The sequence below is a fragment of the Lathyrus oleraceus genome, chromosome 1, assembly GCF_024323335.1.
Source record: "Lathyrus oleraceus cultivar Zhongwan6 chromosome 1, CAAS_Psat_ZW6_1.0, whole genome shotgun sequence".
NCBI lineage: Eukaryota > Viridiplantae > Streptophyta > Magnoliopsida > Fabales > Fabaceae > Lathyrus > Lathyrus oleraceus.
The window spans coordinates 358,440,350-358,512,438 of NC_066579.1; the positions used below are offsets into that span (position 1 = coordinate 358,440,350).

Sequence of the window (72,089 nt, forward strand, 5' to 3'; positions counted from 1 at the left end):
CAGCATCGGAAAAGCCTAGCCCATTGTCAACAGTCAGATTAGCAACATAGTTTTCAAACTGATCGACGGAGGTCTCCTGAGGTACATGGGCAGTCTTCAAGAATTTTATCAAGGCATTGGCATGAGATTCAGAAGATAACAACAAGGACAACATCGAGATTTTAGAAGGAGTATGCCCTAACTATTCTACCACATCGAAATCGCTCTTGCGGATGATTTTCAGGACTTCTTCCATCTCTCGTTTGGCAACGTCCTCAGTAGTAGCTTCGATCGGTATCTCTGACTGAGAAGGGTTGACTGGTTCCTTTCCTCGGTTTTCAGGAACTGGAGGTGAGATTTCTGGAGAGAAGATCCTTCCGCTTTGAGTGACTTTACTAGTCCCAACAATGTCATTAGGATTAACAGAATCACCAACTTGCTTTACGCCATGGATGTAGACATCGCCTCCATAATTCCACGGAATGGCTTTACTTGAAGAATACGGTACTGGGCCAGGTGCGGTAATGATTAGGGGGGCTACCTTGGGCTCAGCAATAATCTTCACAGGTACCCTGGGAGCAGTAATCTTCACTGGAACCTTGGGCCTTGCAATCACATATATTTCTTCAATAGGGTTTTCCGCCTTAGGAACCCTTTCAAAGAGAATTGTACGATCGTCCATCAGCCGTTGAACACCATTCCCCAATTTCAGGCAACCATCGGGTCGGAATAGACAGAGATCGCAATTTTCCGCACAACCTGGAAATAAACCAGCTTGCAACAACTTCTTCTTGATGATCAGGAGAGAAGATGTTAAGTCCGCTACAGTAGTGATGAGAGAATCGTCATCGAGAGCATTAACAGCCTTGTCATGATTAGGCATAGGGGCAGTGATGACATTAGGAGTCTCCGGAGGCTCGAATTCAATTTCCCCAGCGTCGATCATATCCTGAATTTTGTTCTTCAACAACCAACAGTCGTTTGTATCATGCCCGGGGCTATCGGAGTGATATGCACACCTGGCATTGGGATCATAACGAGGCGAAGCAGTGTTGACATTCGCAGGAGGACCTCTGAGAGTGATTAAGTTTGCCTTTAGCATACTTTGCAGTGCTTGTGCTAAAGTCATATTGAGCTTGGTAAACTGCCTTCTTGGTCTGTCTTGTCTTTGCTGGAAGTTTTGAGCTGGCGGGGCTGCGATTGTCACTGCTCCAACGGCGTGGTCACCATTTTTCTTATTATGATTCTTTTGACCATACACAGCATTCGATTCATTCTTCCCATGGTAAGACTTTTTGCTGCTTGTAGAGGTAGCTGCCTGTATCTTTCCACTTCGAATGCCGCTCTCCACCCGTTCACCTGTCAGTATAAGTTCAGTGAAACCTGATGAAGAACTCCCCAGTAGGTGGCTGTAGAATGGGCCAGTCAGGGTACCCATGAACAGGTCTACTAATTCTCGGTCAGTCATAGGGGGTTTGACCCTGCCGGCCAAATCTCTCCATTTCTGAGCATACTCTTTGAAGCTTTCTTTAGATCCCATAGCCATATTCTGCAACTGTAGCCGAGTAGGCGCTAGCTCAGAATTATACTGGTACTGTTTATAAAAAGTCGTTGCTAAATCAGTCCAGGTGCGGATGTCAGAGCTCTCGAGCTGATAATACCATTCCAACTGTGTGCCAGACAGGCTCTCTTGGAAGAAATGGATCCACAGCTTCCTATCAGTGGTATGCGGCTGAATCTTTCTCACATAAGCCCTTAGATGCATCTGAGGACAGGACGCACCATCGTACTTAGTGAAAGTGGGGATTTTGAATTTGCGAGGAATGGTCACATCGGAGACCAAACCCAAACTTTCGAAATCCAGACCAGGCGCCTTCTGACCCTCCATAGCTAGCATACGTTCTTCCAGCAACTTGTACTTATCATCTCTTGGAGAGTATTGTTCATTTTCATACTCTTCATCGTCATCCTCAGGGTTGGAGAAATCAGCATTCTCTTCCTCTGAATCATTCTCCGCCCCCTCTTCTGGGCCATTCGGGATTCCAAATTTGATTCCCGTAGCCTGTCCTTTACGCCTTCTTCCCGGGTTAATGAAACTCACAGCTTTCTTGTCTTTCTTCTTTTCGACCAAAAGAGCCTTCAGTTCCTCCTGCCCCTTGGATAAGCTTAGCATCATCTCCTTGAATTGAGCATTCTGGGTCTGGAGATCTTTGACAGTTTGTTCGAGATCCATTTTTCTGCGTAAGAGGCAGACCGTGAGAATATGGTCCTTCAGAATACCTGTTATGCAATGTTATGTTATGCAATGCAATGTATGAAATGTTTTCAAGGACCTATGGAATTTAACTTTGCATAAACTACCAAAAAGAGAGGAACTCCTATTACTAATTTCTTAATCAATGTTCATTACAACAAGGAAAAATAAAAACAATAAAAGCTCAGGTTTCCCAGGGACGGCTTCTTTTTGGGCGAAGATATGCGTTGAGTCTTCGTTCCTCATTAAGCTGGTTGGTGAGCTCTAGTACTTTCTTCCTTTCTACATTGAACTGGGCTTCAAAAGTATCCCTCTCCTCTCTCAATTGGATTCAGGATCTCTTTAGTTCCTCAACATCGGTAGGCATATCTGGATAAGAAATGATCTGGGAAGTACCTCATTCGACCCCTGATTCAACAATCAATGGTCCGACTGCAAGATATGGCATGGCAAGTTCACGAGCTCTGGCGCGTACCCATCTGAGATAAGGCTCCATACGAATAGAATTTTTCTGTCCTAAAGTGCTTTTTTTCACCATGCCCCAAGCTCGTACAAACCTTTGGCGGAGACCTTGAGAGTCGTCGTCATAATCAAACACAGTGCCTTGAATAATTACCTCATGTGGACCATCTCTCCGCGCATACCCAAACTGACGTAGAGATAAAGCTGGGTTATAAGTAATACCTCCTCTTATCCCCAGGAGCGGTACGTTAGAGAATTCTCCACAACGGTCGATGAGGATAACATTTTCTCTGAGATTAGAACACCAACGGATGTCTGAATGGGAGAGTGCCATTATCCTTTGAGACCATTTCAGATTTTGATCATTCTTCAAGACTGACTGAGGAAGGTGCGAAATAAACCACCTTGACAATAAAGGTACGCAGCACATGAGAGTCCCTTGTCTCTTCATAGTACGGGTGTGAAGGGAATGCAAAATGTCTCCGAGCAAGGTAGGCACAGGGTTATGAGTGAGAAATATCTTAATAGCATTCATGTCTATGAATTGGTCCGGATTAGGGAATAACACCAAGCCATAGATTAGCAATGCCAGGATGTCTTCGAAAGCACGGACATTCATAACTTTTAAAAATTCTCGGGCTTTATTTATCAGAAACTTGGCAAGTAAACCCTTAACTCCACTTCTCGTTACCCAATTGGTTTCAATGTCAGCCTTTGTCATGTGTAAAGCTGCGGCAACCTCTTCAGACTTCGGAATCTTTTCCAGACCACTGAAAGGTATTTGATCAAGGATAGGTAACCCAAGCAACTTGGAGAATTCTTCTAATGTGGGTACCAACTGATAATCTGGGAAAGTGAAGCAATGATGTTTAGGATCGAAGAACTGGAAAAGCACTCTCATCATATCTTCTTTGAAACCAGTGGTAACCAAATTGAGGATAGAACCATGTTTCTTGTTGAACTGAGCGTGATCGGGGAGTTCTGACACTAAATCCTTGAGTTGAGGAGAGATTGCCACAAGATTAATCCGGATAGTCTTCCTGGAAGTCATAACCTGTTTAACAGAGCAAAGCTAAATTCCTAAGTCCTTGAAATGGTTAGTATAATGATGTTATGCTGTTATGATGTTATGATGTTATGCAAATAATAAGCATAAACAAGTCACACAATCATTCCTAGGTTTTAAGGCTTGCATGAGTTCTTTAGGTAAATACCCTCCCCACTGAAGTTTGGTTGGTTCAACATGTCCTAGAATAGTAACCGGGTTCTAGAAGGATCTCAAATCATCGACCTTTCTTTAAGTCCACTTTAATGCAACACCAAGTGGTTGACCAAAGCTTCCCTAAAGTCCAATCTCAAAGAGTGTAGTATCGAGTATCAACCAACTTCAGTCGGAACCGAAGCCAGTTATCCCACTACTTTCTAATGGCTAGGATGAGTCAATTAGGGTTCTAAAGGTCTGGTTAATGCTTTGATAACACCACGCGGAAGCCAAATTTTTCCTCAAGTAACATGAGGAGCATTAGGACATCCAAAGTGTCACATTAACCGTAGCCATCATTTTAACCATTCCAGTATACGCCGGATAGTCACGATGATCTATTGCTACTTACCTAAGATACACTAGATCCGGGTGTAGGATCTTTCACTCAGAATACCCTTAAAAGAAGGAACAATCCAAAAACATAAATGATTTTTTTTTTTTAAGATGGACCTCTCTTTAATGTTCCCCAGCAGAGTCGCCAGTTCTGTCATACGGTGAACTGACTTTATTGTGTTTTTAATCGCAATGTCGCGGTTAGCAAGAGTCGCCACCGACTTTTCTTTTATCCAATAAGGAAAGGTGGAAAAGAACAGGAAAGACCTTAATTTAGATTCTTAGGTTCGGGAGGTACATTATACAAAGGGAAGGTGTTAGCACCCTTTGTATCCATGGTTATCCATGGGCTCTTAATTGCTCAATCATTTATGTTTTTCTAGTTTGAAAAAGTGTTTGAGAGATGTGTAGGAAGTGTTTTGAAAAGGAGAATTTAACTTTGTAATGATTCCTGTATGAACGTATACAAAGTGGTTATCTCGTTTTAGTTTTGAAAATAGTTTAGCAAAATATAACTTGGCAATGATTCTAGTGCGAATGTATGCCAAGTGGTGATTTTCTAATGGAGGTTTTGAAAGGTGTAAGGTGTGAAAAGTAGTTCTAAATTGTGAATAAGCAATTAAGAGTTATACCTATCCGAGGTCTTTCCGGGCATTTTCTATCCTTATGAGGGTAAAACTGTCCTTACTATTGAGAAGTAAGTATTTTTATCCTTTGGATGTGAAAGGGTCATCGTAGGGTCATCGATTGGTCATTGAAGGCAGCAGTTGTGAGGATACCTTAGCATTCGAAGGGACTATCATCATTCAGCCATAGGCTACACCAGAGGGTCATCGAGGGACAAAATCGTATTTTCGAGGGCAACATCCGAGGGGCCATGATTTGTTTTATGATGATTTAACCGAAGGGTCTTTGCTAAGGGTATCCCCATATTCGCGGGACATGACCATATTACGTAATCGTGGGGTAATAAAGAGAGGTCCGATGTCATTTATTTAAAGTCCATATTTTAAAGTTAATTAGGTAATTAGGATGAATCTCCACATTAAAATCAATACATTAACAATAATACATTAAAAGCACTACATTAAAGTTAATTGAGTAATCCAGAGTGAATTTCCATAAGGGTATCCCACACATAGGGTGGAACACTTGGCCAGCCGTTTCTTCGAGAATCTGTAGCCTTTACACAATTCAACACACGGGTTAGAGTACCGAAGTAAAGTACAATTGGAAATTGCACCACAACATAACAGTCCCTAAATCAGACCAAATAATGCAGAATTATCATGAATATTGATCGAACAAACATAAGGCACCGCAGCAAAGAAGCAAAACAGCCACTGCTTCGTTCGCTCCTGCCTCGCCTAGCGAAGGCTCAGCGAATGCTCGCTGCAGGCTCGCTTAGCGATGTGCTAGCGAGTGGCCACGGGTTTTGGATTTGATGGCAGCATGATCTCCGGAAACCTGAACTTTCATGGCATTGGATTACAGGCATATCATAGACAATTATACAGGATATTCAGACATATTTAGATTCACATATGAAATCAAATTACATATCAAAACTCTAATCGTAATGCATCATGTATGTAAAGAATGTCGATTGGAAACGTAAAACAGTGGTGATACGCAAACCTGTGTGCAATTGCGATGTTGAAAGGGGCTGATCACTCTGGATGCCGGATTGAGTTGGGCGGCGGTAGCTTCGGTGCGGATGAGCTGCCTTCAGGGTTCCTTACTCTGAATTCTCTAGGTCAGCAGGGTTTTTGCGCCAGGGTTTCCGTCCTTCTCTGTCCGTCTTGGTCTCTCTGTTTGTGTCCCCATTTTCGTGGCTGAAGAGCTGGTATTTATAGTGGTAGTGGTGACCTAATGGGCTCAGACTGAAGCCCGAAAACTATAACATTCGCAAGCTTCGCTAGGCGAGCCTGTAGCGAAGGTTCGCTAGGCGAAGGATTTGCTCGCCTAGCGAGCATGCAGTTTATGACCTAATGGGCTCAGAATGAAGCCCAACCATTCTGGTACTTGCGAGCTTCGCTAGGCGAAGGAGTTGCTCGCCTAGCGAGCAAGCTAGTTTGGGCCTCTTCTGGATTGGGTCTGTTGTGAGCTGGGCTTTTGTTCCTTTGAGATCAGCGCCTTGCAGAATAAGTCGGGATGCCTCGAAAGATGCCTTGTAATATCAACGGGCAAATTTTGGGGTATGACACTAAGCAACGGGTTATACAAGATATATCAAAGGTCAACACTTGGTAAATACGATTTAAATTGTACGAAACGAGCCTTAAGTAATAAGGAATGATGAGATGGAGTTTCTCCTATCCTTGTCTAAAGTGACTCTGCGTACGGGGCGTAGGTCCTAGCTATTCAGAGCATTCTCCCTTATTCATAGACTTTAGTGCGACACGAATCAAATAAACTACCCAGTCTTCTTCACACAAAACAACATCAACACAAGGAGTAACAAAGAAGATTCTTGTCCAACAACTTGTCTATTATGAGAAGTATCATGCGATACGAGCCTTGGGTAATAATGAATGATGAGACGAAGTTTCTCATATTCTTGTCTAGAATGACTTTGCGTACGAGGTGTAGGCCCTAGTTATTCAAAGCATTCGCCCTTATTCATAGACTTTAGTGTGATTCTCGTCAATCAACTGTCAAGTCTCTCTCTTCACAATTACAACAAACAATGACAAAGATTATCCTCCAACAACTTGAAAGTTAAGATGAGAACTACATGCCATGAGCCTTAAGTAGTAAAGAAGGAATGAGACTGGAGCTTTCCTACACTCATTCTGGATATCTTTGGGTGCAGGACATTTGGCATGTTGCTTATCGTATCCACCTTTACTCATAGACTTTAGTGTGGTTCTTACCAAATAACTATCAAGTCTATTCCATTATTTCAATCAATCAGTCATATTATTTTGCCTCCTTAATCATTTTTATTTTCAGCCTTAGTGGGCTGAACTACGAAAGCTCTGGTTTCCTTATTGCACTATAAGGATACGTAGGCATGAGAATCCAGTTTCTTCACGAGCTACCCTATTTATTAATCGATCATTCTCCACTCATTCAATCAAGACCATCTTTTTGAGATCAACTATACTTCTCCTTGGACTCCTTGTACATCCTTTTAGGACGATATAGCGGTAGTCCACCTCATCAATCAAGAGTTGTTTGGGTCATACCTCCAAATATTTAATTCAGTCTTTTTGGGTTTAAACACCACCTTTCTATTCGATTCAGAGTATATCTCTTCCATGGATCTAAGATATTATTCTTCTTTGATCTCGAACTGTATGTTTCCTAGCCAGTGATATATTGTTCCTTGTATTCAACAATACTTTCTCTTGGGCCCCGCCTATACCCTTTTAGGACGATATAGTGGCAATCTGTCTTGTGAATTAAGAGTCTTTGGCTTGCACCTAGACACTTAATTCAGTCTTTGTTTTTGGCTTTACCATATAGCGGCAGCCCTACTCCACGTACTAGTAAATGCTAGTTTACTCTTTGATTCCAAGTTCCATCCATTTGTGGTTTCCCTTGATACCATTCCGTTGGTACAAGTTATACTTTTCATCGCGTATCCCTCTCTTTATTCTCGTGGTTCCATAAACTACGATTGCTCTGACTTTCTCATTGCACTATGAGGATACGTAGGCACGAGGATGTGAATCCTTGGCGAGCATACTCCTAATTATTCTTTCTTCCACCTTAGGGCACCACTCATATCATTCATGATCCATTATCTATCTTCGATCATAAATCGTTCATCCTTTTAGGAATTCCATATACACCCTTTTAGGACGATATAATGGTAATTCGCATTTGTCCATAGAGTTGTTTGGCTTATACCCAGACATTTAATTCCTTCTTTTTTGGATAAATATCAGATAGTGGCATCCATGCTAGTACATGTATCGTTTAACGTTGTTTCCCTCTACGGTACAAATCCCATTTCTCCTATGGATTCCAGTATACCTTTACCTTTGGTTTCAAATTACCTATTGAGTCACTTGTTATCAACTATTCAATTTTGTGACTTAGTTCATTTAATTCTATTCATTTCCATGATACATTCATATACTACCTTCATTCACTCCATGTGATATACTAGTTACATTTGAGCCAAATACACTGCCTCTTTGTGCTCTATCTTGCGTCACCTTGTGAACCAAGAGCTGTTTGGATCAATCCTAAACACTTATTTCTTCGCATTTTTGGCATTACCCTATAGCGGTATCCATGCTAGCCCACGTACTGGTAAAAGCCAGTTTTACTCTAGGTTCATGTTTTCACCCTTGTTGGAGTTCAAACCACTAGTCCTTTGGTTCTGACCATACTTTGATCACAATTACTTTCATCTCCCACCACTAGTTCTTTGAACTACGGAGCTCTAAATTCCTCATTGCACTATGAGGATACGTAGGCATGAGGGCCCCAATCCTCACCGAACACTTTATCTATTTCTCTTCCTTTCCCATTCTTTTGCAAGTAATCTTTAGCTAACACCTACTCGAGCGAGAATAATCGAAACGGTTCTGTTAATACCTTAGGATTGGCATTAATTTTGTAAAACAAATAATGTAATCATCTCTGTTGTTTTAATATGTTGGGTTGAAGAAGTTCAACATCTGGACCAACATGTCATGTACGATGTCACGACATCATGCCTGTGACATCGTACATGTGTAGAAAACTGAATTAATTAATTCAGTATATATTCTGGGATTAGTGAGGATATTTGGTGAATATCCTAACTTCCATGTGGAGGTCTTAAAGACTTAATCAGAATATATATAGGCTCCAAATATGGAGATATATATGGAGAGATTTTAAGATTGAAGACCTTGTTGTAGCAGAATTTTTCTACTGGCTTTGTAACAGCAAAGAAGAAGTCTGCTGCGATTTCTGAAGGCCCAAATCCAGTTGGGTGATTAGGTTATAAATAGCAAACTGTAACCTAGTTTTTGTAAGCCTCTTAGAATGAAAAATTAGGGGTGTGTGTGAGGTAAACCTCCCAACTTGTGGGAAGGTTACCATGTGTTTCTCAGTGTTCAAAGTTGAGAGTATTTGTAACTCAAAGCCTGTAGGTAAGAGTTATTTGTTCTTGAATGAAGCTGTGAAGCAAGTTCAAGTTGTTTAACATTACATTGTATTTGTAGTGATAGGAATGGAAACTGGAGGTTTCTATCTAGGAGTTCCTAGGTATAGATTGCATTGGGTAGGGATTAAGTGAAGAGTTTTAAACAGGGGAGTTTAGCTCTGAATTAATACTGCTGATAGTGAATCTTCTTCCTGGCTTGGTATGCCCCCATAGTAGGTGATGTTGCACCGAACTGGGTTAACAATTTCCTGTGTTTGTTTACCTTCTGCATGTTATAATCCTGTCTGCCATAGCTCAGGTTGTAATTCAGTCTGCTTATCAAGTTAAAGCCTTCTGTTTGAATGTCAATCAGAATGTTTTGACATTCATCATTAACAACACATACTGAATAATAGGCATGTTGATCTCAGTTCAGTATTTAGTTAAGTCTGGTCTTCAAGAGGATAACAGACCTGGCCAAAGGATCATAGTGAAACTGTCAAACTGGATGTCTTGACAGTTGTTCATGTAGGCTGATACTGAAGTAGAGACTGGTTAGTCTTTCACAGTATAGCAAAGTTAGCACAGTCTGTTTTTCAGGAACATAACAGAATCAGCATGAGGTATATGTTTTGGATGTCAAACTGAATGTTGTAACATTCATTCCTGATAGCATGTGCTGAATTGTAGGATGATTAGTTTTTTTGTTTCAGTAATTGTCTCAGGCTAAAATCCAGGAAACTAACAACTGAACTACATGTAATGAACCTAACAAATAGCCTATTTGTTAGCACCCTAATAAGTGGAAATTAAATTAACTTGTTCAACCTTTATTTTAGGAAATACAAGTACAAGGCCAGCAAACTGGATTAATGTAACATATGATGTCCAAATCACTATTGAGACATCTTGCTGATAACTGTGTAGGGATACAACAAAAGTTAGAGCTATGGTTGCTCTCTACTGAGTCTTTCTACCAGATGCACATAACTAAGTGTTCCTCCATTCTAGGGTGACATAGAAGCAGATGTCGTGACATCTGTGTACATGTGTATATTAGTACAGGGTTTAAATTGTATAACTGTCTTGCTGTATTAGTGACAATGTTGGATCAGATGTCATGACTTGGAGTAGAACATCTGAATTCTGACTATGCCAGAATTTCAAATGGTATCAGAGCAGGCATCCTGTTTTATTTCTGGATGAGATCCATGGGTGATACTTTCTGGTATCTTGCAAGGAGTTATGTTAGTACTGATGTTGGAACCTGTAGAAGGTTCTGTGATTTCCCTGAATGGTCCCTTGAAGTAGGTGGATGGACTATTCATGACAGGAAATGTGTGCACCTGCCTCTGGAGATTGGCAATTGGCCCTTGTGTGGGACAGCTGTGCTAGTATTGAATCATATTCAAACTTGGTATGTTCTTGGAGGTTGACCTGGTGAAGTGTGTGTTCATTGGTTGAGTTGTATTATGATTTCCGCTGCATAATACCTGGCAAAACTCAAACTCTGATGTAGTTTCCCCTCATGTGGATGAAAGGCTGCTGTAGTCAAGATTTCATCATAATCTACTGAAGATGTCAAAGATACTTGAGTCTCATCAAGTCCACTCTTCATGAACATGTCGTTCAACAAGTATGCAGCTACTGGTTGAAGAGCAAATGTTTTTAGGTGTCAAACAAAGGGATACTTTGGTTTGGAACCTACTCCTGACCTGGAAGAGGAGACATATGTGTGTGCTAAGTTGACAAGTGTAGGGTCAACTGTTTGTGTGCTCAAGAAGGTCACTTCTAGACGTCTGATCTCTAGAAGTGGAGTTGGTTGAGATGTGACATTGTGCAATTTCCTGCTGGTTGATCAGGGTTGGATAGTTGTTCCCTGAAGTACTATGTCATGTTGAGACATTTGTGTACAATGCATGTATATTGGTGTGGAGTTCCCATGATTGTTAAATTGAGGGGGAGTTTTGGTTAACCTCCCCACGTTTGGTCAGCCTAGGGTCTGGTTGACTGCTGACCTGTGTCACATGGGTTATGGTTGTTGTGTGACACATTTGCAAGGAAGGATTCATCTCTCTCATTCATAAGGATGAATCTAATCTGGAAAGAGTCTCAAAACTGTGGAGGTGCTTGCAAGCAGAAGATGTTGACACAAGAAGAGTATTTTCAAAATATTCTTATGGTGGAAGTATCTGAAAGGATAATTGGGAAAGGATTTAAGATCAATGTCTACTTGTGCCAAGTACAAGTATTTAATTGATTATCCTTGGAGCCCAAGATAACTGATGTTCTTAAAGATGTTGGAACATCTCTTCTTCAAGACCCTGTGCAGAATCACAGGAAGGATAATACATTGGTTTATGATCTATCTCTTTGGTGGCAGCAAAAGCATATGATCTCTGAAAAGGTTTCCTGACAAGAAACTTGTTCAGCCTTGGTGTGTACAAGAAGAAGAAGACATCATAGTCTTGATGTTGGTTACTTGGATCAGTTTATTTCCGATCTAGGTAAGGAAGTGCATTAGCTAATGCACACTGTGGAGTTAAGAACAAGTGGCAGCATTCTTAACATCATGGAAACAGCCTTGCTTTAGGAAGTGGAATCCTTGGTATAGCTGAAGGGTTAGTCTCTAATTGGTCCTTCTGAAGACTCATGCATCAGAGTGTCTGATGTCTTTGGAGAAGAAGCAGGAATTCATCAAGGTGTGAGCTTGGATGACCTAACTGCAAACCTACAGGATGGAGGTTGTTTACTCAAACTTGGTTCCACAATCAAGTCTATGAGAGCATTGAACTCTTGTTCTGTGTAAGGAGGAAGTTCTTTCAAGTGGCAGAAGAAGGAGCTGAATTCAACAGCTAAATGTTAAAACACAATGTTGTGACATTTGGTTCAACATCAGAATCTTAGTTGGTGAAGTGGCACATCAACTTAAGATAGAAGGGTCTACAGAGTTGTAGATTGGGTACCTCAAAAAGATCGTTCTCATTGCAGTTAGTTGGAGTTGCTGGATGGAGAAGATGTTACATGTTCATGTCTTAGAGAATCTAAGTTTTGGTTAACATGTAGCTTGAAGTTCAAATCTCACTTGGAAGGTCAGGATATCTTTGGGAGAAGTCTGATAAACTTGGAGAGGTCAAAAAGTGGCATTTGACTGTTTCATATGAGGATTCATGAAGGAGGTAATCAACCAGTGGCATTTGCTCTATCTCAGAAGTGAGTTTGAAGAATCAAGATAATCAACAGCTGATTATTCTTGAGGAAAGTCCGAGACAAATTACTTTTGAGCAGAAAAATAGTAAGTTGAAGACAAAAAAAAGGTGTTTTCTATTCATCTCTTGAAGCTTGTGGTAGGAGTTCTGAGCTATCTATGGAAGATTATCTCTGGTAATGGGATGAGAATGTATATGTCCCAAGTTCTGTCCGGGCTCTTGTGGATCAAGCCAATAACTCAGTGATATCTGAAGAGTATCAGATGGAGTTATGTAGTGAAGGATGTCCTAACTCATGTTAGAACATTTTGTGAAGTGGTTCTCTGCTCTGGTCAGAAGAGAGATTGACACAGAGTGTGGATGTGTTCAGCTAAGAGGGTTGAACAGAGGGTGTGCTCTTGAAGACATGAAGATGCGTCTTATGTTTTCCATTCATCAAGTGGTTTGGGTTCTCTTTGAATCAGGAAGTATGTGCAGGTCCAACTGTGGGGTGTTGGATATGTTCATGTGTGATCTCCAAGTTCAAGAGGAGAGTTGGATGTTCATGACAGGGGGAGCTCTGTCTTTGTGCTGCAAGTAATCATCAAGCTTGTGGTCGATGTGTACTCAGATGACAAGGTATGACACCTTGTTAGTTATTGGGTTGATGTGATGTGTGTCAAGGCTGAGGGAGCAGAAGAATGTCTGACCGGATGTCATGACATTGCCTTGGGTAATATTGTTATTTCCTTCTGAACCTTAAAGTCATGAGGAAATATGGATGTGGTGTGTCTAATTATGATAAATTAGAATAAGCCTGATTGTTACAGTTGTGTGATACAGGGGGAGTGACCATCTACTGGTGTTTGTGTTTTTGACTTTAGTGGTGCCAGATGTCAAGTTTCTACTGGAGGTACGAAAGTAGTCTTAGGAAATGTTGATAGGAAGAATACTTGAAGAATGCAGGCAAAAGCCACGTTGAATGTTAAGACATCGCGTGCAACGTGTCTGACTGCATATAGGGAATAGTCTCCATGCACTGGATCTGCTGTTTTGGAAAAGAAACAGTCAAGAGCTATAAAAGGTATTCAAAGATAGTCTGAGATTTTGTTGGTGATTCTCTGACTGTTTCTTAGCAAATATTAATGAATCTTGACCAAGTATTTATTCCTTCCGTTGATTCCTAAGCACGGGCTGGACTATTTAAAGGATGTAATAGCCCTCTTCTTCTCACAAGAGAAACACTCCATTCCCTCTAAACCATGGGGTATGTTAAGGTTTGGGCAAACTGCGCCTGGATATGGTTTTGTGAGGGGTTCATTTACAAATGTTTAGCTAAAAAGGGGGAGAGAAATACAGTCCTGAGAATGTACCAGAAGCAAGTAAAATATGGTAGCAAGCAGAAGTTGGCTTCAGGCACAGAAGTCACTAACTGGGCATATCACTTGTGTCTTGTGATCTGAGTTAAGAGGACAGTTGTGTCTTGTGATCTGAGTTACATTATCTATGTACTCAACATTACATATTCTTCTGGAAGCTCTACCGGTAAGGGGTAGGGTTCTGACGCAACTGATTCTTGTTCCTCTACTTCCTCATGTACACCAACTTTGGTGTTTGTGGTGGTGGAGACAATGACAGAGATGAAGAGCATACCCATATTGGGATGTATTGTCCAGTGTAATGTTTATTTGTTTTAGCTAAAATTTGCCAAAGGGGGAGTTTGTTAATACCTTAGGATTGACATTAATTTTGTAAAACAAATAATGTAATCATCTCTGTTGTTTTAATATGTTGGGTTGAAGAAGTTCAACATCTGGACCAACATGTCATGTACGATGTCACGACATCATGCCTGTGACATCGTACATGTGTAGAAAACTGAATTAATTAATTCAGTATATATTCTGGGATTAGTGAGGATATTTGGTGAATATCCTAACTTCCATGTGGAGGTCTTAAAGACTCAATCAGAATATATATAGGCTCCAAATATGGAGATATATATTGAGAGATTTTAGGATTGAAGACCTTGTTGTAGCAGAATTTTTCTACTGGCTTTGTAACAGCAAAGAAGAAGTCTGCTGCGATTTCTGAAGGCCTAAATCCAGTTGGGTGATTAGGTTATAAATAGCAAACTGTAACCTAGTTTTTGTAAGCCTCTTAGAATGAAAAATTAGGGGTGTGTGTGAGGTAAACCTCCCAACTTGTGGGAAGGTTACCATGTGTTTCTCAGTGTTCAAAGTTGAGAGTATTTGTAACTCAAAGCCTGTAGGTAAGAGTTGTTTGTTCTTGAATGAAGCTGTGAAGCAAGTTCAAGTTGTTTAACATTACATTGTATTTGTAGTGATAGGAATGGAAACTGGAGGTTTCTATCTAGGAGTTCCTAGGTATATACTGCATTGGGTAGGGATTAAGTGAAGAGTTGTAAACGGGGGAGTTTAGCTCTGAATTAATACTGCTGATAGTGAATCTTCTTCCTGGCTTGGTATGCCCCCAGAGTAGGTGATGTTGCACCGAATTGGGTTAACAATTTCCTGTGTTTGTTTACCTTCTGCATGTTATAATCCTGTCTGCCATAACTTAGGTTGTAATACAGTCTGCTTATCAAGTTAATAACAGACCTGATACATAGCCTTCTGTTTGAATGTCAATCAGAATGTTTTGACATTCATCATTAACAACACATACTGAATAATAGGCATGTTGATCTCAGTTCAGTATTTAGTTAAGTCTGGTCTTCAAGAGGATAACTGACCTGGCCAAAGGATCATAGTGAAACTGTCAAACTGGATGTCTTGACAGTTGTTCATGTAGGCTGATACTGAAGTAGAGACTGGTTAGTCTTTCACAGTATAGCAAAGTTAGCACAGTCTGTTTTTCAGGAACATAACAGAATCAGCATGAGGTATATGTTCTGGATGTCAAACTGAATGTTGTAACATTCATTCCTGACAACATGTGTTGAATTGTAGGCTGATTAGTTTTTCTGTTTCAGTAATTGTCTCAGGCTAAAATCCAGGAAACTAACAACTGAACTACATGTAATGAACCTAACAAATAGCCTATTTGTTAGCACCCTAATAAGTGGAAATTAGATTAACTTGTTCAACCTTTATTTTAGGAAATACAAGTACAAGGCCAGCAAACTGGATTAATGTAACAGATGATGTCCAAATCACTATTGAGACATCTTGCTGATAACTGTGTAGGGATACAACAAAAGTTAGAGCTATGGTTTCTCTCTACTGAGTCTTTCTACCAGATGCACAGAACTAGGTGTTCCTCCATTCTAGGGTGACATAGAAGCAGATGTCGTGACATATGTGTACATGTGTATATTAGTACAGGGTTTAAATTGTATAACTGTCTTGCTGTATTAGTGACAATGTTGGATCAGATGTCATGACTTGGAGTAGAACATCTGAATTCTGACTATGCCAGAATTTCAGGTTCCCATGGAGTACCATGGATGTTATGGGTGCTAATACATCCCCCTTGCATAACCGACTTACTTACCCAATATATCTCTTCCCCCTGGGTTTTATCGATGTTTTCCATTTCCTTCGAGAATAAATAAAGTTCGATGGCGACTTTGTTGTATGTTCGAGCGTGTGATACGTTCGAGTATATTTCCGCTAACTTCAGTATCCTACACTTTTTTAGTCGTGTTACGATTCAAAACATGAAATAACTTTTTAGTGCTCAATGCACTGGTCATTAAGTACTTAGCTTGAAACCTAAGTTGCAGTTTTTCTATTTTCTTTTGTGGTCCACAAGTAATTTAGTTTGTCTATTGCTTCATTATTTATAAAATGATTAGGGTAAAAATGACCATCTAAAACAAAATTCCATAAACCACAATAAATTGAAAATATATTTGTATTCTCTCTGTCATATATCAAAACTTTCACCATCAAAAGATGGAAGTGTATTCGTGAAAAATCTTTTGTTAAAAGAATAAAGGTTTAAAGTCATCATACTATCTTTTGAGACAAATAGTCTTATAACAAGAGTTAGACTATGACGCCACTTGTCAGCCAAGTGACTCCAAACACTAGAGATAGGGGGATAATGAATTGTGTTGATTAAAAACTAAAATCAATTTATAAAAACTTTGTTTATTTAAAATGATTATTTTAATCTTGATATACACACAAATGTAAGGCAATAAAATTAAAGAAATAATATGGAGATGAATAGAGATGAACAACGAAAATAACATAAATGGAAATAAAAGTTAGAGGAAATAAAAAGAGTGAACCATATATTATACAAGTTCAACTTAATCATTTGACCTACTTCTGTCCTCAAGAGTTTCTTTTTTAGAGTTCCATTAAACATAGTTGAGTTTTTTAAGGATTTTCCCACAAATCTTCAACAACAACAAATTGAGCTTTTACATTGGCTAAATCCATGAACTAACAAACTGAACTTTTACACAGTTTTTCTCAAGAACCTTCAAACATAACTTTTACAGATGACAAACTCAAGAACTTATGACTAGAGCTTTTATACAGTTCAAGCTCAAAAACTTACAAACAAACTTTTATACAGGATTAACTCGTAACCTTTATAAAATAGTTCTCACAAGAGAACCACACTCTTGGATATAACAAATCAAAGCACAACACCTATACAACAAATATCTTATAAGGGCTTTTCAATCTTTTTGCATTACAACAATCTTTGTGAAATACAAAAAATGAATATACAGAGTTGAAGAGAAATATAAGGTTTTCTAATAAAAAGCCTCATGTATAAAGGAAAATGTCCAGCTCAAAAGGAAAAGATCCATGCGTCAAATTTATATGATTTAATCGATCAACCCTAGTTGTTAATTGATTAACAACTTTTAAAATATGACAACCCTAATCCAAAAGAGAAAATCCTAAAATGACTATATTCATTTATTAATTAAAAGCTTTTTTAATTGATTAAAAGGTCATTTACCTTGCTCAAATCTATTGGACCAAGTCCTTAATCATTTAGGCAGTGTAAAAACTTCTTCAATTGATTAAAATTATTGTTTAATCAATTATACATAAGCACATATAAGTTTTCAAGAGATTTTATAAAAAATATAAGGTTTTAAAAACTTTTATGCATGCGTATGATTGTCACAGTACGCCAGACTTACTATTGACCTTTATATTTTAACTGATCACTCTAAGACGCGAAATGTAGGATCATGCGAACTTTCACATTTTCACATCTAAGATCTTCAAGTTTTCTTATTGGATACAACCATGACTTAACAATTCAAATATAACTTGAATTTTCTAACTAATGAGACTTGAGATATCTTCTTGATCAGGTGTCATTATCATATTCTTTATTTTAACGGTTGAAATTAACTCTCTTTGTCATATAGAGCTCTAAACATTCACAAGTCGTTTGAATTGTGAAATTGTTATTTTTAAAGTTATTAGTTGTCATCATCAAAATTTAATTAATGATATACTTGCAAACACATAGATCAATTGTTCTTGGACCATAATTTACCAATCAACAATATTTTAAGTCTTAATATTTAAATATATTAGTAATTTCAGACTTAACAAAATCAAAGTGATCCATTAGTTGTGTTGATCAAACCTCAATGTGTCGAGCAAACTACAATTCGAGGCGAGCTACAGCCGACTCAATTTTATTTAAGCTCTTTTTCCTATTAAAAAACACTTTTCTTTATAGAGATACTATCAAATCATTCATGCATGGTAAATGTTATACTAATAGAAAAGACTATATATAAATAAATATTTACATATTCAATTTCTCTTTTTTTGTTTTGTTTTTACTATTAAGAAAAACCATTCTTGTACGCCACCCAACCGGTTCCCTTGAGAAGACGCTTTTTCCACAAACCCCATCAACATTAGATACTCACGCTATTCTCCAAAGTAACCCAAATCCCTCATAAATCCATTCTTTACTGAATGAGTTCATCGTAAATTTCACTTCTCAATATTCATCTTCTTTGTTGCTGCACCTATCACAATTCCACCACACTTTTCATCGTTAATATCAAGGTTCTTCCCCTTCTCTCTCTTCTCTTTTTCAATTTCAATTTCAATTTATTTATTTATTACTCTTTTGATATTTCATCAGCATTGTGATCTTTGTAACCTAATCAACAATGGAAGAAAACAATTCTCAATCCGAGTCTCCGAAATCAAAACCAGATCTAATCGATGCAGACTCAGAAATTCCCAATTCCAACAACAATGATACCTCGTTGGAAACAATTGTTCGGAGTTTCCAAGATTCAATGTCTGTAACCAAACAGCACAAATTCTGGGAAACTCAACCGGTTGGTCAATACAAAGATGCCGGAGACTCAACCTTACCTGAAGGACCGATTGAACCGCCAACACCTTTATCAGAAGTGAAACAAGAGCCTTATAATCTTCCAGCTGCTTATGAATGGACAACGTGTGACATGGATTCTGAAGAAACATGTGACGAGGTTTATCTTCTTCTGAAGAATAACTATGTTGAGGATGATGAGAATATGTTTAGGTTTAACTATTCCAAAGAGTTTCTTACATGGGCTCTGTGTGTTCCCGGTTATTACAAGAGTTGGCATATCGGGGTTCGCGCGAAAGGGTCGAAGAAATTGGTTGCTTTTATAACTGGTATTCCTGCTAGGATTAGGGTTAATGATAATGTTGTGAAAATGGCTGAGATTAATTTTTTATGTGTTCATAAGAAACTTAGGTCGAAGAGGCTTGCACCGGTTATGATTAAAGAAGTTACTAGGAGGGTTCATTTGGAGAATATTTGGCAAGCGGCTTATACGGCTGGGGTTGTTCTTCCGACCCCGGTTGCTACTTGTCAGTATTGGCATAGGTCGTTGAACCCTAAGAAGCTTATTGATGTTGGGTTTTCGAGGCTTGGTGCTAGGATGACAATGAGTCGAACTATTAAGCTTTATAAGTTGCCTGAGTCGACGGTGACTAGTGGATTTAGGAGAATGGAGCTGAGGGATGTACCGGCGGTTACGCGGTTGCTTAGGAATTATTTGGGACAGTTTGTTGTTGCGCCTGATTTTGATGAAAATGATGTTGAGCATTGGCTTCTTCCGCACGAAGATGTTGTGGATAGTTACTTGGTTGAGAGTCCTGAAAACCATGAAATCACTGATTTTTGTAGCTTTTACACATTACCTTCTTCTATCCTTGGGAATCAGAGTTACTCAACTTTGAAAGCTGCTTATTCTTACTATAATGTGGCTACTAAAACTCCACTGACTCAGTTGATGAACGATGCGCTGATTGTGGCAAAGCAGAAGGATTTCGATGTTTTCAATGCCTTGGATGTAATGCATAACGAAGGTTTCCTTAAAGATCTCAAATTTGGACCTGGAGATGGACAGCTTCACTACTACTTGTACAATTATAGGATTCGTAATGCCATGAAACCGTCCGAACTCGGGCTTGTGCTCTTGTAGCCAGATATGTTTTTTTTTCTTTCAGTTTTGTTATGCAATTTGGATAAACCATTCACTTGTTTTGTTTCATTAGCTTGTTGTTTCAGCTAAACACCATTTATTGTTCTATTGAAATATTGGCAATTTAACATAGTCTTGCAGGGTATGTGAAAGTTTATCTTTTGGTGAGTTTCTTATCTAATATGCTTACATTGCAAAATTATGAAGTTGTTATAATCTGCTGCCTGTTTTCTTTTTGCTCGATTTTGATCTCGTATTTCTTTATGCATTATTGCCTTTATATGTTGGAAAAAGCTTCCTACAATTCTTACAAAATTGTTTCTCTTATTTTTTTGTTTGGATGGATATGTTTTGTTCGTTGTTCATGAATGTCGGTGATCAGTTCGAGGTTTATGAGGTGTTGGCGTCTATCTAAATATAATTTTATCGGTATCTACTTTTGATTGTTAGTAGACTTGGAACTTTATGCAAGGGATAGCTTTTTACGAAGGTTAGAAACAAAATTAAAAACTTCCCTTCTAACTGTTTGGTTAAAAGGAACTGCATAGAGTTTGTTCCTTGTGGAGATCTCCTTCTAAATTTTGATGTTAAACTGTTGAATATCTAGTAGTTATATGATGAGACATGGGTATTATGGGGTGTCAATTCCAACATCTGGTAGTATGAGATGCTGGGGAAAGTATTTAAGTGATTGGTTCTTCCCTGTTGATAGCTGCTATTACAAGAAGGTTCTTTCAAGTGCTTAGATACTTTAACACTGTAGTATACTTTATGTTCTCTGATGAGTTGCAAGTTATTTGCATTGTTTTATATATAAGTACATATTGTTGCTGAATAAAACTTGTAGCATCCAAGGAAAACCATTCATTTGTTTTGTTTGAATGAACATAACACATTTTCAGCTACTCAAGCAGGCACAAGAATCTTTGGGCTAATGGAAACTTTGTGTGGTCACGTCTTTGAGTGGTATTTGGAGAGTCTTTGAGTGGTATTTGGAGTCCCACACTGGGAAGAAATCTACTAGGCACCCCTTCACTTTTACACCCACATAATTCACTGATAACAAAAATATCTCCACAAATTTTGACTTTAAGTTTTGATTGAATAATTGATTTATAAAGTATCTATATAATTTAAGTACATTATCTATTTTCATTGAATCTAAAAGATAAAATTTCTTTATAAAAGAGAATCGAGGGAGTATCTTTCAAAATGTACGGTTTTTGCCAAATTTTTAGTCAATTTATTTTAGTAGTGTGAGGAAAAAATCCCGTAGATTTGTACCGAATTAAAGGAAAGACACATTTTTACCTAGGTGTTTCTAAAAATCTAGTGAGCTTTCATTGAATTTTTGAAATATCTAGTGCGTAATTTTCACTCTCTTTACGAGCATATGCTACTACCATTGACGGTTTCATTTCCTCAGAATTATCGTGTACTGATGCTCAACATTACATACCATTTGCATGTTGGTATTCCCACCCTAATGGGTTATCATCAATCCTTATGAAATTCAAAAATGCTTTTTTTTTTGTTGTGTTTGGATATCGGAATCCGGGCATAGCTATTTAACAACAAAATAATTTTATTAGAGAGACACTTATTCTCTTTAAAATTAATTTGGATATTAATCTCCAGATAAATTGGTGAGTCCGATGAACTACTTGATACTAAATTTCTTAAAATTTGACATTTCTTTTTTAATAAATCTTATTGTAATTAAACAATAGACATTTGCAATTCAATTAAAATATTATATATTAAATCAAAATGGTGGTAAGGATGTTATCACTATATATAATTTGTTATCAAATAATTAATCAAATATCACTTTTCACAAAATATAAATCATAATATGAATTATCAAAATGTTACGGTGAAAATATAAAGAAATGTCAACTATTAAGTATATTTGATCCTGTGGTTCCTCTTTTGCCTCATGTACTACAAAGTATTGTGCCTCAGTTATCATAGTTATCATGACCTGTACGGTGACTATCGTGTTATATCTATATTTATCTATATATCTATCTATCTATGGCCATAATACGCTGATAGATTGACAACACATCAACAACATGGTTTGTCCTAGCCAACTCCTTTTCTAATATCTCTTGATGAGATGACCTTAGTGGATTTCATTTTACATTTGATGTCATTTAAGGATGTGACACTCAATAAATTCATTGAATGTAATAGTATATCGCACTCCATGGCTGAGGAGCTAGCACACAACGTAAATCTGTTAGGACTAGATGATCATTGAACATCCCAAATATTTGATCAACGTCTTTGCACATGACAGTTGGAGGAGCAGACACAATAGATACCCTACATATACTCTAACTATTGCATGACTCTCTCAAGTAAATGTTGATACATTAGTCGTGACCCACAAGCCATCCAACCGAAATAGAAGTCTATCACATTCAAGGGGTGTGTCTGACGTTAATCAACATATGGCATGAAAGAGATATCATCTATCACGATACATTCAAGATAATCTCGTAATGACTCGATCACCTGATTTCCTCTAAGCGAGATGATGGAGCAAGTACGTGACAAATCCTTAGAGTAGTCTTCCCCACATGCCCAACTAGAGAGATGTGGAAAGTGTCGGTGGATCCATGCTTAAAAGTGGTCCAGATGGAATATTACTAACAAAGTAACACGAGTATTATGAAATATTAGTGACAGTAAAGGTGAAAAATATTATCGCAAAGGCAACTATATCCTGTCATATGTCTAGTCTTCCATAAACAAGCTTTAATAATTTGGAGTATAGGTAAACCAAACAAGAGGTCTCCCAATTGTACTCATAAATCCTCTCCAAGTCAATGAAGTATCTAAGATAAATGATATCGACATAGGTTGCACTTTTTTCTACAAATATCAACATGCTCACCAAAAACATGAGGTATGTCCTCAATGCACATCCTCTATGATACACAATCCTCTATACATCATCTCAAAGAATGAAAATCTGGCATGACATCCTCCGGTGTGATCTTTAGGCATTACCTGGGTTAGCTCCTAAATAGGTCACCATAATCTCTAATGTCTCGGATCTACTACATATATATAGTTTAATAATCTTTCCACGATCAAAAAATATAGGGAGGATGATACATCATCAAGTGTAATGAACATCTCACCGATCAGAAGATGAAATGATGATGTCTTAGCGTGCCATCTCTCCACAAAAGCATACAACAAACCATGGTTAATACAATCATACTTAGTCCTGCATAAATCTTGCAGACTAAATGCCTCAATGACATCTTAAAACCATGGTTCATCAGGTTGCGACAACTTTGCAATCTTCCTAAATGGTTGATACACTTAAACGTATCACGATACTATAAAATAAAACATCACGTCAAGAAGTTCAAATCTTATAACACATGTGGTTAAAAAAAATTACACACTTATGTTACATCTCCATCCCACACGTGCCTAGCATAATGGTTTGGATAGAAAGGAAGCAGTGAAAGGTTTGAGGAGCATCTTAGAAAGACATGAGGAACGACAGTAGGAGGTTCATTAACATGGGTTTCTAGTGCTTTAAGGGCATTGTGGACAACAGTAAGGGACTCATTTCTCTAGGAAGACGATGTTGGAGACACATGAACTCGAGAAGATGATGATTCTGCATCAAATAAAGTGTCACCAACATCTAGACGAGAGAGTGTAGCTTTTTCCCTTCGAAAGATAACATGTTGTTAAGCCACTATACCATGTCTCAACATTTCTTGATTGTCAAACGTTTTACCTATATTTATACTCGAAAAATCATATCATAATCAAAGAAGACAAACCCAGAGGACAAAATAGGAAAAATCAAACAAACGAAGCATAACAGGTAAATCCAAATTTTGTTATCCGGACTTAGGGTTTGGACAATCTCTAGACAAAACTAGAGAATCAAAAACGCGAACAGATAAAAAGGAGTAAGCCCTAAGCTCTAAACTTGAAAAATTATGAAAAATATATCACAAATAAATCTATTATGCTTTTTAAATACAACCTAATGTACCATACACAACCTATTTAGATAATGCATTCATCATAAATAAATGAAAAGTAAGAAAATGAAAAACTTATCAAATTGTGACAAAGCTTAAAAAACTAGAAGCCTTGATTGAATGGAGCGGAGTAGAGATTAGCAATTTTGACATTTTATTTTACAATTTTAAATTCTTTATATTACATGTAATTGACAATATTTTGTAGGTAACATGTGAAACAAGATGTTCTATCAAGTTGTGAGACATCTTGTCTCAAAGTGGTTGTGTCGATTTAGTGGAAAGTAACATGTTAAACAAAATGTCCTGCATTATGTGAGACATCTTGTCTCGAGTTAATTTCTTGGTGCGCAAGGATGATTGAAGTATATCTCTCATTTTTGAAGTTTTGTTTCCTTTTCTATCCAATCAGAGATATGATTGTTTAAGCACATTTTGGTTTAGGAAAGACGCATTATGAATCTATTTCATTAAGATTGAATTTCGTATTCTTTAAAGATTCAGATTTATTCAAGATTTATTTTAATCAAGATGTACGATCAACATTATGAAGATTGATTATGTTCATTTTTAAGTTCCAACCACCCTCATGCCATAAACCCTACTGAACTTTCTAGTTGAACTAGCTAGACTTTCTCCTTTGTGAAGATCTAGACCGGTCACTACTAAGTTTAGTGTGTTTAATTGTTATAGAGTATTTGTTACTAAGTTTTATGTGTTTAATTGTTATAGAGTATTTGTTTTATTTTGTATTACTTTATTCCTATGTCATATCTAAGTTAGGAGAATAGAGTATTTTAGTTGTATTAGTGTTTTATTATTCATATACTTTTGTAATTGTCCAAACACTTGGGAGAGTGGTTAAGTGAAAGGGAGAGAGACTTTAGATTCAGGAGAGTTTGGATTGAAGTTCATAGATACTATTAGAAAAAAAAGACATTGAATTGAGAGAGTTTAAATAAGACCAATTTGTATTTCTGATTATTAAAAATACATTTTTTTTCATTAGGTTGATGCCCTCGGACATTGATGACGTTGCAACGAACTACATTAATAATTCTTATTTTATTTATTTTCTGCATTTATCCTTTCACTTTCACAACTTATTGTCATATACATTGTTCAAACATTATTTCTAACCTTTTATAAAAATCAGAATTCCAAATTCATTATTCTTTCTATTTTTTTAATACAATTCTCAAATATCACATCTACCAACCTTCTCCATGTCAAAGAAATATAAGGATCTCATGATTGTTGAGTTTGATAAACTCAATTTTGCAAAGACATAATTCACTTAATGATAAAATGTGAACTTCATTGCATTATACTTGATAAGTTAGTCTCTTACAAAGTCATTGGCACTCATATTTATAGAAGCCCTAGCGCTATCATGTTACACTCATGCATGGAATTCTCATGTGAATCTCTACTACATACATATATATGCATGGTGTTCTACACTTACATTGCAGTTCAACTATATACACGGTGCAACACTTTATAGAAAAAACGAAAAGAGACCTATCCCATGCTACTCTTCTAATACATCCAAATACTCAAATCATTTATGTCATATTATAGAAAAAACGAAAAGAAACCAAAACAATTCTTAAAAAAAAATAGGGACTGAAAACCAAATTTTATAAATAAGAAAATAGAACAAATTTTCAATGTAACATCTAACTCCAAAAGTGCAATAAAGCATAGAGATTAAAAACTACTGTAACAAGAAAGTGGATCCATTTTTAATATCTTACCCTTCTATAGTTTGACATATATCCCATCCCACCAAGTAGAAACAATTATTTAACAGTAGCGGGCGGCACCCTTGTGTTTTAGGAGTCAGAATCCATTTACCACCAAATAACATTTTTAAATTCTCAAAATGCTTGCACAAACAACTTCACAGTGCTCCAAAAGTTTTACAAGTAATTCATGTGCTTATCTTCAAAATCTTTTTAACTCATAGTGGTTTTGTTCTTGTCTTCATTCACAAACTCAAATAGAATATTTACATTTTTTGCAATTTCATAAGTAGGATGACACCACTCTCCTGTAAAAAGAAAAGTGTGACACTACAAAAATAAACCTTTGTTGCCTATAAATACAACCACAGTTAGGTGTGTTTGTCAATAACAACAAAGTGAAAATGAATAAGTCATTTAGAGCTCTTGCATGTTTTTGGCTTATGATGAGTTTCTTCATTTTGAGTCAGGCTGAACCTATGAAAACCTCATTGAGTCCAGATTTTTATAGGACAACATGCCCTGATCTTTGGACAATAGTTAGGCGCGAGGTTTTGAATGCAATTGAAGATGAGATTCGAATGGCTGCTTCGTTGCTTCGCCTTCATTTCCATGATTGCTTTGTAAATGTAAGTTAGAGACACTAGCATTTCACAAAACTCAAATTTGTCCGTTAAACTGTGACTAAATAGAACTTTATAAAATATTTGTCACAGTTAAACCGTGGTTAAATAAGATTTATATTTATTTTGTCATAGTTAAACCGTGACTAATTTACACAGAATCTTCAATTTTTTTGTATGACTTACAGGGTTGTGATGGTTCAATTCTGTTGGACGGAGACGAGGAAAGTGAGAAATTTGCCACTCCTAACAAGAATTCTGCTAGAGGATTTGAAGTCATAGATAGAATCAAAACCTCAGTGGAGAGTTCATGTAGCGGAATTGTGTCTTGTGCTGATATATTAGCCATAGTTGCAAGAGATTCTGTTTTCCTAGTATGTTCATTTCAAATTTCAATCATCAAATTTTCATAACACAATGCAAAAGTTAAAACAATTATCTTTTTTTTTGTTAACCTTTATTTAATCGTGACATTTCGCAGAGTGGTGGTCCTTTTTGGTATGTTCAGCTAGGGCGCAGAGATGGATTGGTCTCAAACAAGACATTAGCCAATCTCGCAATTCCTTCTCCATTTGATACACTAGAAAATATTACTTCCAAGTTTGATAACGTCGGTCTCAATCTCAAAGACGTTGTTACATTATCAGGTATATTTTTATATGAAATTGTTTACTTTTTAGATAGTGACGCGAAATGTCTTAAAGAGAGGGATTTGTAACTTTTTCTAGGTGCTCACACTATTGGACGAGCAAGGTGCACATTTTTTAGCAACAGATTGTTCAATTTCTCGGGGACAGAAGAACCGGACAATACTTTAGAATCCGAGATGCTCTTTGAATTGCAAAATTTGTGTCTACAAGATGAAGATGGGAACGCAACTACGGTTCTAGATTCGAATTCATTTGATCAATTTGATAGCAATTACTTCGAGAATTTGGTAAATGGGAAGGGTCTTCTAAGCTCTGATCAGATTCTGTTTTCAAGTGATGAAGAGGTTACTTCAACCACTAAACAATTGGTCCAATTATACAGTGAGAATGAAAGAATGTTCTTTATGGAATTTGCTTATGCTATGATTAAGATGGGGAATATTAATCCACTTATTGGTTCTGAGGGAGAGATTAGGAATAATTGCAGGGTGATTAATTCTTAATGATGTTTATGTTGTTCTTTGCTAGCTACTCTTTGTTTTGCTGTATTTTACAAGAATAAAGTTTGAATAAAACTATTATCTAATCTATTTTTACTGAGATTCTTAGTCTTAAATCATAAGCAAAATTAGCCATGAATTTAATTGAATGATATATTTGTCTATAAATTTTAAACCTATGAAAATGAAACGGTTGTAAATAAACAACACATAAATAGTGTTGATATATGTTGAAACCAAGGATCAACTCTTTCATAGAAGTTAGCATCATAAATTATATAACTAGAGGTTAAGTAAAGATTCTAGTGTTGGGTACTTTGGTCATTATGGATAAAATTATTTCTTAACTAAATCTATTTTAGTTAAGAGGTACTATATATGGTTATGCATTTGACTAATGAATTTTTAAATATTGGCAACTAAAACAGTAACACCACATATCCAAAAAACCAACTAAAACACTCTAAAATATCAACAACTCAAGCATTTTAAAATAACAAACTAAAAATTTAATTTAGTGAATGTCAATTATAATTATAGTACCTTTTGATCAGCAGAGTAAATACTTGAAGAAAGAGGAAAAAAACTTATTTATTTGAAAATCTAATTATTTGAAAATCTAAGGAATATACGATACAACTCTAAGTTATGAATCTTAGATAGTAGTGTGATAGGGACCATCCCAACAAATGGACCGGGGCAAATACTATTTATTAGTGCAGAAGTATATTTTAGACAACAGTTATATATGTGCTGTTTAAAGTCTATGGAATGAGAAAAGATAGAAAGAAAAGGTGAAGAACTTATTTGACCTGCAAAGAGGTGAGAGGATGAGAGTTTAGAGGCTGTGATTTGCAAAAATATGAAGATAAGAAAGATGCATTTGACCTTAGAAAAGGATTCTATCCATTTCAGTTTCTGTCTAACTTAGATAAGTGTTCGTAATACTAACTATTCTTGATATATAACTTGTCTGCTTAGAATGTAATTTCTTGTGTCGAAGCATGTTGCTCGACAGAAGTAGGGAGTTGTCGAAATGTCGAAGAGTGTGTCTTCGACATAAATTTAAGACTTAATTTTATTTGTTTGTTTATCTTAGTTAGTTAGGTTAGTTGGAGATTGTTTGGTGTGCAAACAATCTCAGCCTATAAATAGGGAGGTACCCTATCATTGTTTGAAATGCAGTTGCATAGAGAAAAGTGTGAATAATATTGTAGATTGCAAAGTAAAGAGCAAAAGCTTTTCTGCAAAATTTACAACTCTTTTTCTTCCACTTTTCATTGAAACCCTAATTTCTCTTTCTTTCTCAATTCATCTTTTCCTTTCTTCTTCCATTATCAATTGTGAAGCATAATCATCTTGCAACCAAAGTCTGGTTGATTCACTCGAGTGAAGAGTAAAAAACAAGAGGAGTAACCAATCAGAGAGATTGATTCTTGTTCAACAAGATTGATTCAGAATTCTCCAAGATTTGGTGAAATTCCACACCAGGAATTCGTCGTAATTCCAACATCTGGTATCTAGAGCATTGTCTGTGTGATTCTTGGGAAGAATAGCACAATGAATCCTCTGAATGAGCATTTTTCAAGGAGTCTCCCAATTCTGAAGAATCAGAATTACGAGAATTGGTGCAAGCAGATAAAGATTGTTTTCTGCTATCAAGATATTTGGGATCTTGTGAATGAGGGACTGACGCTTGAATATCATGAACAAATAATGGAAGAAAGAGTTGCAAGCAAGTCGAAGAGTGATGTGGTTTTGCAGACGCAATCACTCAAATGACCCGAATAAGGGATTTTCTATGGGCTCCCATAACACAAGTTCTACAGACTGCCCAACCTCCACCTCGACCGGAAACCCCAGTCCGACATGAGGAGTTGTTAGACGAAACGATTGACCAAGAACACCAGGTGGTCGAACCAATACCCAGGGTGGCCCAATGGCCTCCCGTTGTGTTAGTTAATAGAAATCAAGATCCTGACCATGTGGTCAGGGAAGTTCAACAAGATGTAATGGTTGGGGAACAAAATTTAGAGGCCATTGTCGAACGAATCATGGTTCGAAATGGGGTAAAACCAGGCCTTCAAAGGCCAACGTATTCATCTCCATTACTAGACTTCGTTTTACAAACAGAATTACCTTGGGGATGGAAGGTTCCAAAGTTCATCAAGTTCGTCAGAGACACTGAAAAGTCCAATGTCGAGCATGTTTCCAGATATCAAACCGAAGTTGGTTACATAGCAAATAATCAGGATCTGAAAATGAAATATTTCCCAAGTTCCCTCACAAAGAATGAGTTCACTTGGTTTACGATGCTATCTCCACAATCCGTCCATACATGGACGCAATTAGAGAGATTGATCCATGAACAGTTCTACCTGGGATAGTCGAAAGTAAGTTTGGAAGAACTGGCCAGCGTCAAACAAAAAATCACTGAGTCAGTCGATCAATATCTCAACAGGTTTAGACTTTTAAAAGCAATATGCTTTCCTCAAGTCCCTGAGCACGAATTAGTCGAAATAGCTGCAGGCGGTTTAGACTATTCTATCAGGAAAAAGTTAGACACACAATATCTTAGGGATATGGCATAATTAGCTGATAGAGTTCGACATATCGAATGCTTGAAAGATGAAAAAAACCAAAACTGGTAGATACCATAAGAAAGATAAAGTGTCTTATGTAGCTGATGACGAATACTCTTCTGACGATGAAGAGCTTGTCGTCGAAAGCGAGGTCAACGTGGCTGAGCTTAATCCAGGACCTCCTTACACGTGTAAATTGTTGAAACCATCAAACGGGAAAAGTTTCGTAGAAACGGAGAAAACAGATAAATACGTTGCTAAAACTTACACTTTCGATGTGTCTAAATGTGACGAGATATTCGATTTGTTAGTTAAAGATGGTCAAATTATTATTCCTCAAGGTTTAAAAGATCCCCCATTATAGCAGAAAAAGAAAAGGGGATTCTGTAAGTTTCATAATTTTCTTGGTTACAAAACATCTCAATGTATTCTTTTTAGGGATTTGGTGCAGAAAGCATTGAAGGAGGACATGCTTTAATTTGGCGAAAGGCCAAAGATGCAAGTAGACACGGATCCTTTGAAGGTCGGAGAAGCATTATATTCCGAGCTTTTCGAGTGCATGATGGTTGAGACTACTGATGGTCTCGAAGAGCCTTTGGCTGCTGGATCTTTTGAATGCATGATGGTTGAAACTACTGATGGTTTCGACAAAAAGACTGAAGACAAATTAGAGGCAGTTTATCCTCAAGTTGGAGAAGACTTGACTGATCTCCAGGAGAAATGCAGAGTGAGTGGGTCGAAGGCAGCGCTATATCGAAGGTGCAATTATGTTTTCGATGAGAAAGTCGCTGAAAAGTATGAAGTTGACAAGAAGAAGGCACTAAAAGAGGAAAAGCCCAATATCCCAAGGTTTATGTTCGAAAAAAGTGGGGAACCTTGTCAAAATGAAGAGTACTGAAGGCAGTTCCAGCGGCCTCGACCAAAGACCTTTCGTTCTCCATCAGATATCCCATAAGACAAATGGGTGGAACCTGTGAATTAGAAGGGGAGCAAAAGGCCAAAGTGGAAAACGCTTGATCTGGAGAAAGAATCAAAGACTTCAAAGAAGAGGTTTAAACCCAAAGGTTATGTGGTTTCCCTTATTACAAAGGGAAAAACCCTATGACAAGAACGCAATGAAGGCGTTATCAGAGAAACAAGAAAGCTGGGAAAGAGGCTTCAACTTCGCAGCTGGAATCTGTCAAAACCTCTGGACAGAAAAGACAATATCCAAAAGGAATATGAGTTGAAAAAGGGAAAATCGTGGCAAACCAGACAATGGCCATGACCATGGACTCTTCAGGAGAGAAAGGAATAGTATCAACCCAAAGCACAAAATGCACATCTCTGGTCGAGGATAAGAAAGAACCTAAATGCACTCCTCAATTGAATTAGGAGGAACCTGAATACTCTCCTCAATCGAATGAGGAAGAACCTGAGTATTCTCCCCAGTCTGATGAAGAATACAATCCGTCACCAGATGACGATATGTATGATGATACTAACTAATCCGCTGTCGTACATGGGTCAAAAACGAGTAATTACGAACGGTTGTCTAGGGAAGCGACACTCGAGTATTGTATCACAAGGACTTTTGATAAATTATCCAAATAAGAAAACGAAATAATGGGTTTTGATTCTATTAAGAATAAGTGATTATAAAATGTGATTATAAAAAGTGATTATGAAATAAACTGATCTGCTGGTTTGGTTTCCTAACTTATCATTGGTTAATATGATTTTCATGCCCTAAACGGATTCTAATCCCTTTTCGATTAAAGTAACAATAACAAGTGCATTGACATTAATATATGATATGTGTTCCTAATTTATGAATTAAGCAAACAAATTCTGAATTAAGCAAACGGGTTAAACACACACGAATTAAGCAAACGCGATTATGGAACATATATCAATCTAAATTAATCAACACATATTCTATAGAACTTGAATAAAACATACAAGATATTAAACAAAATATTGAAAGGGAAAATACATTTGATTGAAAATTAAGAAACCTTGAAGTATCGGCGGAAACCGATTACAGCAAATCAACCTTGTGAATTTTAGTTCTCCATGAAATCGTCTAAACAATATTGTATCATAAAAATTCAGAATAGGATTCATGTAGCAATGAAATACCTAATATAATAAAAGGGAAATTCGGGCCCTTATGATATCCGACCCGAAAATTACAAAAACCGACCCAAACTAACTATTTTAATTAAGTATGGAACTTCAACGAATTATTCGACCCTTCTTCATTCCGAATCTGCTTTTGACTTCAACATGAAACTTGTAGTTCTTTATCTTAGCTTTCCAACAGAACATGTCAATCTGACTCCTATAGCTCAAGTTATGATGTGCATGGTGACAAGGTATCAAATAATTGTTTATGCTGAAAATAAAGTACGAAAATAAAATAAAGGCAAAAATAAACTTAAATATAAAAACACACTAAAATAGTAAAAACAATAAAATACATTATAGAGATGCCTAAGTAGAATAGTAGAAGAATGTGCATCAAAATGCACTGATCAAATTCCCCCACACTTGAACTTTTGCACTCCGAGCAAAATTATAAATTCAAAACTCAAAACAGAAAAAACAAGAACAAACAAAACATGCAATTCCAAAGGTTATCAAAATACAAGGTACAAGTAGAATTCTAAGTCCAAGCTTCAAGAATATAGTGTTAGTGAGCATCTTCTTGTGACATTCAAAGAAGATAGGAAAACAGATTACCAAAGAGTACATCCAAAAGCAGTAAGATTCTCACAGGATAAAATTCACTCAACTCTCAAGTGTTTAGGTTAACTGTTTACGCTCAAAGCACAACATGAAAGTTAATACTACCATAAGCTTGAAAAGGCTCTAACATCCACAATTGAAATACATGCACACAATGATCAAAAGGACTTTTATTTGGTTGTAACCTGGTCAAGATAAGAGTGAGATAAATCCTAAAGGGGTACTAGGCTAAAATTCAAAGAGACAAAAGAGACTTGAAAGAAATTGCGGGAGTTGAATTTACAAAAGATTTCATTCACTTCAATAACTCTATAGCAACTGTTTTCTCTTCTCCTTTCTCTTTTTATTCTTTTTTTTTCTTTTTCAAAAGGAGTATGTATTGACATCCTTCTATTTTTTTTCATTCATTTTTTTTCTTTTCTATTTTCTTTTTCCATTTTTCTTTTCTTTTTCTGTCAACTTCTGAAATATTACGAACATAATTATTCAACTACACACCACTCCAAACAAGATTCTTTCAACCCTTTTAGTAGGGTGATAACATTGTTTTTCACTTCTCGACTTGTAATGAGTTTTAAACAAAAAAAAGGATAATAGGCTCAAGGGGGTTTCAAACAAGGAATGAAATTATTTCAGGGTTGACTTTTTGGCTAACTGGCTAAAAAAACAAAATAAAATAAAATCGTTTTTATCATATCAGTGTGCACAAGTAAACAACAACATCAATAAGAGTCAATTCAAGTTCTAGAGACTAACAAACATGAATGAATCACACAAGAAAGAAAGAGATGGATATTTGTATGTTATCCATATAAGGCTTAAAGCTCACAATGGTTAAAATGACCTACTGCTAAAGATGTACAATTTAAAGTTTAGTCTTACCTATCATACTAAAAATGCATAGCAAATTTTTCATATCACACCACAAGACTTTAGTTAAGAGAACTAAGAAAAATACTCATAATTGTAACTCAAAAACCAAAGGAAAAAGCATGCAATTTTTTTATTTAAGAAAGCAAACAAAAACCAAAACAGGGAAAAACTGAAAACAAAACAAATAAATGGTCCCCCCGCACACACACTTAAAATATACATTGTCCTCAATGAAAGAGCATAAATATAAAATAAGAGCCAGAGAAAGAAAAGAACACACCTGAGGAGTCAAGGCGGATAAATGATTTAATAAATAACCTTTCCCAAAGAGAGCTCTTCTACAGTCTCTTCTTCCAAAGTTGGGCTCTCATGGAGTAGCCTTAGGTAGTGTCCATTGACCTTGAAATTTTGATTAGTGTCTTCGCCTTGTATTCCAGGATCAAAGAAGTATCTTCGATAAGTAAAAGTGTTGAATGTGCACGTGAAAGTGATCTTCGTTTTCACAACATCAAGAATCAGAGGATTACAGAGTTGCCTCACTACTTTTGTTTCATCTTTAAGTGAGATATTACGCATACATATGAATGGGTTAATATCATGAGTGTCATCCAAGGTCCATTTGATTCCCTTCTTATGTTTCTGCTTAAGTTGAAGCTTTGATGAATAATATGAATCCTCGGGAAGTGGTTTATGCTCTAAAGAAGGTGGTTGTTCAATGGATGATATGTTTGGGGCAGCCAGGATGTCAAGAGCTTCAGCTACATAAACAACTTCATTTACACTGTCACCCTGCAAGGCAACCTCAATCTCAGCACAAACAACACAAAGGTTAGTGTTAGTATAATCATCATATGAGTAAATATCATCAAAACCATAAAAAGTTGGAAAATCAGCTAAAAATAAATCAGAATAAGCTTCATCAACAACTTCAGAAAGCAACTCTATTTGAAAAATAGAATGCTCTTCCTCGTCAATCTTCTTATTTTTCAGTACTCTTTGTGGGAAAATGATTGGTGATACATATTTTTTGTCAGCCTCAACAACAATAGAAGGTTGAGGTTTATTTTCAGGTGTTACATTGACAATTTTTTTTTCTAGGGCTGGTTCTGTAACTTTTTTGGATCTCAAGAAAATTGCACTCACATTAGGGCCTTTTGGATTAAATATTGTCTGGGTAGGTAGTTGGTTTGATCCTTGAGCTTGTTGCATGGCATTCATTGAAGTGGCAAGTTGTCCAATTTGTGTTTGCAGAGTCTGAATACTAGAATCTGTTCACTGCTAAAATTGGAGACTATTTACAGCCATTTGCTTGACAAGTTCCTCTAGTGAAGGTTCAGAAGGTGAATAGGTGGTTACTTATGGAGGGTTATATGGTGGTGGTGGAAAGGGTAGCATCAATTGTTTCACTAAAGAGGTAAGTTCATCAATTATGGTTTCTAAAGCTTTGTTGGAAGAAGAAACCTGGATCTCATTCACACATTTTGCTTGGACCATATAATTATCCCTTGTTGTGAACTGTTGGGAGTTAAGTGACATGTTCTCAATCAAGGATTTGGAAGCAGCTGGAGTCTTATCAATAAATGATCCACCACTAGCAACATCTAAAATATTTCTTTCCATTGGTAGCAATCACTCATAAAAGTATTGTATTAGCAATTGTTCAGAAATCTGGTGGTGAGGACAACTCAAAACTAACTACTTGAATCTCTCCCAGTATTCGGACAATGATTCCATGTCAACCTGACTAATACCACATATTTCTTTTCTAATTGAAGAAGCTCTTGAAGCAGGGGAAAAAATTCTAAGAAGATTTTCTTCATATTATTCCAACTTGTAATAGAATTTGGCTCAAAATAATATAATCAATCTTTTGCAGCACCTTGTAGTGAGAATGGAAATGCTTTAAGCTTGACATGATCTTCAGTAATTCCTTGAGGCCTCAATGGTGTAGAACACACAACCTGAAATTTTTTTAGATGCATATGCGGATCGTCACCTGTAAGACCATTAAACCTTGGAAACAAGTGTATTAAACCATATTTCAATTCGAAAGGTACAACAACAACAGGATATTCAATACATAAAGTATTATAATCAACATCAGAGACAACAAGTTCTCTCAGAGTTATTTGGTCAGCCACGTTAAACTCAATAGAAGGAAAAAAAATCAACAAACAATGAGAAAACACATAATTAATTTAGCAATGCAGCAATAAATAGGAAAATATCGATAATATCCCTATTAAGCAAAAACAATTGAAATATGGAAGTAACGATTAAAAGAAAATAAATAAAAAAATAAAAATACAAAAATTAATCTAATAAAGTCAATTAAGAATTTTGAGATTTTTTTCGGAATTTTCTAAAACTATCAAAACAAAAAACAAATCATAAAAAATAGAAAAATAAAGAATTTCGTATTCTTAGGGCGTCCTCCACTATTTAGTTTCTAAATAAAGGATTTCGATCATTGATTTTTTTCTAATGAATTGACAAAGAATCGGAATAATCTGAGAAAATTTTCTTTAAAATAGATTTTTTTATGCTAAAACATGAAAAGGCCAGAACGTCAGAATGCTAGGACAAGAATGCTGAAACACAACACCTATGACTATAATAATTGTTAAAATCTACAAGAGTCCCCGACAACGGTGCCAATTTGATCCGCTATCGCACACGAGTCAAAAACGAATAATTAAGAACGGTAGTCTAGGGAAGCGACACTCGAGTATCATATCGCAAGGACTCTTGATAAATTAATCAAATAAGAAAATGAAATAGGGGGTTTTGATTCGATTAAGAATAAATGATTATAAAATGTGATTATAAAAAATGATTATAAAAAGTGATTATGAAATAAGTTGATCTAGTGGTTTTGTTTCCTAACTTATCATTGGTTAATATAATTTTCATGCCCTAAGCGGATTCTAATCTATTTTTTATTAAAGTAACCTAACTTATCATTGGTTAATATAATTTTCATGCCAAAGATCCGGAAAAGAAAGGTCACTGAAGTCAACAGCTCAAAAGAGGTAACCCAACCAAAGTGGAATAACTCCACTCGGAAGGGCTTTCTCCAAAGAACCTCGTCCGGCTGTGGTATGTCACGTCTCCCCATCATGTTAATACCACATGTGAGGAAACATGAGACCACGCTAGTCCTAGGTGTACACTCGGGTCTGGGTTTTACCCCACTCAGAACACCCACCCCAAATAAGAGGAACCAACCTGTACAGAATCCAGCACAGTGATAATATGATGCATGCAAACATATATGCAAATATATACAATCACAGTATAATAATCACAGATGCAATAAATAAAGCAGTAAAAGCAACCAAAACTATCCTAAAGAGCGCTAGGATTGACTCGCTTAGGGAAGATGGACCAGCAAGAGGTCAACTTTAAGTCCCCAGTAGAGTCGCCAGCTGTCGCAACGCGAAAAACAACCTGCGGGAAAAAAAATACAGAGCCGCCACCGACGCTATTCATCCTCTGACGGAAAGGGAGCGCAGGACTAACCTAAGAAAGGGAAAGGAACGGTCTTACGACTAGAGATTGCAAGGTACGGGAGTCGGTTACGCAAGGGGAAGGTATTAGCACCCCTCACGTCCGCCGTACTCGACGGGATCCACGCTCAAAAGAATAGGAAAAGGTTGCTAACAAACTGCTCAAATAAAATGCATCAAACTGGGATAATAAACAGGTGAAAGAAGACGGAGGAAATGGACTCGACAGGATGTCGCATCCTGGGCCTACGTAGTTTGTCAGAAACAAACGTCAGAGTCAACGTAGTTCGGGGAAATGGGAAACATGCTCGCTAGGACATCGCATCCTATGCATACGTATCTTCTTTATCCATAGTAAGAATCAGAGCACTCGTAGCTCGGCTAACGCACGGCGAAACAAACATCGAAAAGAGACACTGAGACGTCACAAGAAAACACACAACAGGAAACAGAATGCCAATAGATGGACTTATATCTAACTCCTCAAAATAAACAAACATAAACAAGGAAACAGAATGCCAATACATGGACTTACATCCGACTCCAAACAAAAACCAACAAGGAAACAGAATGCCAATACATGGACTTACATCCGACTCCAAACAAACAAACACACAAAGAAACAACATGAAGGGTGGACACACACACAACAAAGAAAATAAAAACAAAAGGGTGCCCGGAGAGATCTCGCTCAATCTCCTGCCTACGTATCTCATCTGGTATGAGAATCAGGGCGACATAGTTCCCCTTAACAGGGGTACAACTCTCTCCTAACCAGAGACCAAGGAGACAACAAACTAATAGGGAGACTACGACTCGAGCCTAAAAGTTATCATGCAAACGATCCCTAAGTTGAGGTCTCTAATCAGAACCTAACTCACACAGGAAGCAAGTCAGCTCAAACAGCAAATAAACATCATCACAAGTGAACAGGCATCACACACTATATGCAAACAAGTGGCTCAGACAAATAGTTGGGCTTTAGTCAAGAGGGGTCATATCAACCTCGACAAACAAGCCAAAACTGTAGGGGTATGCTGAAGCTCTTAACCACTAACATTGAGAGTTAGGGTGAAGCTGATGAAAGGTGGTAATGAGGATAAGACCTCATGCTCTTAACCCTGGCATGGGTGAGCTCAAATCAAAAGAAAGTGTGGGGATCCAGAAAGAGGGACCCTATTCCACTTGACTGACACTATACAAAGATCTTGGGTTATGTTCAAGAGCATCAGCACGTAGTGCGAGCATAATGAACGACTCACTGAATAACAAGGGATTGATTGCTAATCCCTTCTATTTGTCAATTGCCTCTTCACTTAGGAGGACTTAACAAGTAACATGCCTCACTTGGAGGTCTTTGGCACAAATGTAAACAATCACAATCATTGCCTCTTAAGGAGGACTTCAGCCAAATGCCTACCAAAAAGGTGGCAGGACTTCCAGACTACATGGAGAAAAAGAGTGGCTACCTAAGTGGTGTACCAACCACACTCCAAAGCGAAGCTCAAGCAAGAGCTAAAAGCAGCTAATGTACCTGTACAAAAGCCAAATAGTTAATAGTGTATTCAGAGAACCAACAAACAATAGTGTAACTTTCCAATATTTACACAATGCAAGCCCTAAGTGCAAGCACTCAAGTGAGTTCATCACATCAATGGACCTACAACACAACAAGGGTTAGTAATCAAAGCAACTTGCATCTCAAATAATGAGACCACACCAACCATCAAAGCTAAATGCTCAGACCTGAAACACAAAGCTCAATTGGTAAGTACAAACCACTAGTGCAAAGACTAGGGTCAAAGGCAAGTCAAATGGCCAAAACAGAAGTCAATATTTCACATGAAGCACATTCAATCAAACAAGAAAGAGTCCTCAAAAGGACCAAAACCAATTCATAAGGCAAAGCCAACAAATGATCAAGGTAAAGCAAAGGCAAGCAATGGTGCACAAAGTGGACAATCAAATTAGAAAATCCAAATTAAAACAGAAAAGCATCCCATGGCTATGAAATTTGTTATACAATCTTATCATGTTAAGAATGAACATCATACAAAAACTCAACTCCAGAAGAGCTACAATGATATGTAAATGAAAATGCACAAATGCAACATCAAGTATGTGACACCAAATGTCACACTACAAGTTCATGTGTCCAAAACAGTGATGGTATGTGATAAAAGTCTCAAACCAAAGCCAAATAATCATATCACATGTTAGGATCAAGCATGCCAAATTTCAAATCAATTGGACAAACCATGAGCATTTTACAATCAAATGAATGCAACATATCAATATGGCATCATGTTTGTCATACCCCAAAATTTGCCCACAAATCTTATAAAACATTTCTCGAAGCACTCTGACTTATTCTGCAAGGCACTGACCTTAAAGGAACAAAAGGCCAGCTCACAACGGACCCACTCTAGAAAAAGGCCCAAACTAGCTCGCTCGCTCGGCGAGCAATTCCTTCGCCTAGCGAACCCCTCGTTATGACACTCACCCCAGCGAAGCACCAGATCCAGTAAAAGCCCAAACTAGCTTGCTCGCTAGGCGAGTAACTCCTTCGCCTAGCGAAGCTTGCGAATATCAGAATTTCTGGGCTTCATTCTGAGCCCATTAGGTCACAACAAGAACATTATAAATAGCCAAGCTTCAGTCAGGAAAGGGGGGGACGAAAACAGACGAAGACGGACGGAAACCCTGGCACAGAAACCCTGGAGACCAGCTTAAGGAATTCCGAGTAAAGAAACCCTAAAGGCTGCTCATCCGCTCCGAAGCTACCGCCGCCCAATTCCATCCGATACCAAGAGTGGTCAGTCCCTTCAACATCGCAGCTCGGTTGCAAACAGGTTTGCGTATCTCTAATGTTTTATGCTTTTAATCGATAATCTCTACATACATAAGGCATCATGATTAAATTTTCGGATATGTAATTTGATTTCACATGCGAATTTAAATATGCTTGAATATCCTGAATGTTTGTCCATGCTATTCCTGTAATTCCATGCCACAAAGTTCAGGGTTCCGGAGATCATGTTGTCATCAAATTCAAAACCAGCAGCCGCTCGCTAGCACATCGCTAAGCGAGCTTGTAGCGAGCACTTGCTAAGCCTTCGCTAGGCGAAGCAGGAGCGAACGAGACAGTGACTGTTTTATTTCTTTTCTGTTCTGCCTTATGTTCGTCTAATCAAGCTTCATTATAATTCTGCATTATTTGGCCTGACTTTATGACTGTTATGTTTATTTTGTGGTGCAATTTTCAATTGTACTTTACCTCGGTGCTCTAACCCGTGTGCTGAATTGTGTAAAGGTTTACATATTCCCGAGGAAATGGCCGGCTAGGTATTCCACCTTATGTGTGGGATATCCCTATGGAGATGGATTCTGAATTACTTAATTTTAATGTGGAGATTCATCCTAAATTCTCTAGTTGATTTTAATGTATTGATTTCATCGATGTTAATGTGGACCTAATTACCTAATTGATTACGGCTATATAATTAATTGTAAAACTTTGCCTTTTAATAAGTGATCTTGGACCTCTCTTTTGTTACCCTACGATTACGGTATTATGGTCATGTCCCACGAACATGGGGATACACTTAGCAAAGACCCTTCGGTTAAATCATTATAGTCCCTCGAATGTTGCCTTTGTCCCTCGATGACCCTTCGGTGAAGCCTACGATTAAATGATGATCGTCCCTTCGAATGCTAAGGTACCCTCACAACTGTTGCCTTCAATGACCAATCGATGACCCTACGATGACCCTTTCACATCCAAAGGATAAAACTACTTACTTCTCAATAGTAAGGACAGTTTTACCCTCATAAGGATAGGAAATGCCCATAAAGACCCTAGGAAGGTACAACTCTTAATTGCTGGCTCACAACCTAAAATACTTTTCACACCCCACTCCTTTCAAAACATCTTTTAGAAAATCACCACTTGGTATACATTCATACTAGAATCACTACCGAGTTATATTTTTCTAAACAACTTTCAAAACTAAACGAGATAACCACTTTGTATACATTCATACAAGAATCATTACAAAGTTAAATTCTCTTTTCAAAACATTTTCTAAACAATTCACAACCACTTTTTTCAGACAAACATAAGTGATCAAGCAATTAAGAGCCCATGGATAACCATGGATACAAAGGGTGCTAACACCTTCCCTTTGTATAATGTACCTCCCGAACCTAAGAATCTAAATTAAGGTCTTTCCTGTTCTTTTCCACCTTTCCTTATTGGATAAAAGAAAAGTCGGTGGCGACTCTTGCTAACCGCGACATTGCGATTAAAAACACATTAAAGTCAGTTCACCGTATGACAGAACTGGCGACTCTGCTGGGGACCCTATTAAAGAGAGGTTACCTTAAAAACAAGATCACTTATTTAAATTGTCTGATTTACTTTTAAGGGATTTCTTGGGTATTTTATGCTTGAGTGAAAGATCCTACACCCGGATCTAGTGTGCCTTAGGTAAGTAGCAATAGATCATCGCGACTATCCGGCGTATACTGGAATGGTCAAAATGATGGCTACGGTTAATGTGGCACTTTGGATGTCCTGATGTTCCTCATGTTTACTTGAGGAAAAATTTGGCTTCCGCGTGGTGTCATCAAAGCATTAACCAGACCTTTAGAACCCTAATTGACTCATCCTAGCCATTAGAAAGTAGTGAGATAACTGACTTCGGTCCCGACTGGGGTTGGTTGAGACTCGATACTACACTCTTTGAGATTGGACTTTAGGGAAGCTTCGGTCAACCACTTGGTGTTGCACTGAAGTGGACTTAAGGAAAGGTCGATGATTTGAGATCCTTTTAGAACCCGGTTACTATTCTAGGACAGGTTGAACCAACCAAACTTCAGTGGGGAGGGTACTTACCTATGGAATTCATGCAAGCCTTAAAACCTAAGGGTGATGGTTGTGTGACTTGTTTGTGCTTGTTATTTACATAACATCATAACATCATAACATTGTACTAACCATTTCAAGGACTTAGGGATTTAGCTTTGCTCTGTTAAACAGGTTATGGCTTCCCGAAAGACCATTCGGATCAATTTTGTAGCAATCTCTCCTCAACTAAAGGATTTAGTGTCAGAACTTCCCGATCATGCTCAGTTCATTAAGAAGCATGGTTCCCTCCTCAATTTGGTTACTACTGGTTTCAAAGAAGATATGATGAGAGTTCTATTCCAGTTCTTCGATCCTAAACATCATTGCTTCACCTTCCTAGATTATCAGTTGGTACCCACATTAGAAGAATTTTCTAGGCTGCTTGGAATACCTATCCTTGATCAAATACCTTTCGGTGGTTTAGAAAAGATTCCGAAGTCTGAAGAAGTTGCCGCAGCTTTACACATGACAAAGTCCGACATTGAAGCTAATTGGGTAACAAGAAGTGGAGTTAAGGGTTTACTTGCCAAGTTTCTGATAAATAAGGCCCGAGAATTCTTAAAGATTATGAATGTCCATGCTTTCGAAGACGTCCTAGCATTACTAATCTATGGTTTGGTGTTATTTCCTAATCCAGACCAATTCATAGACATGAATGTTATTAAGATATTTCTCACTCATAACCCTGTGCCTACCGTGCTTGGAGACATTCTGCATTCCCTTCACACTCGTACTATGAAAAGGCAGGGGACTCTCATGTGCTGCATACCTCTATTGTCTAGGTGGTTTATTTCACACCTTCCTCAATCAGTCTTGAAGAATGAGCAAAATCTGAAATGGTCTCAAAGGATAATGTCACTCTCCCATTCAGACATCCGTTGGTGTCCTCATCTCGAAGGAAATGTTACCCTCATTGATCGTTGTGGAGAATTCCCTAATGTACCACTCCTGGGGATAAGAGGAGGTATTACTTATAACCCAGCTTTAGCCCTACGCCAGTTTGGTTATGCTCGAAGAGATGGTCCACATGAAATAATTATCCAGGGCACTGTGTTTGACTATGACAACGATTCCCAAGGTCTCCGTCAAAGATTTGTACGAGCTTGGGGCATGGTGAAAAGAAGTACTTTAGGACGGAAAAACTCTATTCCTATGGAACCTTATCTCAGGTGGGTACGCGCAAGAGCTCGTGAACTTGTCATGCCATATCTTGTGGTCGGACCATTGATTGTTGAACCAGGGGTTGAAGGAGGTACTCCTCAGATCATTCCTTATCCAGATATGCCTACCGATGTTGAAGAATTGAAGAGATCCTGGATCCAGTTGAGAGAGGAAAGGGATACTTTTGAAGCCCAGTTCTGTGCTGAAAGGAAGAAAGTGTCAGAACTTACCAGCCAGCTTAATGAGGAACGAAGACTCAATGCATATCTTCGCCCAAAAAGAAGTCGCCCCTGGGAGACTTGAGCTTTCATTGTATTTTGTTATTATTTCTTGTAATGAGCAATGATAAAGAAATTATTAATAAAAAGTTCCTCTCTTTTTGGTAGTTTACGCAAAATTAAATTCCAAAAGTCCTTGAAAACATTTCATACATTGCATAGCATAACATAACATTGCATAACAGGTATCCTAAAAGATCAATGTTCTCACGGTCTGCCTTCTAAACAGAAAAATGGCTCTCGAACAAACTGTCAAAGATCTCCAGGCTCAGAATGCTCAATTCCAGGAGATGATGCTGAGCTTATCCAAAGGGCAGGAAGAACTGAAGGCTCTCTTGCTCGAAAAGAAGAAAGACAAGAAAGCCGTGAGTTACATCAACACGGGAAGAAGGCTTAAAAGACAGGCCGCGGGAGTCAAGTTTGGAATTCCGAATGGTCCAGAAGAGGAGACGGAGAATGATTCAGAGGAGGAGAATGTTGATTTCTCCAACCCTGAGGATGACGATGAAGATTATGAAGGTGAACAGTACTCTCCAAGAGATGATAAGTACAAGTTGCTGGAAGAACGTATGCTAGCCATGGAGGGTCAGAAGGCGCCCGACCTGGATTTCGAAAGTTTGGGTCTGGTCTCCGATGTGACCATTCCTCGCAAATTCAAGATCCCCACTTTCACTAAGTACGATGGTGCGTCTTGTCCTCAGATGCATCTGAGAGCTTATGTGAGAAAGATTCAGCCGCATACCACTGATAGGAAGCTATGGATCCATTTCTTCCAAGAGAGTCTGTCTGGCACACAATTGGAATGGTATTATCAGCTCGAGAGCTCTGACATCCGCACCTGGACTGATTTAGCAACAACTTTCTATAAACAGTACCAGTATAACTCTGAACTAGCGCCTACTCGGCTACAGTTGCAGAATATGACTATGGGATCCAAAGAAAGCTTCAAAGAATATGCTCAGAAATGGAGAGATTTGGCTGGCAGAGTCAAACCCCCTATGACTGACCGAGAATTAGTGGACATGTTCATGGGCACACTGACCGGCCCATTCTACAGCCATCTACTGGGAAGTTCTTCATCAGGTTTCACTGAACTTATATTGACAGGTGAGCGTGTTGAAAGCGGCATCCGAAGTGGAAAGATACAGGCGGCTACCCCTGTAAGCACCAAAAGGTCCTATCAGGGGAGGAATGAATCAAATGCTGTGTACGGTCAAAAGGGTCGTAACAAGAAAAATCGTGACCATACCATTGGAGCGGTTACGATTGCAGCACCGCCATCTCAAAGCTTCCAGCCCAAACAGGACAGGCCGAGAAGGCAGTTTACCAGGATCAATATGACCTTGGCACAGGCACTGCAGGGAATGCTAAAGGCAAATCTGATCACCCTCAGAGATCCTCCTACGAAACCCAACACTGCTTCTTCTCGTTATAATCCCAATGCCAGGTGTGCATATCACTCCGATAGCCCCGGACATGATACAAACGATTGCTGGTCATTGAAGAACAAGGTTCAGGATATGATCGAAGCTGGAGAAATTGAATTTGAGCCTCCGGAGACTCCTAACGTCATCACTGCACCTATGCCTAATCATGACAAGGCTGTTAATGCTATGGATGACAATTCTCACATTTCTAATGTAGCTGATTTAACATCTCCTCTCCTGATCATCAAGAAGAATTTATTGCAAGCTGGTTTATTTCCAGGTTGTGCTGAAAATTGCGATCGCTGTATACTCCGACCCAATGAGTGCTTGAAGTTGAGGAATGGTATTCAACAGTTGATGGATGATCGCACAATTCTCTTCGAAAAGGTTCCTGAGGTGGAAAACCCTACTGAAGAAATATCTGTGATTGCTAGGTCCAAAGTTCCGGTGAAGATTACCGCTACTAGAGCGCCTGTGAAGATTACTGCTGAGCCCAAGGTGGCTCCCCTAATCATTACTGCACCTGGCCCAATACCGTATTCCTCCAGCAAAGCCATTCCGTGGAATTATGGAGGTGATGTTTACATCCATGGCGTAAAGCAAGTTGGTAATTCTGCTAATCCTAATGACATTGTTGGGACTAGTAAAGTTACTCGAAGTGGAAGGATCTTCTCTCCAGAAATCTCACCTCCCGACCTTGAAACTCGAGGCGAGGAACCAGTCAACCCTTCTCAGTCAAAGACACCGGTCGAAGTTACTGCTGAAAATGTTGCCAAGCAGGAAATGGAGGAAATGCTGAAAATCATCCGTAAGAGTGATTTTGATGTGGTAGAACAGTTGGGGCATACCCCGTCTAAAATTTCGATGTTATCCTTGTTGTTATCTTCTGAATCTCATGCCAACGCATTGATCAAATTCTTGAAGACCGCTCATGTACCTCAGGAGACATCTGTTGATCAGTTCGAAAACTATGTTGCTAACCTGACTGTTGACAATGGCCTAGGCTTTTCCGATGCTGATCTGACACCAGCAGGAAAGAATCATAACAAAGCTCTGCACGTCTCCATTGAGTGTAAGGGGATCACCTTGGCTCATGTGTTGATCGATAATGGCTCTTCTTTGAATGTGCTACCGAAAGCAGTACTCGATAAGCTTGACTGTAAGAGCATCGAATTGAAACCTAGTGATACTGTGGTGCGTGCATACGACGGTGCGAAAAGTGTTGTCCATGGTGAAGTGGTTCTCCCTATCAAGATAGGACCTCAAGTCTTCAACACTACCTTTCACGTGATGAACATTCGTCCTGCCTATTCATGCTTGCTGGGACGCCCTTGGATCCACGGGGCAAGTGCCGTAGCTTCATCTCTCCATCAAAAGCTGAAATACCCAATAGAGGGTAAGATTGTCACTGTGTGTGGAGAAGAAGAGTATATTGTCAGTAATGTGCAGGCCTTCAGATACGTCGAGATGGATGGAGAATTCTTCGAGACTCCTTCTCAGTCATTTGAAGTGATTCCTCCGCCTAGCCCTGTCCTTAAGCCAACTCCCCTTGTGCCCAAGGTTATTCATGCTCCTCCTGCCATGATTTCTCTGAAGGACGCTCAAGCCGTGGTTGAAAACGGTGGTCGTACTGGTTGGGGTCAACTGATCAACGTACCATACAAGTCTGACAAGTCTGGTCTGGGATTTAACTCTGAAAAGATGGTCAAAGATCAAATTAATGCTGTAGAAGATGCTGATAGCGATTGCGATCTGGATAGCTGGATTTTCCCAACAATTGGTGACGGACTCAATAATTGGAAGGCTGAAGACACTATCCTGATTTCCTTTAGTCAGGAGTAATTGCTATTATCTGTTTTAGTGTTGCAATTTTTTAAATTTTATAGTTGAACTTCTTAAAGCATTGTGTCTATGCCCGGGGCACAATAGCTAATTTGTTAAGGGTTTTGTCATTTTCATAAGCATATTCATATTCAATAAATCAATGGACTTTTTGCATTCAAATATTGCGCTCTTTATCTTTCCTGTCATCTTTTAAACAAAGCTATGTTTTCTTGCACACACTCACGTAACAATTTGCCGATCCATATCCACTCTGGATCCTGTTGGTAATAGCTCTGCTACTGTTCATTATGACTTTGAAAATCCGATCTACCAAGCCGAGGATGGAAGTGAGGAAGATTGTGAAGTACCTGAGAACTTGCCAGACTACTGCAAGAAGAAAGGACTATTCAGCCGCATGAGGCATCGATCGAAATTGTGAATCTGGACCACGTCGCCCGATCTATCTCCCATTTGACTGCTACTTGCAAACCCATCTTCAAATTACTGAGAACAGTCAAGAGATGATGAATGTCAGGAAGCTTTTTGACAAAATCAAGAAGTATCTCCTATCACCTGTTGAAGGAAGACCTCTAATCATGTATTCGACCGTGTTAGAAAATCCAATAGGGGGTGCTGGGGCAACATGACGAGTCTGGTCGAAAAGAGCATGCCATATACTACCTTAGCAAAAAGGTACCGACTGTGAAACAAGATACTCACAGCTCGAGAAAGCTTGCTATGCTTCGGCTTAGGCTGCTCGCCGACTAAGACAGTATATGTTGGATCATACCACTTTATTGATTTCTAAGTTGGATCTCATCAAATATACATTTGGAAAACCTGCTCTCTCCAAGTTGAACAACCAGATGATTACTGAACTCTGCACGCAGTTCAAAATAACACACCATAACTCTTCTCCGTACTGGCCAAAGATGAACGGCGCCGTGGAGGCTGCTAATAAGAATATTAAGAAGATTATACGAAAGATGACAGTGACGTACAAAGACTGGCATGAAATGTTACCATTTGCTCTTCATGGTTATCGCACGTCAGTGCACACTTCGACAGGGGAAACTCTCTTCTCTTTAGTCTACGGAATGGAAGTCGTCTTACCGGTGGAGGTTCAGATTCCCTCTCTAAGAATCATGAAAGAGACAGGTTTAGACGAGGATGAATGGATCCAAACTCGACTCGATCAGATAAATTTGATTGATGAAAAGAGACTTGCGGCTGTTTGTCATGGGCAGATATATCAGAAGTGCATGACCCAGGCCTTTAACAAAAGGGTCAAGAGACGGGTGTATCAAATCGGCGACTTGGTGATCAAGCGTATCATTCTACCACAGAGTGATCCCAGGGGCAAATGGACTCCCACATGCGAAGGGCCATTTGTGGTTAAGAAGGTATTCTCTGGTGGAGCCATGATGCTTGCTACAGTGGACGACGAAGACTTCACGCATCCCGTGAACACGGACATAGTTAAAAAAATACTACGCATGTACACCCGGCAAGTCGAAAACCTGAAAAGGCGGCTTGGGTAAAAAGGGGTATCCTGGTGGACTGAAAACCTGAAAAGGCGGTCCAGGCAAAAATTAGGGATTAAAGCGTATGACTATGTCCCGTTCTCGGTCAGCTTCACCCAAATCAAAAGGATTGCACAAGCCAATCACTTTTATCCGACAACAGGTGATGAGAGGCTTGAAGACATAATGACAGTAGTGGAATTAAAATCGATGGGACTTTTTCTGCATAGCTTTCTCTTTGTTTTCTGGACGACTTCCTCTTACTAGGATTTCTGTCTCCTTGTACTCAAATTGCCTGTTTATAGGCCCTCTTTCAAAATCGATACCACTTTGCTCCCAAAAAGATGCTTTTGTTTTACTTTCTTTGTTTTGTTTGCATAAACGTCCATTGATTTAATTTGAATTGATATATGCATTTGAATATGATTAATGTTTACCGAAAAAACATGCATGAAATAGCAATAACAGTTACTGAAAGACTTTAGGGTCGAAGATAAGGTCTAACCATGCTTTCCAACAAGTCCGGTTACAAATCCTGTTCCCCAACAAAAAAACTGGCTATTTCCAGAAGAAATTGGCATCACCGGACAGACTAGTCATCTCTTCTATCCCCAGCCGGGCTCTGTTGGATATTTCTGCCATCAGACAGAAATCGAGTATCCCCAGCTAAGGAAGGGTCATCAGTACAAATATCTCCAATCGTAATATGGGGATTTATTTTCCCCAGTAGAGCCCTCGGGAGGAACCTTTCAGATGCATAATTCATTCATTACATCATTTCACAGCATACATGCATACATTGCTCGCATTTATTGTCGAAAGCATAAAACATCTCATGCATCATGACATGGCATGAAGCTAACTTTATTTTTCAGGATAATTTTCCTCCTACGGATGGTATCTTTAAGCCCATCCCGGCCATTTATCGCAAATACAGCATCTACAAATACGATCAGATACAGTCTAACGTACGGTTCATTCTGATTCAGCTCAACATATGACTCCTTCAACTCAGATACGATCTAGCGTACGATCCATTCTGACCTTCAACAACTCCAATACGGTCTAATGTACGATCCAGTTAGACCTTCAAGTCCTCAGATGCTACCTAGTGTACGGTACATTTCTGAAGTGTAGTCTAGCGTACGACTACCCCTTTTCGTCATCAAATCCAGCCTAACGGACGGCTCGTTCTGCTCAGAGACGGTCTAGCATACGACCCACTTGGATGTTCATTCCCTTAGATGCTACCTAGCATACATACATCTCTGAAGTGTAGTCTAGCGTATGACTATCCCTTTCATCCTCCGATGCAGCCTGACATGCCACAACTCCAACACGGTCTAACGTACGACCCATTTGGATCTTCAACTCAGATACGATCTGGCATACGATCCATTCTGATCCCTTATCCCCAGCAGTATATAACACACTCCGACTCCCCGGCGAAGTCGACAGCATAATGGAGGGCTCACTATACAGTCTAACGTACGACCCGATATGACACCCATGTCTTCAGATATCGCCTAACGTACGACACAATCTGAAGCTCTCATCATAAAACTTCCTGGATGGCATCTTTAAGCCCATCTCCGTCAAGACTAATTGACAAGTGCAAATTTTTGGAGCATTCTAGTGTTCAATAATCTTCCACCTCCAGACCACGAACGGCATACTTGCCATCCTAACTCTCTCGGTTCAAGAATATTGAACAGGGGCAGCTGTCATACCCCAAAATTTGCCCACAAATCTTATAAAACATTTCTCGAAGCACTCCGACTTATTCTGCAAGGCACTGACCTTAAAGGAACAAAAGGCCAGCTCACAACGGACCCACTCTAGAAAAAGGCCCAAACTAGCTCGCTCGCTAGGCGAGCAATTCCTTCGCCTAGCGAACCCCTCGTTATGACACTCGCCCCAGCGAAGCACCAGATCCAGTAAAAGCCCAAACTAGCTTGCTCGCTAGGCGAGTAACTCCTTCGCCTAGCGAAGCTTGCGAATATCAGAATTTCTGGGCTTCATTCTGAGCCCATTAGGTCACAACAAGAACATTATAAATAGCCAAGCTTCAGTCAGGAAAGGGGGGGACGAAAACAGACGAAGACGGACGGAAACCCTGGCACAGAAACCCTGGAGACCAGCTTAAGGAATTCCGAGTAAAGAAACCCTAAAGGCTGCTCATCCGCTCCGAAGCTACCGCCGCCCAATTCCATCCGATACCAAGAGTGGTCAGTCCCTTCAACATCGCAGCTCGGTTGCAAACAGGTTTGCGTATCTCTAATGTTTTATGCTTTTAATCGATAATCTCTACATACATAAGGCATCATGATTAAATTTTTGGATATGTAATTTGATTTCACATGCGAATTTAAATATGCTTGAATATCCTGAATGTTTGTCCATGCTATTCCTGTAATTCCATGCCACAAAGTTCAGGGTTCCGGAGATCATGCTGTCATCAAATTCAAAACCAGCAGCCGCTCGCTAGCACATCGCTAAGCGAGCTTGTAGCGAGCACTCGCTAAGCCTTCACTAGGCGAAGCAGGAGCGAACGAGACAGTGGCTGTTTTGTTTCTTTTCTGTTTTGCCTTATGTTCGTCTAATCAAGCTTCATTATAATTCTGCATTATTTGGCCTGACTTTATGACTGTTATGTTTATTTTGTGGTGCAATTTTCAATTGTACTTTACCTCGGTGCTCTAACCCGTGTGCTGAATTGTGTAAAGGTTTACATATTCCCGAGGAAATGGCCGGCTAGGTATTCCACCTTATGTGTGGGATATCCCTATGGAGATGGATTCTGAATTACTTAATTTTAATGTGGAGATTCATCCTAAATTCTCTAGTTGATTTTAATGTATTGATTTCATCGATGTTAATGTGGACCTAATTACCTAATTGATTACGGCTATATAATTAATTGTAAAACTTTGCCTTTTAATAAGTGATCTTGGACCTCTCTTTTGTTACCCTATGATTACGGTATTATGGTCATGTCCCACGAACATGGGGATACACTTAGCAAAGACCCTTCGGTTAAATCATCATAGTCCCTCGAATGTTGCCTTTGTCCCTCGATGACCCTTCGGTGAAGCCTACGGTTAAATGATGATCGTCCCTTCGAATGCTAAGGTACCCTCACAACTGTTGCCTTCAATGACCAATCGATGACCCTACGATGACCCTTTCACATCCAAAGGATAAAACTACTTACTTCTCAATAGTAAGGACAGTTTTACCCTCATAAGGATAGGAAATGCCCATAAAGACCCTAGGAAGGTACAACTCTTAATTGCTGGCTCACAACCTAAAATACTTTTCACACCCCACTCCTTTCAAAACATCTTTTAGAAAATCACCACTTGGTATACATTCATACTAGAATCACTACCGAGTTATATTTTTCTAAACAACTTTCAAAACTAAACGAGATAACCACTTTGTATACATTCATACAAGAATCATTACAAAGTTAAATTCTCTTTTCAAAACATTTTCTAAATAATTCACAACCACTTTTTTCAGACAAACATAAGTGATCAAGCAATTAAGAGCCCATGGATAACCATGGATACAAAGGGTGCTAACACCTTCCCTTTGTATAATGTACCTCCCGAACCTAAGAATCTAAATTAAGGTCTTTCCTGTTCTTTTCCACCTTTCCTTATTGGATAAAAGAAAAGTCGGTGGCGACTCTTGCTAACCGCGACATTGCGATTAAAAACACATTAAAGTCAGTTCACCGTATGACAATGTTCAAACAAACAATCACAATTAAAAATCCAGAAACACAAAAATCATGAAATAAATGCTATAAAAATCTAGAGGTTAAAACAAGAATGTGAAAAAAAGTTTGGATCAAATTGGACATGTTTACTACTTTTTTTTGATTTTTTGAAGTTGATGAAATATTATGAAATAAAATGAAATAAAGTGGAAAATGAAATTTGAATGAAATTAGCAACATGTACATAAACAGATTCGAACCCACGCTCCAAGGGACAAGAGAATATTCAAATGAAATTTCAGAAATACATGCGCCAGGTTTCGAACCCACGATGGCCAGGTAAAATGATAATGCAAATTAAATTCAGAAAAGCGCATCGGCAGGAATCGAACGCAAGCATCCAAGGATAATGTGAATATTCATTTGAACTTTCAGAAAACACACACGCGGGGAATCGAACCCACGTATGCCAGGCTCAAGAGCGCATGAAGCGATGCGTTTCATTAAACGCGTGGAAGCCAACTCAACATGCAAATGCCATGCAAGCACGGTCAAAGAAGCGTAGGCCAATGATTCAGCCAGGCAAGCGCACAGGTGGACGCTGATAGGGCAAAAACCCTAGGCAATATGCAGAGACGCCGGAACAGTGGTTCCGGTCGTCTTCTCCGGTGAGAAACCGGTGGAGCTTCATGCAAAATTTCCAGAATTCATCATATCATACATGGATCGAAAGCTCATTCAACCAGGAGCATAAATATCATAATCATTCAATCTAAAACTCCATGAATCAACCGGATCGAGCGAAAACATTATGGACATCAAAACTCTAATTCCACATATCTAGCTCATTATTCAACCAAATCAAAATCTAATTATATCAGCATCACTAACACAACACGATCTACATAATCATGGCAATGAATTGGCGAAAAGAGAGGTTCGAATTTTCACTTACTTGAACTTGCAGTGATTGGATTCGTGCGCTACAGCTCTCAAACTTTCCAGATCTTCTCCTCTAACCGTGACTTGAAGCTTGATGCGAGAATTACCAGTTGGAAACACCTAGATCCAGCTCAATTTGAAGCTTCCATTAATGTGTTCAAGCCCTTGTTCTGCTCAAGATCTTGCTCAATTCTTCAATCCAATCCTGCTCAAAATTCCACAAGGAGTAAGAATATGCAAAGAAAATCAAGGTTTGTGTGAAGAATTTTGGAATTCGAGGAGAGAGAAAATTGGGAAGGAAATGAAAATTTTTGAGATCTGAAATTGTTCTCTACAAAACCAGTTATCATTAGGCTTATATACTCCTCCTTAATCACACTGAAATTAAGATTAGGCATTGGTTAATTGGGATTAAGGAAATATGAAGTGGAATACAAAAAATGCAAATGTGACTATGCATGGCTAAAGTGCACGTGAACAGTGCCATGTTATGCCTCAATTCCACGTAAAATCAGTCAATAAGCAACATTGGATTGGTATTAGGCTTGCATGATCCACCAAATTCAAATTATTCAATTTCCCTCCAAAATGCACATGTATGGACACTTGATCATGTGAGCTTCTTTCATGCAAGGCAATGAATGATTTGGAAAGTATTGGTCACAAGGAGCATTTTGCAAAAAGAGTGGTCCAATTTGGAGTTTTGAAGCCAAAGTTATGCCATGTTGAACTTCCATGTACACTTTGTGATCATTTGGCCATAACTTCTCAACCAATCATTAGATGATCATGATCTTGGACTTTTTGAAAAGGGGAGAGAAAGATATTCAACTTTCATGTTCACCAAAAATCCATTTGAAGCTTATTTGATATTTGAAAATCAAGTTGAATGTGGACCAAAAACTTGCCATTTTTGGAAACTTTGAATTACAGGTCATTTTCCATTTTTGGAAACTTTTGCTCTGACCTCTGAATCTTCAAGATAGATGTTTGAAATGATGAATAGACCTCTTTTGAGTATTAATGAAGTGTCTCAACTCATTTCCCCAACTCAAAGCCCTCAGTTGACTGCACAGTTGACTGTTATGGTCCTCAGATGCCCTGGACATGTCTGATGAATTTGAGCCTTAACCACCTGATGAAACTGCTTCAAAATGAACCCTAGCTCATATAAGCTCTTCAGAATAATCATGTGGCCTTCATCTCAAGGAAAGACTTGCTCTTTTGTACAAAGGATTCTCTTGATGCCAATTCTGACTGCCATGGTGCAATGCAATATGGAATGATAAATGACCTAAAAGAGAAATGAATGCATGAATGGGGAGGGAAAATTTGAGGTGCCACAGCTGCCCCTATTCAATCAACTGTGAACCTGAACGGATGAAAGCAACGGCTATCAGACTTTCAAGGTAAACAGGGATTGAATACCAAAAGAACCGGAGAATTTGCACTCCGATAGGTGATGAATTAAGGAAAGCGAGGCCATTTACCGTTGGCGGCTTCAAAATAGATTTAGTATTTACCGATATCAAGGAAAGCAGGGCCATTTACCGATGGCGGCTTTAACTGGGGAGGAAAAAGATGTTTACAACTGGAACAAGACCAGACATTTACTGACGACTCTACTGAGGAATTGATATTTATCAAAGAAAGGATACACGACCATAAATTTACCGATGACTGGGAAGAAAGGATACACGACCAGACATTTACCGATGACTGGGAAGAAAGGATACACGACCAAACATTTACCGATGACTGGGAAGAAAGGATACACGACCAGACATTTACCGATGACTGGGCAGAAAGGATACACGACCAGACATTTACCGATGACTGGGAAGAAAGGATACACGACCAGACATTTACCGATGATTGGGAAGAAAAGATACACGACCAGACATTTACCGATGACTGGGAAGAAATGATACACGACCATACATTTACCGATGACTGGGCAGAAAGGATACACGACCAGACATTTACCGATGACTGGGAAGAAAGGATACATGACCAGACATTTACCGATGACTGGGAAGAAAGGATACACGACCAGACATTTACCGATGACTGGGAAGAAAGGATACACGACCAGACATTTACCAATGACTGGGAAGAAATGATACACGACCAGACATTTACCGATGACTGAGCAGAAAGGATACACGACCAAACATTTACCGATGACTGGGAAGAAAGGATACATGACCAGACATTTACCGATGACTGGGAAGAAAGGATACACGACCAGACATTTACCGATGACTGGGAAGAAAGGATACACGACCAGACATTTACCGATGACTGGGAAGAAAGGATACACGACCAGACATTTACCGATGACTGGGAAGAAAGGATACACGACCAGACATTTACCGATGACTGGGAAGAAAGGATACACGACCAGACATTTACCAATGACTGGGAAGAAATGATACACGACCAGACATTTACCGATGACTGGGCAGAAAGGATACACGACCAGACATTTACCGATGACTGGGAAGAAAGGATACATGACCAGACATTTACCGATGACTGGGAAGAAAGGATACACGACCAGACATTTATCGATGACTGGGAAGAAATGATACACGACTAGACATTTACCAATGACTGGGAAGAAAGGATACATGACCAGATATTTACCGATGACTGGGAAGAAAGGATACATGACCAGACATTTACCGATGACTGGGAAGAAATGATACACAACCAGACATTTATCGATGACTGGGAAGAAATGATACACGACCAGGCATTTACCGATGACTGGGAAGAAATGATACACGACCAGACATTTACCGATGACTGGGAAGAAACTCGATGTTTACCGACATCGAAAGATGATGTTTACCGACACCAAAAAAAACAGACATTACGGGGATCAACACGACACTTACCGGTATCGCAAGGATGACATCTACATATGTCAAAACAAGGCAGACACTTGTCGGGGACTAACTGGGGAGAATCAAGCTTTCCTTTCACGGACTGGTGAGGAAACAAATCTCTCTGGGGATTATCGACTCTGAACGTTGCCAAGAGCAACCGCTGCAAATGTGCCATACAGATGTTGAAAAATGATTCGCCTCTGCTGGGGATATGATCCAATCTGGCTTAACACATCTATGCATATGTTTGAGTTTTCTGTGGCGTAATGCTCCACACTAAATGGAAATGCTACGCGATTTGAGAATGCGAATGCAAATGATGGTTACTATATGCAAGATGCAAAGGGAGGAAAACTTCCGCTGGGAAAGAAAACAATCACTTTGCTGAGCACCCGATTCTGATTCGATTTTCCAACTCTGTGGGAACACACAACAATTCTGCTGCGGATACTTACTGATCTGACATTCTCGGAACGACAGAGAAACCAACTCAACTAAGGAGTCACTTGTTGGGAAAACACCAACCTCTCGATCATGATGGGGAATAGCACTGTTGCTGGGGAAAGGATAACCCTCCCTAGGGACTACCTCCACTGAACCCGATCTGCTTGGGGATTTCACTGGGGAAAAACTACCAACGCACACCTCCGTTGGAGAAACAGCAACCTTCAGGCCTGGCCGCTGAAGAAACACCGACCTCGAACCTGCTGGGGAGATGACAATCTCAAACCTGCTAAGGGAGACAACCAACCTCAGGCCTGGCTGCCGAGGAAACACCGACCTCGAATCCGCTGGGGAGGTACGGAATTTTTGACATGGAACACCCATCGACTCGTCGAACACTGGCATTCACCATCTAACCACAGTGTCAACTTTCCACTTCTTCAGACTTTGAATAGTCTTCTTGATTAACCCTCCAGGATCGTCGCAATCCTTTCGCCGTCTTTTCACCATTCCTCTATCCCTCGTCCCTGATTGGACTTCAAAGGATTCTTTTGTCAAAAGGCTTCATATCACAACCTGCAAGTGAGTGAAAATAACCAACAACACCTGCAAAAGAGATCGTTAGATAAAACGTGCCCCAGGCGTGCCAAAATTTCAACACCCAGGTCACTCAACCTTCCGAATAAGATTTCCGGTTTTCAATCTTATAAACATGCATTGGAAAGGACCCCTATGTCTCAAAATGCAAAGATTCTTTATCAAAATAAACTGATGTTTTTGCAATCAAAGCGGTAATGAAAACAAAAACAAAATTATTTGACTGAATATGCATTTTATTGGTTGAACAAAAGTGGCTCGTAACTGAGCAATACACAGGAAGCAATCCCTGAAAAGAGGTAATTGCGCACAAAAGGAAAATCTATCCTAATGGCAATGTGAACACGTGATCTCATCGAGTTCCAACTCGGTTACACCCCATATGTCCTCAAGACTCTCCGTGCTTTCTGCCTTTTGAACAAGACGCTTCCAATCGATCCCTGCTGGGGATTATCCAGGTGTCTTAACCAAAGTACAAATGATCATGATGGACGCAGTTGTTCGTTTCATTCCCTCTTTTGCCTGGACCGCCCTTCTGGGTTTTCAGTCCACCGGGATACCCTTTTTTGCCCAAGCCGCCCTTGTGGGGTTTTCGACTTGCCTGGTGTATAATTTTTCCTTTTTATCCCTAATTTTTGCTCGAACCTTTTCATTTTTTTTCGGTTCGCCGGGATGCCCCTTTTTGCCTGGACTATTTTATTCTTTTCGTCCAGCGGGTCTCTTATACGAAGTATTTTTTTAACTGCGTCCGCATTCACAGGGGATGGAAAATCCTCGTCATCCATGGTCGATCAATAATAAGGCTCCGCCAGAGAAAACCTTCTTGACCACGAATGGACCTTCATAATTGGGTGTCCACTTGCCCCGACGATCGTTCTGAGGAGGAGGGAGCCTTTTCAACACCATATGTCCCACATGATATACACGAGGTCGCACCTTTCGGTCAAAAGCGCGCTTCATTCGCTGCTGATACAACTGCCCATGACAAATGGCTATCAGCCTTTTTTCCTCAATTAGGCTCAACTCTTCATACCGAGTCCTTATCCATTCAATCTCTTCCAATCTCACATCCATCAGAACTCTCCATGATGGGATCTGGACCTCAACTGGTAGCATAACTTCCATCCCATACACCAGCGAGAAAGACGTTGCCCCAGCAGATGTACACACCGAGGTTCGATACCCAGGATACAAGCTTCGTATTCAGCCACGTTGTTGGTGCATTCAAATGTTAGCCGGGTAGCAAAAGGAATGTGGGATCCCTTCAGCGCAACCAAAACAACACAACTCCACTACCATTCACGTTAACGACCCCATCAAATATCAGAATCCATTCGGATTCAGGGTCAGGCCCCTCCTCTGGGATCGGTTCCTCACAATCTTTCGATTTGAGAAACATGATGTCCTCATCAGGGAACTCAAACTTCATCGGTTGATAATCCTCAATGGGTTGCTGGGCGAGGTAATCAGACAATACACTCCCCTTGATTGCTTTCTGAGAAGTGTACTGACTATCGTATTCAGTCAAAATCATTTGCCATCTCGCAACCCGTCCGGTCAATGCTGGCTTCTCAAATATATACTTGATCGGATCCATCTTGGAAATCAACAAAGTGGTATGGACCAGCATATACTGTCTCAGTCGGCGAGCAACCCATACTGTCGCATTACGCGAAAAACCGGCCAGAAAATAAAACACAGAGCCACCACCGTGCGTTATTTATCCCGAAGGAGGGAAAGGAAACGCTCGAAGTAAACCTGGAAAGGACATGGTCTCGCGACCAGAGATTGATAGGATCGGGAGTCGATTATGCGAAGGGAAGGTATTAGCACCCCTACGCATCCATCGTCCTCGACGGGATCCACGCTCAGAAAGAATAGAAGAAAGGTTGCTAGATAACTGCTCAAACACTACACACACGCTGGAATCAAACACAGATGAAAGACGGAAGGAGAGGACTCTGCAGGATATCGCATCCTGGGCCTACGTAGTTTGTCAGACACAAACATCAGAGTCAACGTAGTTCAGGTATAGGGGAAACGTGCTCGCTAGGATGTCGCATCCTATGCATACGTATCTTCTCTAACTAGAGAAAGAATCAGAGCACTCGTAGCTCGGCTAACGCACGCCAAACAAAACACAAACAGGAAACCGACTGCCAATCGCTGGACTTACATCAAACTCCACACAAACAAACCCACACAGGAAACCGACTGCCAATCGCTGGACTTACGTCAGACTCCACACAAACAAACCCACACACAGGAAACCGACTGCCAATCGCTGGACTTACGTCAGACTCCCACAAACAACCACACACAGGAAACCGACTGCCAATCGCTGGACTTACATCAGACTCCCACAAACAACCACACACAGGAAACCGACTGCCAATCGCTGGACTTACGTCAGACTCCACACACACAAGAGGGTTGAAAAAGAAAAAGGGCGCCCGGAGAGATCTGCTCATCTCCTGCCTACGTACCTCATCTGGTATGAGGATCAGGGCGACGTAGTTCCCCTTAACAGGGAAAAAAACTCTATCCTAACCAGAGACTAGGGAGATAACAAGCTACTAGGGAGACTACGACTCGAGCCTAGAAGATGTCATGCATACGATCCCTATGTTGAGGTCTCTAATCCTAACTTACACAGGAAGCAAGCTAGCCTAAACAGCACAGAAACAATCATAAGCACAGGAGAGCAAGCACACACACTATATGCAAACAAGTGGCTCACACAAGGTTGGGCTTTAGTCAAGGGGTCATATCAACCTCGACAAACAAGCCAATTGGAATGGGTGTTATTAGCTCTTAACCCTAACATTGAGAGTTAGGGTGAAGCAGATGAAATGGGAAATGAGGGTAAGACCTCATAGCTCTTATCCCTGGCCTGGGAGAGCTTCAATCAATGAAGGTGTGGGAGTCCAGAATGTGGGACTCTATTCCACATGACTGACACAACAAGATTTTGGGTTTTTATTCAACGTGCATCAACACATGGTGTGAGTAGGATGAATGACTCCACTGAATAGCAGGGGATGGAATGCACATCCCTTGTATCTGCCAATGCCTCTTCGCTTAGGAGGTCTTTGAATGTACAAGGCACAAAGATAAACAACCACAAACATTGCCTCTTAAGGAGGGCTTCAGACAGGTGCCTGCCAAAGTAACATGACAGGTCTTCCAAACTACATGAAGAGTAGGAATTTACCTAAGTGGTATGCCAACCACAAGCAAAGCAAAGCAACTCAAGCAATAAGTTAAAGCTACTAAAGTACCTGTGTAAACAGCCAACCAATCAGTATGGTATTCAGACAAATAGTCAACAGACAACAACAACCAGACAACTAATATACACAACAAGTCAAGCCAACAAGTGGCAAACAATCAAGTGAATTCCTCTCCAAGGCACCTACACACAACAAATGTTAGTGAAGCACATCATTTTACATCTCAATTTATGAGATCAACATCAACCATCAAGACTTATTGCTTGCACCTGAAATGCACAACTCAAAATGTAAGTCCAAACCACTAGGTCAAAGCCTAGGGTCAAAAGTGGGAAAAAATTCAAAACAGAATCTAATACTCAACACAAAGCAACTTTAATCAATCATGAACATGTCCTAAAAAGGACCAAATCAAAAGCATTAGGCAAATCCATTTCATGTGCAAGAGAAGGCAAAGGGCAAATTTAAAGCTCACAAGTGATCATCATGAATGAAAATTCCACATCAAAATAGAAATGACTCAAACAATTCTGGAAATTTTTGTGAGCATTCAACACATCCAATACAATCATCATACAAAAAATCAGAATCAACAGAGGTCATTTGATGTGGAAATAAAATTTCACAAGTTGATCATCAAATTGTGTGACACATATTGTCACACCATACAAACATGTGTATAAAACAGAAATGGCAAATGAGAAAAATATCAAACCAAGCCTAAAATGTCAATCGACATGTCAGGAATCATCATGCAAAATTTCATGGCCATTGGATCAATATCAAGCATTTCACAATAGGAAGAATGGAGCAAAGTCACATATGCACACATGTTCAATCATCCTAACACAATTCACAATCCAGCCATGCACAACTTCAGAATTTAACATCATAAAATAGAGGACATCTCAATGAACAAGTAGCAAAAAACCAGGGATTATTTGGAGCATTTTTCAATTTATTATGGATTTTTGAAGTTGGCATAAAAATTTGAAGTCAAATGAATCATGAACATGTAATTTGGAGGGAAAAGGAAGCATGAGAAATAAATTTGAAAAAACGTAGCCACCAGGAATCGAGTCATGTCCAGATTTAAATGAAGCGCGGGAAAGAAAATAATATCCAAAAACGTCACAGCATGGAATCGAAGTGAGGTATATGGATCAAACGCGTTCTGTAGCGTGTTCTTCAACAAGAACCCTAGCGCCATGTGCAAGAACCAGACGGACGCAAAAACGGACGCTAGGCGGACGCTACATCGTCTTCCTCGCGAAGACGATGATGAACAGTACGAAGCTCAAAATATTTTTCCAGAATTTCAAAATAAGTACATCATTCGAATCCTTATTCCACGTAGGTTACAAATCAAGCATTAATCCAGTCCAAATCATCACTAATTGTGCAAATCGATCAAAATAAGTTTGATGCACCAAACTTCAATCACACATATCTCACTCAATAATGCACCATTTTTAATAATATTCATATCAGCATGATGTAGCACCTCAAATTTGCACCTCCCATTTGTTTATACATTTCATTTTTTAGGTCATTAATATTGCATTCACATTGCATAGTCCATTACATCTCATCAGTCAAGACTGGTCAGGAGATTCAACTGTGCAAGAGAGCAAGAGCATTTTCCATGAGATGAAAGCCCTATGGTGGTTCTAATGAGCTTACACGACCCAAGGATCATTTGGAAGCAACTTGGTCAAGTGTTGAAGGCTCAGAGTCCACAGTGCATGGCCAAGTCATCTGAAGCCCATAAAAGTCAACTGCAAAGTCAACTGTGGATTTGGAGGTGGGAAGTGATAAGAGATACTTCATTCATGTTCAAACAAGTCTCATTTGACATTTCAAACACTCACATTGAAGAATTTGAAGTCAAGTCAAAAATTTCCCAAAATAGAAAGTGACCCATAATTTGAAAATTCCAAAAATGGAAAGGTTTTAGACCAACTTCAACTCAACTCTTCATCTTCAAAGAAGATTCAAATGAAATTTTGTCCAACATGAAAGTTGAATATCTCTCTCTCCCATTTCCAAAAAGTCCAAGATCATGGATTTATGATGTGTGGTTAAGGAGTTATGATCCAATCATGGCAAAGTGTGCTTAAAAATTCAAATGGCTATATCTTTTGAACCAAGGCTCCAATTTTGGTGGTTCTTTTTGCATTTTGTTCCTCATGACATGCACTTTCCAAATATCTCATTACATGGCATGAAATTCATTTGCATGATCATATGCTCATTCATGAAGTTTTTGAAGGAAAATTACTAAAATCAATCTGGTTGATCATATGCATGAAATACCAATTCCAAAGTGTGCATGGGCTATTTTTAAGTGAATTTGGGCCTTGGTGGTGCACTGTTCACGTGGCCATCTCATGCATGGAGTGAAAATACCAATTGATGCATACACCTTGTAACTTGCTAATCTCATTTAGTTTTGGCTTAAGCTTACTTTCAGAATCATTAGCAAGACATATATAAGTATAATCACAACTGCATTTGCCATGAACATACATTTTCAGATCTGAATCTTGAATTGATCAAATTTTTCTCTCAAAAATATTTTCCAAATTCTTCACATAAACTTCCATTTCCTTGCATAATTCTGGTTTCTGGTAAGGTTTTGAGTGAATTTGAACGTGAATTTGGAGGAGTTCGTGCCATACTCAACCATACATGAAGCTTGAAGCATTAATGGAAATTTCAAATTCAACTGGATTCACACGTGTTTGAGCTTCAATCTCTCTATCAATCATTTCAACAAGCATTGTAGAGGAGCTTTGGACCATTGCTGAGCCTTGTAGCACGCGTTTCCAACTTGCTGCTCTTCAAGAGGTCAAGTTTCGATCTCACTAATTCTTAAATTCATTGTTATATTTGTGTAGATCTTGTGTTGGTGATGATTCTGAGCAAAAAATCAAGTGAAATGGTGCATTATTCATGAAGTTATGTGTATTTGAAATTTGGATGTCCAATCTTATTCTCTTCGATTTGAACGATGCATGATGTTTTAGCATGATTTGTGTTTTGATCTTTAATGTACATGAGACAAGGATTCGTTTGGTATGAATTTTTTTTATTTCTGGAATTTTTCTGGATTTTCTGGAATTTGCTCATGAAGTTCATGCAATCTTCATCTTCAACCTCCTGAAGAGGATGAAGATCATCATCGTTTCCAGAATAGCCACGAATTTGCTACGAAACCTTCATCATTTGCTACGAATTCTGGATTGCTTTGCCAGGCTTAGGGTTTTAACCAAAACGATGTCGTTTTGGTGAGGCGCTCATATTTGAATCTGGACCAGGTTCGATCCTGGCCGAGCGCTGTTTTCAAATTTTAATCCATTTTCACATGTTCCCTCCATTATTCCATGCTTTGTTCATTTTTAAATTCCAAATTTTCTCCCAACTTCATAAAATCATATAAAATTGAAAAATGCTCCAATGGATCCCCAATTTTTTGCAAAATGCTCCTTGTTTTGTCTAATTTTTTATGATCATAAATTGGAAAGTTGTGCATGGCTGGAAATTTAATTTGCTCTAGGATGATTGAACACATGTACATTTATGACCTTGCCTTGTTTAAACTATCATGAAATGCTTGTTTTTAATCCAATGGACTTGAAATTTTACATGATGATTCTAGACACATTGATGGATGTTTTGGTTTTGGTTTGGTATTTTTCTCATTTACCATTTCTGTTTTATGCTTGTGTTAACATGGTGTGACAATTTGTGTCACACATTTGATTGCCTAACTTGTGCAATGTAATTTCCATATCAAATGACCTCTAATGCTTCTGATTTTTTACATGATGGATGTTTCGGATATGTTGAATGTTCATGATTTTTTCCAGAATTATTTGAATCATTTCTGTTTTGATTGGGATTTTTCATTCATAATGATCAAATGCATGCCTTGAATTGGTCTTTGACTTCTCTTGCCTATTACATGAACTTGCATGATGATTTTGCTTTGGTCCTTTTTAGGACTTGTTCTTGATGGATTAAATGTGAGCCATGTTGAGTTTGAAGTTCTGTTTTGGATTTTTGATCCTCTTTTGACCCTAGGCTTTGACCTAGTGGTTTAGACTTACCATTTGGGTTGTGAGTTTCAGGTTCAAGTGTACATTTCCATGATTGGAGTGGCTCCTTCATTTAAGCTTGGTCCTTTGTTGTTATTTGCTAACCTTTGTGTGTGTTGGAGTCTGACATAAGTCCAGCGATTGGCATTTGGTTTCCTGTGTCTTGTTTGCTTGTTGGAGTCTGACGTAAGTCCAGCGATTGACAGTCGGTTTCCTATGTGTGTGTTTATTGGTTCGGAGTCTGATGTAAGTCCAGCGATTGGCATTCGGTTTCCGTGTTTGCCTGTTTGTGGTGGAGTCTGACGTAAGTCCAGCGATTGGCAGTCGGTTTCCTGTGTGGGTTTTGCTTGGCGTGCGTTAGCCGAGCTACGAGTGCTCTGATTCTTCTCTGATTAGAGAAGATACGTATGCATAGGATGCGACATCCTAGCGAGCACGTTTCCCCTATCCCGAACTACGTCGACTCTGATGTCTGTGTCTGATAGACTACGTAGGCCCAGGATGCGATATCCTGCCGAGTCCGTTTCTTTTGTCTTTCTGTGTTTGTTTCCAGCCTTATGCAGTGTTTGAGCAGTCTTTAGCAACCTTCCTTCTATTCTTTCCGAGCGTGGATCCCGTCGAGTACGACGGATGCGTAGGGGTGCTAATACCTTCCCTTCGCATAACCGACTCCCGATCCTTGCATCTCTGGTCGCGAGACCATGTCTTTTCCAGGTTTACTTCGAGCGTTTCCTTTCCCTCTTCTGGGATAAATAACGCACGGTGGCGGCTCTGTTGTTTCGTTTTCCCGCCGGTTTTTCGCGTAATGCGACACATGATTAGGGAGAGAAGACCTACATAACTATGGCAATGAAATAGAGAATAGTGAGATTCGAAATTTCACCTTCTTGAAGAACAGTTGGCTAAAACAGTAGGTTCAGGTCCTCAGTCACGCCCAGATCCACTCTATCCACTCTGATATGAAGCTTTGTGTATGTATGGATGCTTGATTCCCCTTGAATCCAACTCAATTTTGAATTTCCATTATCACCTTCAAGCTTGTGGTATGCACGAATTTGAGCAGAAATTCACCAAATGCACGTTGAATCACACTCAAAAGCACTCCATGTTCATGATTGTGCAAGAAAATTCCAGGTTTATGTGCAAATTTTGGAAAATCAATGAAGAGAAAAATTGAGAGTAAATATGGATTTCTAGATCTGAAACTTTATGTAATGAGCAATGCAGTTACAATTAACCTTATATATGCCCTCCTAATCAATCTGAAATTATCCCTAAGCCAAGGTTAATTGAGATTATGAAAATACAAGGTGTATGCACAAATTGCCATTTTCACCTCATGCATGGAATGGCTACGTGAACAGTGCACAAAGAGGGCCCAAATTCACTCAAAATCAGCCCATGCACACATTGGAATTGGAAATATATTCATATGATCAACCAATTTTGATTTTAGCAATTTCCCTTCAAAAATAACATGCATGAGCAAATGGTTGTATGAGTGAATTTCATGCCAAGTAATGATTGATTTGAAAAATTCATGTCATGAGGAGAATTATGCAAAAAGGAGCACTCAAATTGGAGTCTTGGTTCAAAAGATATGGCCATTTGAATTTTCATGCACCCTTTGCAATGATTTGATCATAACTCCTTAACCATTCATCATAAATTCATGATATTGGACATTTTGGAAATAGGAGAGAAATATCTTCAACTTTCATGTTGGACAAAATTTCATTTGAAGCTTCTTTGATGTTGGAAAGTTGAGTTGAAGTTGGTCCAAAAACTTGCCATTTTTGGAAACTTTCAAATTACAGGTCACTTTCCATTTTTGGAAACTTTTGATCTGGCTTCAAAATCTTCAATGTAGACACTTGACATGATGAATGAACCTCTTTTGGACATGAATGAAGTGTCTCAAACCATTTCTCCACCTCCTAGCCCTTAGTTGACTTTCAGTTGACTTTTATGGGCCTCAGATGACTTGGACATGTACTGATGACTTTTGAGCCTCTAGCCTTTGGTCAAGTTGCTTCAAAATGATCCTTGATTCACATAAACTCTCTAGAACAAACATAGGGCCTTCATCTCATGGAAATGTTTGGTCTCTTGCACAGATGAATCCTCTTGATACCAGTCTTGACTGATAAGATGCAACATGATATGCAATGACAAGGTAATGTTAATTTGATGTTAGTGTAATGTCAATGACCTAAAAATGAAGTGAATGTACAAATGGGGGTTGCAAATTTGAGGTCCTACACATACCAAAGCACATCAAGTTTTCTCGAGCAGTGAATATCTTATTTCACAGTCGGTAAACTTTTGCTAAGGTAGTAAATTGCATGCTCTTTTCGACCAGACTCGTCATGCTTCCCCAGTACACACCCCATAGGCCCCTCGAGGACTGTCAAGTACAGAATTAACGGTCGTCCCTCCACAGGAGGCATCAGAATCGGAGGCTCCTGCAAATATTCTTTTATTTTTCAAATGCCGCTTGGCAATCATCCTTCCACCTGACCGTTTGATCTTTTCTCAACAACTTGAATATGGGTTCACACGTGGCTGTTAGATGAGATATGAACCGTGAAATGTAGTTCAATCTACCTAAGAAACCACGAACCTCCTTCTTTGTTCTCGGTTCAGGCATTTCTTGTATCGCTCTTACTTTAGCAGGATCAACCTCGATTCCTCTTTCGCTTACAATAAGCCCCAGCAACTTACCGGACTGCACTCCTAAAGTGCACTTATTCGGATTCAACCTCAGTCTGAATTGTCTCAACTGGTCAAACAACTTGGCCAAGTCTACCAGATGCCCCTCTTCTGTTTGGGACTTTGCTATCATGTCATCAACATAGCATTCAATTTCATGATGAATCATATCATGAAACAAAGTCACCATAGCCCTCTGATACGTGGCACCGGCATTCTTGAGACCGAATGGCATCACCTTATAGCAAAAAGTGCCCCACGGTGTTATGAACGTTGTTTTCTCCATATCATCTGGCAACATTTTAATTTGATTATAGCCAGAAAAGCCATCCATGAAGGAAAACACCGAGAATTGAGTTGTATTATCTACCAACACGTCGATGTGAGGTAATGGGAAATCATCCTTCGGGCTAGCTCTGTTCAGATCCCGGTAGTCCACACACATCCTCATCTTTCCATCCTTCTTCGGCACCGGCACAATGTTCGCGACCCAAGGCGGATAATTGGTGACAGCTAGGAAACCAGCATCCAACTGCTTCTGCACTTCCTCTTTAATTTTCATGGCCATCTCAGGTCAAGTTCTGTGCAACTTCTGCTTCACTGGAGGACAGTCTGCTCTCAATGGCAACTTGTGCACAACGATATCGGTATCCAACCCTGGCCTATCCTGATAGGACCAGGCAAAGATATCAACATACTCTTTCAACAAGGCTACCATTCTGCTCTTGACATTCTCCTCCAAAGCGGCCCCAACCTTTACTTCCTTTCTGACCTCCTCGGTACCCAGATTCACAATCTCGACTTGCTCTTCGTGCGGTTGAATCACCTTCTCCTCTTGTTTCAACATCCTGACTAATTCTTCCGGCAGTTCACAATCTTCTTTGCCTTCTTCTTCGGCCTGATAGATCGGATTGTCAAAGTCATATAGGGGTGTAATAGGATTGTTATCAATGAGATCCGGAGAATGATCGCATCTGCATGAATGTTGATTCATGCATGGCTTTTAGAAACAGAACGAGACAAATCGGAAGAAAAAGAAAAATGAAAATAAACATTGCCATTTTTATTGTGTTATTAAACTGCAAAAATAAATGAAAAACAGAGAGCACCGCTTTTAATGCGAAAAACATCCATTTATTACTGATGCAAATGTTGCAAAATGAAACACATGAGGTGGCCCTTACAATGGACCATTACGTTTCGGGCAAAACGTATGGCTTTCATGCAAACAGAATTGAAAAACAGAAATATTACTCTTCACGTAGAGTGACAGTGATGATCTTTTCGGCCTTCCGATTCTGGATCTCCATCCTTGGTACACACGGTTTTATCCACGAGTTGAGCTCGCAGTCACTGTCAATCTCTTCATCCACCGCACAAACGAGATCTGGATCCAGCATTCCAGCACTGGTGAACGTGAATGGTTGACGACGTCCTTTATTCTGTCCAGACGAGCCTTGGCCCGACTGATAGCCAACCCCGAACCTATCTGCTTTCACCGTAATGTCTATCATTTTTCCCCAGCCTGGGGCCTCTCCATTTCTCACCACCTCCATGGCCTGTTTGTAAGAAGAAATGGACGGCTTTTTCTCTTCTTTAGCAAAAATGGCATTCTCCACCTTGACGGTTTCAAACGCCTGACATGGTGTTTCACATATTTCACCGTCCATTTCCACCTCCATCATTCTCTGAATCGTCTCCCTCATCATTACACACCCATTCATAGCGACAGCCGCACAACAATTATTACAACCAGGGAAAACTCCACTCCTCATCAGACGTCTCTTGACCACAGCCATTGGAGTCCTTAACTGATCCACCTCCGTCACCTCTATTTTCCTCCTATCCTCTGACATCACGTTCACCCCCATATGACCATGCATAGGCATGGGGTTAGCATTAACATTCGGCGTCGGTGCAAAATTGATGGCTTTAGAATCCACCAAATCTTGAACGACATGCTTAAAAGCTCTACAACCCTCAATGTTATGCCCGGGTGCACCAGAATGGAACTCGCACTTGACGTTCTCATCGTGACTTGCAGGCCTCTGATCTAGTCCTACCGGAGCCAACGTCCTCGGCTGAACTAACCCAAGATCCTTCAACCTCTTAAACAGAAAGGTATACGTCACGGGTGGCCTATCAAACTGACGATCTGTCATCCTTCTTCTCACTTGGCACCCAACTCTCTGTGCTCTCTGTTCAGGTGGTTGCTGTTGCTGTTGTACAGATAGATTACCAGCAGGAATCGTTACTGCAACAGCATACGGGTGGTAACGATCCCTACCGTGTCCCCTTTGGGCATACACATCACTCGATTCACCCTCCTTCTTGCATTGACCATTAGCAAAGGGCTTATTTACTCCAGAAGACGGAGCATTACCCGTATTTCCCCCATTCTCAGCCAGCTTTCAATCCTCTCCACCTTCTCGGCGATTGCTTTCTGCCCCAAGGCAAACCCTTGTATAACGTTGATCAACTCACTCATCTTCTCTTTCAGCTCGAGAATGTCAGCGTTGGGTGGATCCATCATTCTGGGTTTGTTGCGTCTGGTAGGGTATCCGTGCGGACGAGCTATGTGCAGAGGGATGATTCTGCATGCGCGAGCAGTGATTCCTAAGTCAATCAAACATGTTAGAAACTGACACCTACAAAACAGAAGACAGGTTATTATGACTCACGCATGAATGCAATGTCTATCCGTATGAGGAACATTCTGTCCTTTGATTCTGGATTCATCGAGACGGATAATAATTTGATAATAACATTCTGACATCAGGATGTCTCTCAACCAGAATCTCAATCGAGAATGTACCCTCCATATGGATAAACATGAGTTAGATGCAGATGAATGCAAAATGGGAATGATGCAGATGTATGAATGTAAGTCACAGTGCCATCCTCCAAGTCATTTGAACATCAACTGTACGGAAGGTCCGGTCTCTGAACTGATCACAACCACCTGAGGGACTAGGTAACCATAAATCCAACTCGGGGTTCCGAAATAAACGGAACCTGAGGATATATCACCATCATCATAGGAAAATCACTGACCATATAGCACCAAGATCCTCTGGACAAGTACCCTCAAATCCAACCCGGGGATCCGAAATAAACGGAACCCACGCTGATAAATACCACAGACAGAACTCCGGCGTGTCAGAAATAAATATCCATAAATCTGACTTATAAATAAGACCCAGATCAAGAGCTGAACCAATAGTCACCATCAAAGAGTCACCAACAGAGCCTGCATCTGTAGGAACCAAACCCTCCCCTCACAGGTGAATTTTAATAAGGTCATCCTAAGGCGGATAATGGTCTTGACAATCGGACAAGATACTCAACGGGTTTGCCCTTTCGGGTGTGCCGTTGCAGCTCTCATAAGATCATCTAAGCCAAAGATCCGGGAAAGAAAGGTCACCGAAGTCAACAGCTCAAAAGAGGTAACCCAACCAAAGTGGAATAACTCCACCCGGAAGGGCTTTCTCCAAAGAACCTCGTCCGACTGTGGTATGTCACGTCTCCCCATCATGTTAATACCACATGTGAGGAAACATGAGACCACGCTAGTCCTAGGTGTACACTCGGGCCTGGGTTTTACCCCACTCAGAACACCCACCCCAAATCAGAGGAACCAACCTGTACAGAATCCAACACAGTGATAATATGATGCATGCAAACATATATGCAAATATATACAATCACAGTATAATAATCACATATGCAATAAATAAAGCAGTAAAAGCAACCAAAACTATCCTAAAGAGCGCTAGGATTAACTCGCTTAGGGAAGATGGACCAGCAAGAGGTCAACTTTAAGTCCCCAGCAGAGTCGCCAGCTTTCGCAACGCGAAAAACAACCGGTGGGGTAAAAAATATAGAGCCGCCACAGACGTTATTCATCCTCTGACGGAAAGGGAGCGCAGGACTAACCTAAGAAAGGGAAAGGAACGGTCTTACGACCAGAGATTGCAAGGTACGGGAGTCGGTTACGCAAGGGGAAGGTATTAGCACCCCTCACGTCTGCCGTACTCGACGGGATCCACGCTCAAAAGAATAGGAAAAGGTTGCTAACAAACTGCTCAAAGAAAATGCATCAAACTGGGATAATAAACAGGTGAAAGAAGATGGAGGAAATGGACTCGGCAGGATGTCGCATCCTGGGCCTACGTAGTTTGTCAGAAACAAACATCAGAGTCAACGTAGTTCGGGGAAATGGGAAACATGTTCGCTAGGACATCACATCCTATGCATACCTATCTTCTCTATCCAGAGTAAGAATCAGAGCACTCGTAGCTCGGCTAACGCACGCTGAAACAAACACCGAAAAGAGACGCTGAGACGTAACAAGAAAACACACAACAGGAAACAGAATGCCAATAGATGGACTTATATCTAACTCCTCAAAATAAACAAACACAAACAAGGAAACAGAATGCCAATACATGGACTTACATCCGACTCCAAACAAAAACCAACAAGGAAATAGAATACCAATAGATGGACTTACATCTGACTCCAAACAAACAAACACACAAGGAAACAGCATGAAGGGTGGACACACACACAACAAAGAAAAGAAAAACAAAAGGGTGCCCGGAGAGATCTCGCTCAATCTCTTGCCTACGTATCTCATCTGGTATGAGAATCAGGGCGACGTAGTTCCCCTTAACAGGGGTACAACTCTCTCCTAACCAGATACCAGGGAGACAACAAACTAATAGGGAGACTACGACTCGAGCCTAAAAGTTGTCATGCAAGCGATCCCTAAGTTGAGGTCTCTAATCAGAACCTAACTCACACAGGAAGCAAGTCAGCTCAAACAGCAAATAAACATCATCACAAGTGAACAGGCATCACACACTATATGCAAACAAGTGGCTCAGACAAATAGTTGGGCTTTAGTCAAGAGGGGTCATATCAACCTCGACAAACAAGCCAAAACTGTAGGGATATGCTAAAGCTCTTAACCACTAACATTGAGAGTTAGGGTGAAGCTGATGAAAGATAGTAATGAGGATAAGACCTCATGCTCTTAACCCTGGCATGGGTGAGC

The 72,089-nt window shown here is 39.4% G+C and overlaps 2 protein-coding genes across 2 annotated transcripts; both read left to right on the forward strand.

The window, feature by feature from the left end:
* Positions 1–18,346: 18,346 nt before the first annotated feature.
* On the forward strand, positions 18,347–20,187 carry LOC127136393 (glycylpeptide N-tetradecanoyltransferase 1). The gene is made up of 2 exons (XM_051062954.1): positions 18,347–18,598; positions 18,678–20,187. The coding sequence occupies exon 2, from the start codon at positions 18,706–18,708 to the stop codon at positions 20,017–20,019; it is 1,314 nt and encodes a 437-aa protein (XP_050918911.1). The 5' UTR covers positions 18,347–18,598; positions 18,678–18,705; the 3' UTR covers positions 20,020–20,187.
* Positions 20,188–26,181: 5,994 nt separating this feature from the next.
* On the forward strand, positions 26,182–27,665 carry LOC127136398 (peroxidase N). Its single transcript, XM_051062959.1, has 4 exons — positions 26,182–26,421; positions 26,604–26,789; positions 26,897–27,062; positions 27,144–27,665. The coding sequence occupies exons 1-4, from the start codon at positions 26,197–26,199 to the stop codon at positions 27,566–27,568; spliced, it is 1,002 nt and encodes a 333-aa protein (XP_050918916.1). The 5' UTR covers positions 26,182–26,196; the 3' UTR covers positions 27,569–27,665.
* The last annotated feature ends 44,424 nt before the right edge of the window (positions 27,666–72,089 follow it).

What these genes read in the sequence shown, in the direction of transcription:
- LOC127136398 (XM_051062959.1), top strand. Translation starts at nt 26,197, where the DNA reads ATGAATAAGTCATTTAGAGCTCTTGCATGTTTTTGGCTTATGATGAGT. An exon ending in CAAGAGATTCTGTTTTCCTA is followed by an intron (nt 26,790 to 26,896) that starts GTATGTTCATTT and finishes GACATTTCGCAG; the next exon opens with AGTGGTGGTCCTTTTTGGTA. An exon ending in AGACGTTGTTACATTATCAG is followed by an intron (nt 27,063 to 27,143) that starts GTATATTTTTAT and finishes AACTTTTTCTAG; the next exon opens with GTGCTCACACTATTGGACGA.
- LOC127136393 (XM_051062954.1), top strand. Translation starts at nt 18,706, where the DNA reads ATGGAAGAAAACAATTCTCAATCCGAGTCTCCGAAATCAAAACCAGAT.